This window comes from Helianthus annuus, chromosome 15, assembly GCF_002127325.2.
Source record: "Helianthus annuus cultivar XRQ/B chromosome 15, HanXRQr2.0-SUNRISE, whole genome shotgun sequence".
Classification (NCBI taxonomy): Eukaryota; Viridiplantae; Streptophyta; class Magnoliopsida; order Asterales; family Asteraceae; genus Helianthus; species Helianthus annuus.
This window is the reverse complement of record NC_035447.2, coordinates 4,936,946-5,009,034: the sequence shown is the minus strand read 5'-3', so window position 1 is coordinate 5,009,034 and position 72,089 is coordinate 4,936,946. Positions and strand designations below refer to the sequence as shown.

General features: G+C 38.4%; 5 protein-coding genes across 6 annotated transcripts in view; 1 reads left to right on the top strand and 4 right to left on the bottom strand.

The window, feature by feature from the left end:
- Nucleotides 1-36,495: 36,495 nt before the first annotated feature.
- On the bottom strand, nucleotides 36,496-36,837 carry LOC110913180 (caffeic acid 3-O-methyltransferase-like). Its single transcript, XM_022158028.1, has one exon. It carries the CDS (start codon nucleotides 36,835-36,837, stop codon nucleotides 36,496-36,498), a length of 342 nt encoding a protein of 113 aa, XP_022013720.1.
- A 1,877-nt stretch (nucleotides 36,838-38,714) lies between these two features.
- On the bottom strand, nucleotides 38,715-46,975 carry LOC110910251 (apoptosis-enhancing nuclease). The gene is made up of 7 exons (XM_022154943.2): nucleotides 46,809-46,975; nucleotides 43,902-44,053; nucleotides 42,958-43,091; nucleotides 41,976-42,190; nucleotides 40,528-40,734; nucleotides 39,847-39,927; nucleotides 38,715-39,081 (listed from the first exon to the last, which is right to left on the bottom strand). Exons 1-7 carry the CDS (start codon nucleotides 46,847-46,849, stop codon nucleotides 38,832-38,834), a joined length of 1,080 nt encoding a protein of 359 aa, XP_022010635.1. The 5' UTR covers nucleotides 46,850-46,975; the 3' UTR covers nucleotides 38,715-38,831.
- A 2,849-nt stretch (nucleotides 46,976-49,824) lies between these two features.
- Nucleotides 49,825-54,306, bottom strand: LOC110910253 (sm-like protein LSM2). Its single transcript, XM_022154946.2, has 3 exons — nucleotides 54,219-54,306; nucleotides 53,959-54,117; nucleotides 49,825-50,051 (listed from the first exon to the last, which is right to left on the bottom strand). Exons 1-3 carry the CDS (start codon nucleotides 54,219-54,221, stop codon nucleotides 49,932-49,934), a joined length of 282 nt encoding a protein of 93 aa, XP_022010638.1. The 5' UTR covers nucleotides 54,222-54,306; the 3' UTR covers nucleotides 49,825-49,931.
- An 8,566-nt stretch (nucleotides 54,307-62,872) lies between these two features.
- On the bottom strand, nucleotides 62,873-66,936 carry LOC110910252 (BTB/POZ and MATH domain-containing protein 2). Of its 2 annotated transcripts, XM_022154945.2 has the most exons (5): nucleotides 66,478-66,854; nucleotides 65,825-66,380; nucleotides 64,452-64,800; nucleotides 63,792-64,068; nucleotides 62,873-63,604 (listed from the first exon to the last, which is right to left on the bottom strand). In XM_022154945.2, exons 2-5 carry the CDS (start codon nucleotides 66,238-66,240, stop codon nucleotides 63,426-63,428), a joined length of 1,221 nt encoding a protein of 406 aa, XP_022010637.1. In that variant the 5' UTR covers nucleotides 66,241-66,380; nucleotides 66,478-66,854; the 3' UTR covers nucleotides 62,873-63,425. The 2 variants fall into 2 exon arrangements, with proteins under 2 accessions (XP_022010637.1, XP_022010636.1); XM_022154944.2 differs by having other exon boundaries at nucleotides 65,825-66,936.
- A 1,580-nt stretch (nucleotides 66,937-68,516) lies between these two features.
- Nucleotides 68,517-72,089, top strand: part of LOC110913182 (E3 ubiquitin-protein ligase SP1-like) — a 4,916-nt gene continuing 1,343 nt past the window's right edge. The window contains exons 1-6 of the mRNA XM_022158029.2: nucleotides 68,517-68,601; nucleotides 68,706-68,758; nucleotides 70,102-70,220; nucleotides 70,333-70,428; nucleotides 71,833-71,967; nucleotides 72,070-72,089. The exon at nucleotides 72,070-72,089 is cut by the window's right edge and continues 46 nt beyond it. Coding sequence (XP_022013721.2) covers nucleotides 68,528-68,601; nucleotides 68,706-68,758; nucleotides 70,102-70,220; nucleotides 70,333-70,428; nucleotides 71,833-71,967; nucleotides 72,070-72,089 — 497 coding nt within the window. The 5' untranslated portion in view covers nucleotides 68,517-68,527. The remainder of the gene's footprint in view (nucleotides 68,602-68,705; nucleotides 68,759-70,101; nucleotides 70,221-70,332; nucleotides 70,429-71,832; nucleotides 71,968-72,069) is intronic.

The window sequence follows — 72,089 nt, the reverse complement described above, 5'->3', positions numbered from 1 at the left end:
AGTTCGATTAAGTTTCGGGTTTCGATTCGATTCGATTGATCATCACTCACATAACATAAAGTAAGCACGCACAAGTAACACGTAAGGAACACACACGTATAGCAACACCAAAGTTCGCATAATTCGAGTTTCGAGTTCGATGATGATTTAATTAGTCTTGATTATTGATTGATTAACTTTATCGCATTGTTACTTCCTGCTATTCAAGGTCGTTAGACGGTTCGCATTGATCAAACATTCGATTACTTTGATTAGACAACACTTACTCCACATAATAGAAAATATGAAATAGACTAATTATAGTCAAAGAAGTCAAACTTTGACTTTAACATTCGAAAACACGGGGTGTTACAGCCTCCCCTTGTTTAGGGAATTTCATCCCGAAATTAGGCCGAAAGTTGCACCACACAGTGAATTACTTTACCAATTTGACGTTTCAGATCTTCATTTAAACAACTGCGGGTAATTGGCCTTCATGTCGCTTTCAAGTTCCCAAGTGAACTCCACGCCTCGTTTGCCTTCCCATCGGACTTTAACGATAGGGATGCGCGAGCGTCTGAGTTGCTTGGTTTGGCGATCCATGATTTCGACAGGCTTTTCCACGAAGTGTAGCGTTTCGTTCACTTGAAGATCGTTGAGCGGTACGATTAAATCATGGTCAGCTAGGCATTTTCGGAGGTTAGAGACGTGGAAAGTCGGGTGGACGTTACTAAGTTCCTCCGGTAGTTCGAGTCTGTAGGCGACTTTTCCGATCCTCTCCAGAATCTTAAAAGGTCCAACATATCGAGGCGCTAGTTTCCCTTTCTTGTCGAATCTGACTACACCTTTCCAAGGGGATACCTTTAGGAGTACGTAGTCGCCAACGTCAAATTCAAGGGGCTTACGTCTTCTATCGGCATAACTTTTCTGTCTAATTCGAGCTTTCAACAAGTAGTCTCGAATTTGGAGGATTTTGTCAGTCGTTTCTTGTAGTAACTCAGGACCGGTTAGTTGCGAATGACCGATCTCATGCCACACAATAGGCGATCGACATCTCCTTCCGTATAAGGCCTCGAATGGTGCCATTTGGATGTTGGCATGATAACTGTTGTTGTACGAGAATTCGACTAGTGACAGGTATTAGTTCCAACTACCACCAAAGTCTATAACATACGCACGGAGCATGTCTTCAAGAGTACGGATCGTTCTCTCAGTCTGTCCGTCGGTTTGAGGGTGGAATGCGGTACTCAGATTAAGCGACGTGCCAAGAGCTGCTTGAAACGTTTCCCACAATCGCGAGGTAAACCGAGCATCATGGTCAGAGATGATGTCGCGAGGCGTACCGTGATTACAAATGATCTCGTCAGTGTAGATTCGGGCTAGTTGTTCTACCTTGTAGTCTTCCCGTATTGGCAAGAAGTGGGCTGATTTGGTCAGGCGATCGACTATAACCCAAATACTGTCGTGACCTGATGGCGTGGGCGGATGTTTGGTTATGAAATCCATAGCTATACTCTCCCACTTCCATATAGGAATCGGCGGTTGTTCGAGTAAGCCAGAAGGTCTTTGGTGTTCAGCCTTAACTCTTGCACAAGTCAAACAACTTCCAACATAGAGGGCGATATCCCGTTTCATGCCCGACCACCAGTACTTGTAGCGAAGGTCCTGGTACATTTTATCGGCACCGGGATGAATAGAATACCGGGATTTGTGGGCTTCATCCATTAGAATCTTTCGCAAATCGGTCCGCTTAGGGATCCAAATTCGGTCTAGATAATAGAAGATCCCATCTGATTTGCTTACTAGCTGAGCTCCATCGTGATAGATCCTCTCTTTCTTCAATGTGCGCTCGTTAAAGCAAGCATGTTGAGCTTCGCGGATGAGGGTTTCGAGATCTTGCTGGGCTTGGACATTGCGAATACTGAGCACATAAATCCGTCTGCTGAGCGCGTCGGCAACAACATTTGCTTTGCCTGGGTGATAAGGAATCTCACAGTCGTAATCGTTAAGAAGTTCTACCCATCGGCGTTGACGCATGTTAAGTTCCCTCTGATTAAAGATGTGTTGTAAACTCCTGTGATCAGTGAAGATCGTACACTTGGTACCATACAGGTAGTGTCGCCAAATCTTCAATGCAAAGACAACCGCGCCTAGCTCGAGGTCATGGGTTGTATAGTTCTTCTTGTGGATTTTGAGCTGACGAGATGCGTAAGCTATAACCTTGTCTCGTTGCATAAGAACACAACCAAGACCAAGGTTGGAAGCATCACAATAGACAATGAAGCCGTTGTTTCCGTCGGGCAATGTGAGAACTGGAGCATTGCAAAGCATATGCTTTAGGGTTTGAAAGGCAGACTCTTGTGCAGTTCCCCAAACGAAAGGCTTGTCCTTATGGCTAAGAGCGGTAAGCGGCACAGCGATCTTAGAGAATCCTTCGATAAATCGTCGGTAATACCCCGCTAGTCCGAGAAAAGAACGAACTTCGGACGGGTTCTTAGGCGTAATCCAACTTTTAACTGCTTCAATCTTCGCACGATCGACATGTATACCTTGACTATTCACGATGTGACCTAGAAACTGAACCTCCTCTAACCAAAATTCGCACTTGGAGAACTTGGCATAGAGTTGATTCCCCTAAAGTAACTCGAGAACCAAACGTAGATGTTGCGCGTGTTCGGCTTTCAACTTGGAATAGATCAAGACATCGTCGATGAATACGATGACGAAACGGTCTAGAAATGGCTTACACACGCGATTCATCAGATCCATAAAAACCGCGGGTGCGTTAGTTAGACCAAAAGGCATAACAACGAATTCATAATGGCCATAACGGGTTCGAAAAGCGGTTTTGGGGATGTCTTCCTCTTGAATCCGCAATTGATGATAGCCTGAACGCAGATCGATCTTCGAGAAACACTTGGCACCTTGCAGCTGATCAAATAAGTCGTCGATTCGAGGCAGAGGGTATCGGTTCTTGATGGTTAATGTCACACCCCAACCAATGGCGGAAACATCGGGATGAGACGAAGTGTGAAGATTGCTCGAGACATCATAACGCTATTTGTGACAATAATTTAATAATCCAAATTTCATTTCCAAAATAAATGTCAAAACATTACAAGAAAAGCAAATAACAACATTGTTCAACATAACATAAACAAAATTGATACAACACTTTAAACCTAAACGTCTAAGTGAGTATTTAGGCATCTTTGCTATCCGTTTTCATTTCATCATCATCAACCTGTAACATGTTTAAAAATACAATTCAATGCAAAAGCAAAGGCGAGTATACAAGTTTGGTACATACATAGCATAAGATAAAAGTGTGAACAATTCCTCATGGCAAGCATATGATTCAAGATAAACCTTAAATATGGCATGTGTCTAACATATCAAACCAAGAAAACGCAATATGCTCAAGACATAACCTCAAGTTTACGGGCGGGTCGTTAATCCTATAGCGCTACATATGTCAAGGTTTGGCTCGTACGAAGTTAATGATAAGTTCAACACATAAGAATCACCCAAATTTAAAGTATCAAGTCATCACATATACAAGCATGTTATAGGAATGTTCATGTGTTTAGACAAAAGTTCATGTGTAAGTTTCAATAGGTAAACATGTTACACCCCAAAAGTAGTAAAAGTAAAAAGGGGAAAAGTACGAGTATACTCACAAAGTTTGCATATGTTTTCCGATTATCCAATTGTTGACGAGTAGAGATTTAGAGTCCGAATGTATAAGGGATAAAGTTCAAGTATGTTTAGAGTCGAGATTCGGTGTTTAAAACAACATAAAAATAAGATATGAGAATAACATGGAAAATAATCATTTAGTACATATGATGCTTGTTCTTGACACTAGGAAACTCGAAGGAGTTTAGATGTTTTCATGGAACAAGGTTCCATTAGAATCGTGACAAGTTATCATAGTCTAGGATGATGTAATCTAGTACCCCGACATATGAACACTAGTTCATCATCAAAGATTCGATTATTCGAATAATATATTTAGGTTATATAATATATGTCCAATAGTTCAAGCATGAGGTAGAAGATTAAAATCTTCATTTTGGTACCTCTAAATGTCATAGAAGTCATGTAGGAGGTAGGAAGATCAAGTCTTCCATTTAGGCACCTCTATGTGTTCACCACTACACTTGATGTAAAAAAAACAACCAAGGAGGGTCATGAACATACAATAAAGAATAAGAAATATACATACTAACTAAGAGAAATCATCAAATCATGTGAGGATTGTATGTTTGGACAACCCAAGTTGTTCCATAATCACTCATGTATCAAAGACAAAGTTTGACATGACTTGTGGGTTAAAAACCCTAAACAAAACACCAAGTTTATGAGGTTTAATCCTCTGATTTTAAATGTCTCAACCTTGTTTTTAAGCTTAACCAACCATGGGATAAGTTGTAAGCATTAGGACATAGGTATGAGATGTGTTGGACACAAGTTGCATAGGTTTAAACAAGTTTTTGATGAACATAAAAACAAACAGAAAGTTTATGGACTATTTCGGGGCATTTCCAGGTCTGATTTCTCCAAGGAGAAGTCTAGGAATCGAACCCCATGATTATACAAGCAAGTAGGAAAAAGAATCGAGTGAATCGGATAAGAATTGAGTGAGTTATGCTCATTTTCGTGAAGGGGTGTCAATCTACTCGAACCCTTGCTTTCAGCTACGGTTTGGTGGATGTTTTGTGAGTTTTTAGGGTTGTAAAAGTGGTAGGGAGGCTGGTTATAAGGGGTATTTATAGGGGGAAGGATTAGGGTTTCAATGGGTTGGGCTTTGGAAGTGTTTAGAAGGGGTTACCCCTTGAAACTAGCCCACAAAACACAACTATATGGGCTGAATTTTGCTGAATTGGGGCTGCCATATTTCTTTACTTTGTTATTTTTTTTAAAACATTATAATGAGTAATTTTGTTAGTTAAGTTGTGTAATAATGTGCAACAATGTTTCCCCTAACTTGTAACAAGGTGAAATATGAAATAAAACATGATTTAACTAGGTAAAAAGTATAATGTACAAGTTTTATTTACGAAGCAAGTTCCGTATTTTACAACGATTATAATGAAAGAATGGTTATAAGAACACAAGATTTCCAAAGTTAGAATTTCACGTAAGGTTTCTAAATGTAGGAAGTTTGAAAACGCAGGGCGTTACAGTCTCCCCTCCTTTAGGAAATTTCGTCCCGAAATTTATTCAAGAGGAAGGCTTGAAAGAGTTTTTGGCATAAAGGTGATCATTAAGAATTGAAACTTGGGAAGTTTGAAAAGTACCAAATTTTGGAGAACATCAAGGTAGATTTGCAAGGGGAAGTTTTTAAGGATAGTATAAAAAAATCATACTTTCGTAAAACCTGTTTATTGAGAGGGACGAAAAGGTTTGTTACTTTAAATAAAGCAATAGAGAGATACTAAGTATAGTTACACAAGAATCAAGAATAGGGAGGCTATTTTATAGGTAACGAGGTAAGTTAGGACTCAAATGTTTAAACAAGCTGGATTGCGAACGAGTTTTGTATAAAATAATACGAGTATAGAATGAACGAATGGCTCTTAAAGAGTACAAGTATGTGAATAGCATAAGTGTTGGATAGTTGAACGTAGTGTGTTAAGGATGAAGTCTCGTCATGAATAATCGGATATAATGCGTTTGTGAGTTGCGTGAAGTTGTATTAGGTCCAAAAGGTCTGCAACACACTGAATTTCTCATGGCACGTTTTACGAAAGTTTGGTAACATGGTGAAAACACTTATATATAGGAAGTACCAGCGGCGTATCCACCATGTTTTAACCACATTACGTCCGTTTCGTTACTCGGGGTCATGTTACGTTCCGTGTCTTACCATACACAGTAGTACACTCTATGGTTCTCATACGCCTATCACTTTAATCCCGTGTGCACCCGCGATTATACTGATCGTCGCATGATCCACATAGCTTGTACTAGTTATGTATGAATCAAGGTATACATGAATTTGAAAATAAGAATGTGTACGTAGAAGAATGTCGTATGTAAGCATGTTTATGATTAAGCATGTATGGGACCCACGTAAGCGAATCCCTCGGATTACGCTCGCGTATAGGTACGAATGTACGAATCATGAGTAAGGATGAAAGTATGAGCATAAGTTTAAGTATGAATACGCATGTATGTATGAGCATAAACATAAAACGTGTAAGTAGTATGTGTACAAGTAGAAGCGTAAAACGTATAAGTAGTATGTGTATGAGTACAAGCATAAAACGTATGAACATAGGTGTAGGTATGAAAAATAAATATTGCGTATATGGTGTACGTTGAGACATTGCGGAGAAAAAAAAAAGGTTAAGTATGTAGATACGAACGATATAAATGATGTTATCGCGAGATATCGTCTAAAATGTGTATGATGATGTGTATGTATAGTTGTTTAAACAAAACGTTGAGTTTGTCGAATCAAAATTAGATTGAGCTTGGTTTGAAAGGTAGAATATAGTTTGTATATGTAAAGGAACATAAAGTACTCATTGGTAATGCTTAACGTATTTTGTAATGATTGAAATGCTACTTTTGTTAAAAAAAAGGAGTTCACGTATGTTGAAAATTGTCGGTCCCCATGAAGTCTTCTAGCCCACGTGTTTTGAAATTTGGATGACGAGTTAAGCGTTGTAGAGAAGGGTTTTTTTTTTTTTTTTTTTTTTTTTTTTAATAACGGGTTTGTTTCATTTGCATCAAAACATGAAATTTTGAACTTTGAAAGTTCTTGTGAAAACGTCGACCCTTAGAAAAGAAATTTAGTAAAAGAACTTAGTGATTGTTTAAAAATAATTTTAACAAAGGATTTATTGTTGTTGGAAAGAGTATTTGGTAAAACGATCATATAACATCTATGAGGTCTTATAAGTAATTGAGAAAGGTTAGTTTGATTTCGATTAAGAGTGGAAGTCTCTAGTATGATGATATAATGTGAACGTGTTTCAGTTAATAAATCAGATGTGAAGTTCATGGGCAAGAGATTCATTAGACCGATTAAATTGATAGGTAGCATTTCGTAAGGTTTGGAAATTCGTGTAGTAAAACGGTAAAGACATGATTAAGAATCTCGTGTATATGATTTGAGTGAAAATGGATGGTAGAATAAGAAGTACGTTTGATAAACAATGTATTTTGAAATCGGAATAAGTAGGTATTTTGAATAATGATAAATGATTTAGGTATAAAACATGATCGGGTTTGCATAATAAAATATTTTGAAAGAGAAGTTTTGGGTAACGGTCACCTAAGTAAGGGAATCACCCCTAACTCGTTGGTGAGGTCGTTTTAAGGGAAGAGGGGTGGAGTCAATCGTCAAGGTAAGGAAGTCACTCCAATCTCGATGATACCTCTCCACTAGTTGTTACAAGGAATATGAATTTAAATTATATGAAAATCATGCATATATAAATGTATCGAAAAGGTTCGATATGTTGTGCGTGTGAAAAGAGAAATCAAAGGTAAACTCGAGGTTGAAAGATTGCATCGTATAAAATGAACAATAGAAACACATGTTTGACCAAAGTTTGGAGTGTTCCAAACGGAACTTTGACTAACCAATGTGGTCGAAAAGTCTTTTGAATTTGAGGAGCATGCTTTGGCCTAATAGGTAAAATACTCTCGCCGACAAGTCGGTTAACGGTATTTACCCTTCCGGTTACTACATGTCCCAAATCAATCGAAATTTCAAGACTTGGCGGGATTTATGAAAAATCAAGGAGTGGAACTAGTCGACAAGGTGCGGGTTTCACCCCTATCTTGACGATTTCGTATCCTAAGTGTGGTTGGTACTCGTCGGGTCAAAATTTAAATTTCGACATGTTGACGAGGGTCCACTAGAATTTGAAATTTGAGATTTACCATTAAGATGTGGATTTTACTCCTAGCTTAATGGCGATATCTCGTGTAAAAAAGAAGAATAGATAGATTGAGAGTCGTTCACCAAATTGTGGGTTTCACGCCTATTTTGGTGAATTCGTCTCATTTGTATAATGCGAGCGTTTACGGATTTAGAATAGTCGAGTAAAATGCATGAGGTAAAGAGTATGTTAAAGATTAGACAAACGAGTATAAACATGTCAAAAATAGCACATAAAGAATGGAATATTAAAACAAACATTAACACATAATGAAACAAGTATTAACACATAAGAATGACATATCAAGTATCAACACATAAGTGACATATATGTTTAAAAGATAAAAAAAGATGATAAATAAGAAGTAATTAAAGTGGCATGCAAGTAGTTTCGAGCAAAACGTAAAAATAAGGCTCTAAAACTATAGACTAGGTAAAAGCATTCCTACTTTTCCTAATTCCCTATAGTTATGGCTCTGATACCAATCTGTCACACCCCAACCAATGGCGGAAACATCGGGATGAGACGAAGTGTGAAGATTGCTCGAGACATCATAACGCTATTTGTGACAATAATTTAATAATCCAAATTTCATTTCCAAAATAAATGTCAAAACATTACAAGAAAAGCAAATAACAACATTGTTCAACATAACATAAACAAAATTGATACAACACTTTAAACCTAAACGTCTAAGTGAGTATTTAGGCATCTTTGCTATCCGTTTTCATTTCATCATCATCAACCTGTAACATGTTTAAAAATACAATTCAATGCAAAAGCAAAGGCGAGTATACAAGTTTGGTACATACATAGCATAAGATAAAAGTGTGAACAATTCCTCATGGCAAGCATATGATTCAAGATAAACCTTAAATATGGCATGTGTCTAACATATCAAACCAAGAAAACGCAATATGCTCAAGACATAACCTCAAGTTTACGGGCGGGTCGTTAATCCTATAGCGCTACATATGTCAAGGTTTGGCTCGTACGAAGTTAATGATAAGTTCAACACATAAGAATCACCCAAATTTAAAGTATCAAGTCATCACATATACAAGCATGTTATAGGAATGTTCATGTGTTTAGACAAAAGTTCATGTGTAAGTTTCAATAGGTAAACATGTTACACCCCAAAAGTAGTAAAAGTAAAAAGGGGAAAAGTACGAGTATACTCACAAAGTTTGCATATGTTTTCCGATTATCCAATTGTTGACGAGTAGAGATTTAGAGTCCGAATGTATAAGGGATAAAGTTCAAGTATGTTTAGAGTCGAGATTCGGTGTTTAAAACAACATAAAAATAAGATATGAGAATAACATGGAAAATAATCATTTAGTACATATGATGCTTGTTCTTGACACTAGGAAACTCGAAGGAGTTTAGATGTTTTCATGGAACAAGGTTCCATTAGAATCGTGACAAGTTATCATAGTCTAGGATGATGTAATCTAGTACCCCGACATATGAACACTAGTTCATCATCAAAGATTCGATTATTCGAATAATATATTTAGGTTATATAATATATGTCCAATAGTTCAAGCATGAGGTAGAAGATTAAAATCTTCATTTTGGTACCTCTAAATGTCATAGAAGTCATGTAGGAGGTAGGAAGATCAAGTCTTCCATTTAGGCACCTCTATGTGTTCACCACTACACTTGATGTAAAAAAAACAACCAAGGAGGGTCATGAACATACAATAAAGAATAAGAAATATACATACTAACTAAGAGAAATCATCAAATCATGTGAGGATTGTATGTTTGGACAACCCAAGTTGTTCCATAATCACTCATGTATCAAAGACAAAGTTTGACATGACTTGTGGGTTAAAAACCCTAAACAAAACACCAAGTTTATGAGGTTTAATCCTCTGATTTTAAATGTCTCAACCTTGTTTTTAAGCTTAACCAACCATGGGATAAGTTGTAAGCATTAGGACATAGGTATGAGATGTGTTGGACACAAGTTGCATAGGTTTAAACAAGTTTTTGATGAACATAAAAACAAACAGAAAGTTTATGGACTATTTCGGGGCATTTCCAGGTCTGATTTCTCCAAGGAGAAGTCTAGGAATCGAACCCCATGATTATACAAGCAAGTAGGAAAAAGAATCGAGTGAATCGGATAAGAATTGAGTGAGTTATGCTCATTTTCGTGAAGGGGTGTCAATCTACTCGAACCCTTGCTTTCAGCTACGGTTTGGTGGATGTTTTGTGAGTTTTTAGGGTTGTAAAAGTGGTAGGGAGGCTGGTTATAAGGGGTATTTATAGGGGGAAGGATTAGGGTTTCAATGGGTTGGGCTTTGGAAGTGTTTAGAAGGGGTTACCCCTTGAAACTAGCCCACAAAACACAACTATATGGGCTGAATTTTGCTGAATTGGGGCTGCCATATTTCTTTACTTTGTTATTTTTTTTAAAACATTATAATGAGTAATTTTGTTAGTTAAGTTGTGTAATAATGTGCAACAATGTTTCCCCTAACTTGTAACAAGGTGAAATATGAAATAAAACATGATTTAACTAGGTAAAAAGTATAATGTACAAGTTTTATTTACGAAGCAAGTTCCGTATTTTACAACGATTATAATGAAAGAATGGTTATAAGAACACAAGATTTCCAAAGTTAGAATTTCACGTAAGGTTTCTAAATGTAGGAAGTTTGAAAACGCAGGGCGTTACAGTTAACTTATTCAACTCCCGATAGTCGATGCACATTCGGAACGACCCATCCTTCTTTTTAACGAAAAGGACTGGCGCGCCCCAAGGAGAGGTGCTCGGGCGAATAAAGCCTTTTTTAAGCAATTCCTGGAGTTGGTTCGAAAGTTCCCGCATTTCGGATGGAGCGAGTCGATAAGGGGCTTTGGCAACAGGGTTAGCTCCAGGAATGAGGTCAATACGAAAGTCGATATCACGACTTAGCGGTAATCCAGGAAGATCATCAGGGAACACCTGAGGAAATTCACGAACCATTGGAACATCCTTGACTTCGGCCTTCTTTTTCTTTTCCTTCTCCGCTACTACAATGTTGGCCAAGAAGGCTCTGTATTCCTTGCGGAGATACTTGCTAGCTTGGACACACGACATGAGCTTGAGACCTTTCGAAGCTGTTTCACCGTACACACATAACAGATCACCATTTGCGAGCGAGAATCGAATCATCTTATCAAAGCACACAACTTCAGCATGGTTTTCACGAAGAAAGTCCATGCCTACTATGACGTCGAAACTTTCGAGTTGCATCGGAATAAGATCGATTGTAAAGATGTGATTGTTGAGCTCGAGGGTACAATCACGGAGTACAGAGTTAACAGCGACAGTTCTTCCATTAGCGACTTCAACTTCGAATGACGAGGGTAGATAAGAGCGCTTACGACTAAGGAGCTTCTCGAATTCAAACGACACAAAGCAGTTATCGGCTCCAGTATCAAACAAACACGATGCATAAATACCATTCACAAGGAACGTACCATTAACCATGTTGTTGTCACCCTGGGCCTGATGGGCGTTAATGTTGAAGGTTCGGGCACGAGCTGCTTGTTGCTGCTGCTGAGGCTGCTGCTGCTGCTGTTGGGGCTCTTGCTTCACCACCCTGTTCGGGCACATGTTGGCGAAATGATTAGGATCACCACATGTAAAGCAGACTCGAGCATTGACCGCGGGTGCTTGAGCTACTGGTTGGCCTTGAGGGGCGGGGAGTAGAGCTTGATGAGCAGTGGCTTGAACTGGGGCTTGACGAGGACCATAGCGATAGTTCGCGGTGAAGTGACCGTAGAGGTTGCAGTGAGCGCCGAAACGACAGGCGAGTCCCACCAGATGATGATACAAGCATGTCGGGCAGAACGGGTGGGGACCTGTGTATGCGCGCTTTGCTGGCGGCGCTTGCGTGGTCGGTGCTGGTCGGTGATGCAACTGCTGCTGAGCCGGTACGGCTTGCAGAGGGGCAGCAGTTGTTGTGACAGCACAGTTCTTGTTGCTGGAGCTGCTGTTGTTGTGCTTCTTCTTTCGACGTGAGGAGTTGGAAGGCTGAGCAGAGGTGGTGTCGGTGGTTGCTGCTGTAGTAGCTTGATGCAGAGATTTGGATGGCTTATCCCAGAAACCAAACTTAACCCGCTTGTCATTGATCTCGGCAGCGAGCAAGTAGGTTTCCTCGATCGATGAGGTCTTGGCGGCATGAACAAAGTCGGCTACACAATCTGGCAGAGCTCGAAGATACTTCTTGATGGCCATATCGGGCGTCTTGACTTGATCAGGACAGATGATGCTAAGCTGCTTGAAGCGAGCACTTAAAGCAGCGTTGTCTTCGTCCTTCTGCTTGATATTCCAAAACTCGTCCTCCAGCTTTTGGCGTTCATGGGGAGGGCAGAATTCGTCCATCATAATGGCCTTTAGCTCTTCCCGAGTCACCTCATAAGCTGCATCATTTCCGCGTTTGTTTCGTTCGGCCGTCCACCAGTCTAGAGCTCGGGACTGGAAGACGCCGGTTGCATTGAGGGTACGGAGATTTTCCGGACAGCCGCTTTGGCGCAGAGTGAATTCGACCGAGTCAAACCATTGGAACATAGCGGTAGGGCCATCTTCCCCGGTAAACTCTTTAGGTCCGCATGCTTTAAACTGTTTGAAGCTGAAGACAGTCTTGCTAGCATCTTTGGGAGCGTCGGTTCGGGATTCCTCCGATGATTTGCTGACATTCTCATACACCTCGCTCACAGCCTTAGCCACTTGTTTGGCGATGATCTCAGCGAGACGCTTGTCTCTCTTTTCTTGACGAGTAAGAGGGGTTCGGCGTCCAGATGACGACATGGTCTGCAATAGACATTGTCGTAGGTCTCAGACACAACAGATCGAATCTCACCTCACACATCTACTACTTATTAAAGCTCAGGAACTCGATAAGGCATGAATCATGTATAAACACATAAGCACGAAACATAGATCCACATAACCACATAAGCATATAAGCACGTAGAACACAGAAGCACAGTAGCACCTAAACACATACGCATTCAGTCACAGAAGCAGTCAGAATACAGAAACCTATCCTTCAAAGTTCGCGTGCCGTTCGAATGTAGTGATCGCGAATAGCATATCGAGTAGTATAGTATAGCATAGTCGTATGGCTTGACAAATATAGTATAAGCGTATAACATATCCTAATATTGTCTAGATTGCAGCGACTTGTTATCGTTTTGAGATAGAATAGCAACGCGATTCGTGTGTGTCGATCGAAGTGATAGCAAAAATTGAACAATTCTCAAAATTCAAACACATAAACAGGTAATTACACACAAAGCACATAAAATCAACGACTTATCAGTGTCACAACTGCCGACTCAGAATTGAAACACATAAAATCGAGAGATGGATTGTCTGCGGCTATTAGACATCGACTACCCAAAGCTTTAGATACTTAATCAGATTAGCAGTTTTTAAAAAGTTAGAAATGCGTCTTATGGATGTTGTTACAGCTTACTTGTATGGATCACTTGATAGTGACATCTATATGAACGTGTCACACCCCAACCGAAGGCGGAATCATCGGGGCATGGCACTGAGCGAAACAAATTGTCCAGAAGTTTCCACAACAACTATCATTACCATTCAGTTTAATTAACACGTCCCATACCGTGTCCCAAACAATAAAACAAGTTATTACAGATAAACATCTAGTCAAATACACTGTTCCGACAACTCAGATTTAATGAAATATAAATATTGTTCTTGCTTCTAAAGACCCCTAGATTGACTGTTACAGACAGCTATTTGTTGGGGGCTCTAGATGCTTTATTCTAGCCTCGCTTCCCTAGCAAGAATGCATCTTAAACACCTGTCACATACGTTAAAATAAAGTCAATACAAATAATGTAAAGGTGAGCATACAAGTTTGATATAGCATATAGAGTTCGAAATAGTTTACGCATAACCAGCACGTACACATAGGAAAACGAAGCATGTTAATTATCGACATGGATCTATCGATACCAGTGACTGCGGGTTGACCGTCCAAGACAGTTCGCAATACATGATTACCACCGTAATCCATGAAAGTAACGGTCCTTAACAACCCCCGTGTGAACGGGTGCTGAGTCCAAACCATAGTACTACGTCGTTAAGGCAGGTAGACATCATTCCATGTGTAAACATAACAACAAGCATTCATTTAGTCACGTAATACATGCAGACTCTTAGCGCATAAAGTATTGAGTAGTGTGTTCGATGGTGATTTAGATAAGTAACGTATGTAACACCCAAAAGTACTAAAGCAAAAAGGGTTCGAGTATACTCACAGCGATTGATTTATGGATTGAAGGGAGTGCTTGAGAGTAGGGTTAGCCCGAATAGTTCGATAGTATAACGATGAGTAACGCGAAAATGAAAACAAGTGTTGGTGGGTCGGACGGCCTGGTCGTTCGAACGGTAGGTTCGATCGGACAGCCTAACCGTTCAGTTGGACAGTCCGTTCGGACAGCCTGTTCGGTCGGCCGGTAGGCTCGATCGGATGGGCTGTTCGAGTGGATTGTTTCTTCCTTTGAGTGGGATGTGTTTGTGTATGATGGTTTGAACTTTTGAAGTTTTAGTTGCAGTATTTGAAAACATTGAAGTATTCTTACCTTTCAGGTCGATCGATCGAACGGGTCGTTCGATCGGTCAGCTTAACCGATCGGTCAGATACTTCAGTAACAGGTCCTTGGTAGGTAGTCACCTGATCGGACAGCCTGTTCGATCGGTCGGTCTGTCTGATCGGCTGGGCTTGTTCAGTCGGCGGAAGCCTGTTCGATCTGCAGCCTGTTTTGAGCGTTTGGGCGACGATTTCTGATATTTCGATTTCGATGGAGGATGATACGAATACGATAGATTTTCCTATTCAAATTACTTTCAGTCCCAACCACTATATCTACATATAAGCATCTATACTTCACGTTTCGATTTCGATTGAGTTCGATTGAGTTTCGGGTTTCGATTCGATTGATCATCACTCACATAACATAAAGTAAGCACGCACAAGTAACACGTAAGGCACACACACGTATAGCAACACCAAAGTTCGCATAATTCGAGTTTCGAGTTCGATGATGATTTGATTAGTCTTGATTATTGATTGATTAACTTTATCGCATTGTTACTTCCTGCTATTCAAGGTCGTTAAACGGTTCGCATTGATCAAACATTCGATTACTTTGATTAGACAACACTTAGGCCCTGTTTGTTTGCCACTTAATAGCCTCTTATTACTTCATGTCTGACTGGGTCAGATTTCAGATTGTTTGTTTCATGCCTCTTAACACTTACCCAACCTCTTATTACCCTCTGACCGGGTCATACATTGTGTGGAGTCTGACCCATCGCTGAATGAACATTAGACTTCAATATCCCTCACATTTGCCCTAATTCTTTACAACAGCTCCATTAAGCTCCACCCACCGGTCACCACTCTTCCCGTCTGCCCTCCACCCATCTGCCACCCACCCGCTGCCCCTCCTCCACTCTTCCCGTCGGCCCTCCAATTCGCCCCTTCACAACCGCAATCAACTCCTCCACCGACCTGAACATATATGATTCAACAAATACATCAAATGAAAGAAGAAATTTACGTCAGAGGCTTCAAAGTTCATATGGCTAGATGAGATTTAAAGGGCAAGTGGAGATATGTGACTCACTGTGTCAACTGGAATGGAGAATCCAACACCCGATGATGCACCAGATGGAGAGTATATAGCTGTGTCGGTCGTGCTGGTGATGGCGGCGGTGTCGGTCGTGCTGGTGATGGCGGCGGCGTCGGTCGTGCTGGATGATGACGGTAGATTGTTAGAGAGAGGATTTGGGTTGTGGGTTTATTTGTGTTTGGGGTATTGATGATAATCAAATGCAGATGTCTGGGTTGTTTTTTTAGAAAAATGAATTATAAAAAAGGGTAAATGGGTCATTTTACACATCATTCAGATGTGCAACCAAACAGCATTTTATTGGTTCAGCACTTACTGGTTCAGACCCTCTTACCCATTCAGACCTCTTATTCATTCAGCACTTATTGGTTCAGATGTTTCCAAACAGCCCCTTACTCCACATAATACAAAATATGAAATAGACTAATTATAGTCAATGAAGTCAAACTTTGACTTTGACTTTGACATTCGAAAAACGGGGTGTTACAGAAAGTTCCTGAAGGAATTAAACTCCCTGAAGCGTTAATTTCAAAACCCAAAGAAATGTACTCGATCAAATTACAAAGATCTTTATATGGGTTGAAACAATATGGAAGGATGTGGTACAATCGTTTGAGCGAGTATTTGACAAGTAAAGGTTATACAAATAATCTTATCTGTCCATTTGTCTTTATTAAGAAGACAACATCAGGATATGTGATCATAGCTGTATATGTTGATGACCTAAATATAATTGGGACGCAAAAAGAAATTCATGAAGCAATTATTCTTTTAAAGAAAGAATTTGAAATGAAAGACCTTGGAAAAACCAAATATTGTCTTGGTTTACAAATTGAACATATGAGCAATGGAATACTTGTGCATCAAACGAATTATATCGAAAAGCTGTTGAAACGTTTCAATATGGACAAGGCAAATACTTTAAGCACTCCAATGGTCGTTAGGTCACTTAATGTCAATGATCCATTTCGTCCTTGTGAGGACAATGAAGAAGTTCTTGGTCCAGAAGTACCATACCTCAGTGCTATTGGAGCACTTACGTATCTTACGAATTGTACGAGACCTGACATTTCATTTGCAGTGAACTTGTTGGCAAGATTTAGTTCAGCTCCTACTAAAAGGCACTGGAATGGGATTAAACATATTTTTTGATACCTTCGAGGTACTGTTGATTTAGGCTTGTTTTATCCCAACGATTCAAAAGAAGGGTTACAGGTTATTTATCTGATCCTCATAAAGCAAAATCTCAAACTGGATATGTATTTTTGAATGGAGGAACTGCGATTTCATGGTGTTCTCAGAAACAAACACTTGTCGCAACATCCTCAAATCATGCTGAAGTCATTGCACTACATGAAGCTTCAAGAGAATGTGTATGGCTAAGATCTATGTCACAACACATTGCGACTTCTTGTGGGCTGGAGAAAGATCGAAGTCCAACTCCTATCCATGAAGATAATGTCGCTTGTGTCTCTCAAATGAAAGAAGGGTATATCAAAATTGACAGAACAAAACATATACCACCAAGATTCTTTGCATATACTCGGGACCTTATTAAAGACAATCAGGTCGAGATGAGATATGTCCAATCAAGCAACAATTCAGCCGATCTTTTCACAAAAGCACTACTTACAACAACTTTCAGGAAACATGTTCATGACATTGGCATGTGTCACGTACGGAGAATGTGATTCCTTACAAATTGCAAACTTGAGGGGGAGTTATAGACTGCACTCTTTTTCCCTTAGCTGTTTTTTCCCACTGGGTTTTTCTTTAGCAAGGTTTTTAATGAGGTGGTACTTAAAGACCCCGAAGTTTGCAAAGTGTTATCCAAGGGGGGAGTGTTATGAATATTATTAAAAATTTACCATGAAGATCAAGATTTACCTCTAGATTTACCAAGCAAGTGGATGAACTCTTTGTCAAACTTAGGGATAGCTTTGTCTACTAAATAGTTAATCTTGTCTACCAAATAGTTAACTTTGTCTACCAAATAGTTAATCTTTTTGTAGTATAAATACTAGCTCAAGTTAGAAGAAAAAATGCACCTCATGTATACACTTTCATAAGTTATACAATTATCTTCTTCTTTCTCTTATAACAATTCTAAAGTTATTAAAGTTTTAGCACTGATCTTGTGTTAATTCTTGTTATATTATAACAAAGCTATTATTTTCTTATGTATTTCTATTTTTAACGTTCTTGAATTTATGTCCATAGTGTATATTCTGTCGGCAGATTGGATGGGCCTACTTCAAATGAATGACTAGCTTTACAAAATTATTAAAACCGACCCCAATGTTAGATCATTATTAAACACATAAGACCACCCGTAGTCGATCAAAGTGGGGCGTTTTTTACGCCAAAAAGGCCCAAAACGCGTCCCCCTTCAGCCCCCTTGGGCGTTATTTTTGAAAAATTTGTGTTTGGCGTTGGACTTACAACGCCGTTGTGTAACACCCCGTGTTTTCGAAAGTCAAAGTCAAAGTCAAGACTGAAGTCAAAGGAAGAAAAGATCGCTGATTTCGATCTATCACTCCTTGCTCAAGTACTGTTTTGACCTCTTTGACTGTAGTTAGTCTCTTTTATGTTACGTTAGTTGTATTATGTTGAGTATTTAATTAAAATCTAAGAAATCGAATGTTTATCGTTACGAAACGCTTTACGACTGTGAATAAAAGGAAGTAACAACGCGATAAAGTCAATTAATCGATAATCGAACTAATCTAATCACCATCGAACTCGAAACTCGAATATCGCAATTTTGGTTATTATTATACGTGTGTGAGTGCCTTAGGTGTTACTTGTGCATGTTTACTTTATGTTATGTGTGGTGATCAATCGAATCGCAATCGAAACTCAATCAAACTCAATCGAAATCGAATTATGATAATTGGTGGCGAAAAGACAGCGCGTAATATAGATGCTTGTATGTTAGATATAGTAGTTGGGATTAAAAGTAATTTGAATAGGAAACTCTATCGTATCCTCATAAATCGCAATCGAAATCGAAATATCAAAAATCATCTCACCAAACACTCGAAACAGGCAGCTGAACAATCAGGCTACCAGTCGATCGAACAGCCAGCCGATCGGACTGTTGTCCGATCGGACAGGCTGTCCGAGCGAGCTGCCTGACCGAATGGCCAGCCTTTACCTCTTTTGGCATCCTATAAATACCCCTGTCATTGTCAAACTTTCTACTTTTGGAAACCTCTGTCCGACCAGCATGCTTAGCTCACCTTTTTCTCAGATTTCTCTCGATTCCGGTAAGATTTCGTCCTAAATCTTGTACTTTCTTGATCTACACGCACTCCTACACCTTTCTATCTTTCAAATCTCAACTTTTAACCGTGAAATCATCAAGATTCAAGTGTTCTAGGATGATGTCATCATGGTGTTCTGGAGGAACTTCATGTTTTAACCTCAATCCATCTAGAATAACTTGGATCTAACCGATTTCCACATAAACAAACAAAGATCTTTCTCATATCTGAACATAATCACGGTAAAAGGGATTGAAAGATGGTTTTTCCAACTTTCTTTCAACTCTTTTACACTAAATACCTTCAAAACCGATAGAAACGGAGCTTGTGTCGACTTACTAACCATTTCGGTGGTTGAGCGACTCAATCCAGATTCTACCCACGAGGTTCACCGATTTCGGGTTAAACATGAAACACCGTTCTTAAGTGTTCCCTTGACGGATTTGGGTGATTCCTATCCGAACAGGAGAACCAAGTAAAGACGCGGGTTCTGTTGTAACGCCCTGCGTTTTCAAACTTCCTACATTTAGAAACCTTACGTGAAATTCTAACTTTGGAAATCTTGTGTTCTTATAACCATTCTTTCATTGTAATCGTTGTAAAATACGGAACTTGCTTCGTAAATAAAACTTGTACATTACACTTTTTACCTAGTTAAATCATGTTTTATTTCATATTTCACCTTGTTACAAGTTAGGGGAAGCATTGTTGCACATTATTACATAACTTAACTAACAAAATTACTCATTATAATGTTTTAAAAAAATAAAAAAAATAAAGAAATATGGCAGCCCCAATTCAGCAAAATTCAGCCCATATAGTTGGGTTTTGTGGGCTAGTTTCAAGGTGTAACCCCTTCTAAACACTTCCAAAGCCCAACCCATTGAAACCCTAATCCTTCCCCCTATAAATACCACTTATAACCAGCCTCCCTACCACTTTTGCAACCCTAAAAACTCACAAAACATCCACCAAACCGTAGCTGAAAGCAAGGGTTCGAGTAGATTGACACCCCTTCACGAAAATGAGCATAACTCACTCAATTCTTATCCGATTCACTCGATTCTTTTTCCTACTTGCTTGTATAATCATGGGGTTCGATTCCTAGACTTCTCCTTGGAGAAATCAGACCTGGAAATGCCCCGAAATAGTCCATAAACTTTCTGTTTGTTTTTATGTTCATCAAAAACTTGTTTAAACCTATGCAACTTGTGTCCAACACATCCCATACCTATGTCCTAATACTTACAACTTATCCCATGGTTGGTTAAGCTTAAAAACAAGGTTGAGACATTTAAAATCAGAGGATTAAACCTCATAAACTTGGTGTTTTGTTTAGGGTTTTTAACCCACAAGTCATGTCAAACTTTGTCTTTGATACATGAGTGATTATGGAACAACTTGGGTTGTCCAAACATACAATCCTCACATGATTTGATGATTTCTCTTAGTTAGTGTGTATATTTCTTATTCTTTATTGTATGTTCATGACCCTCCTTGGTTGTTTTTTTTACATCAAGTGTAGTGGTGAACACATAGAGGTGCCTAAATGGAAGACTTGATCTTCCTACCTCCTACATGACTTCTATGACATTTAGAGGTACCAAAATGAAGATTTTAATCTTCTACCTCATGCTTGAACTATTGGACATATATTATATAACCTAAATATATTATTCGAATAATCGAATCTTTGATGATGAACTAGTGTTCATATGTCGGGGTACTAGATTACATCATCCTAGACTATGATAACTTGTCACGATTCTAATGGAACCTTGTTCCATGAAAACATCTAAACTCCTTCGAGTTTCCTAGTGTCAAGAACAAGCATCATATGTACTAAATGATTATTTTCCATGTTATTCTCATATCTTATTTTTATGTTGTTTTAAACACCGAATCTCGACTCTAAACATACTTGAACTTTAACCCTTATACATTCGGACTCTAAATCTCTACTCGTCAACAATTGGATAATCGGAAAACATATGCAAACTTTGTGAGTATACTCGTATTTCCCCTTTTTTTTCTTTTACCACTTTTGGGGTGTAACATGTTTACTTATCAAAAACTTACACATGAACATTTTGCTTAATCACATGAACATTCCTATAACATGCTTGTATATGTGATGGCTTGATACTTTAAACTTGGGTGATTCTTATGTGTTGAACTTATCATTAACTTCGTACGAGCCTAACCGTGACATATGTAGCGCTATAGGATTAACGACCCGCCTCTACTGAAACTTTGGTTATGTCATGAGCAAGTTGCGTTTTCTTGGTTTGATATGTTAGACACATGCCATGTTTAAATGTTTATCTTGAATCACATGCTTGCTATGAGGAATTGTTCAAACTAATCTTTTGCTATGTACGTATCAAACTTGTATACTCGCCTTTGCTTTTGCATTGAACTTTATTTTAAACATGTTACAGGTTGATGAGGACGATGCTAAGAAAAGAAGTAGCGTTGATGCCTAGATACACATATAGACGTTAGGGTTTAATATGTTGTATCAAATTTTGTTATGTTATCATGTTGTTATGTTAAACTTGTTGTATTTGAATTTCTTGTAATGTTGACTATTTGAAGTTATGAAATGAAATGAAATTTGGAATTTCTAAATATCGTCACAAATAGCGTTATGATGTCTCTAGCAATCTTCACACTTCGTCTCATCCCGATGTTTCCGCCATTGGTTGGGGTGTGACATCTGTGGTCTGACTCGTTATCAAAATACCTCGATAAAATGACAAGCAATCAGAATGACCAAGTGTTAGTCGAATAGGCCGACCAGGTCAGGGTGCTGACCAATCGGACTGCTGTCCGAACGGACAGCCAGCCGATCGGACAGTCAGTCGATCGACTGGCCAGCCGATCGACTAGCACATGGTCCCACACTTAATCAAATTATTTTGAAGTTGAGTATTGAACGAACTGCTGTTCGATCGGACTACCGTCCGATTTGGATGACTCTTAGGATCATGAGATACTATACTTCAACACTTAATCGATTTTTCAACACGTTCGAAGCACTAGGAGTGCCACCCGATCGAACAGTCGTCCGAACGGACTGTCAACCGAACGGTCAACCGTCCGATCGGACTACCGTCTGATCGACCAGTTGTCCGACCCTCCAACACTTGTTTTCGTTTTATGCGTTGCTTATCGTTATGATATCGAACTATTCAGGCTAACCCTACTCTCAAGCGCTCCCTTCAATCCATCAATCGCTGTGAGTATACTCGATCCCTTTTTGCTTTATGCACATTTGGGTGTTACATACGTTACATATACAAAATCACAATCGAACACACTACTCAATACTTTAAACGCTAACCGATACCGCATGTTATACGTGACTAAGTGAATGCTTGTTGTTATGTTTACACGTGGAATGCTGTCTACCTGCCTTAACGACAATAGTACTATAGTTTGGATTCAGCACCCGTTCACGCGGGGGTTGTTAAGGACAATTACTTGCATGGATTACGGTGGTAATCATGTATTGCGAACTGCCTCGGGTAGTCAACCCGCAGTCATTGGTATCGATAGATCCTTGTCGATAATTAACATGCTTCGTTTTCCTCTGTGTACGTGCTGGTTATGCGTAAACTATTTCGAACTCTATTATGCTATTATCAAACTTGTATGCTCACCTTTACATTTTATGTATTGACCTTATTTTAACGTATGTGACATGTGTTTAAGATGCTTATCTACTAGGAAAGCGAGGCTAGAATAAAGCCCTAGAGCCCAATAAATAGTTATCTGTAGTAATCAAATTATGGGTCTCTAGAAGCAGATAAACAATTGCTGTATTTAAAATCTGAGTTGTCGGAACAGAAACATTTGCCTGGATTTTATCTGTAATAATTTGTTTACTGTTTGAGATACGGTATGGGACGTGTTATTTAAATTGAATAGTAATGATAATTGTTATGGAAACTTCTGGACAATCTGTTTCGCTCAGTGCCATGCCCCGATGATTCCGCCATCGGTTGGGGTGTGACAGATTGGTATCAGAGCCATAACTATAGGGAATTAGGCAAGACTCGACCTAGTCCGGGTCGATGTCTTAAGAGACCTAGACTATAGTTAGGAACCAACAGACCGAGCCTATGTGCTATATCTCGTTATTCTCACTTACACTACACTATCACCGCACAATTATTCGAAATTAAACAAGTGAATTGATTGAGATTAGGTGTGGAAACCGCAAACTCTCGATTTAATTTCTTGTTTGATCTGTATTTATCTATAAAACACGGAAATTCGCGTTGGACCAGGAGTGAAATCCATACTTTAACGCGAATTTACACCGCCATTTTTTTAAACAAGGAAGAAGTTGTTAAGCCAGGGGTGAAACCCTAACCTTGACGACTTGTTCCGACTTTTGTTTATCTCACCAAAGCCTCGACGGACTCCAACGACCTGAACTCACAATATGACTAGAGGAATGTGTGCCGGATGCCCAAGAATCGAGGCAAAAGCACGATCCTGAAAGTCGACATGTGACGACAAGTCCTTGAGAATAGTCGAATCGCTTTGGTCAGTCGATGTCTAATAGCCGCAGACAATCTATTCCTCGACTTATATGTGTTTTCGATTCTGAGCCCGCAACTGCTGACTCTGATAATTCGTCAATTTTATGTGTATTTGCCTGTTTATGTGTTTAAAATTGTGGGGAATTATTCGATTTTGCTATCACTTTGATCGATACGCACGACTCGCACTGCACTTCTATCTCAATACGCTAACAAGTCACTACAATTTGGACGACATTATGCTATGCTATACGCTTATACTATACTGCTCGACATGCTACACGATTATACTATATTACTCGATGTGTCATACGCGATCGCTATTCTCGAACGACCCAGGGTCTTTAAAAAATAGAGGTAGTCAGGATATTCCTAGATTTTCTTCGTGCTTCTAGGAGAACAATGTGTTTACATCTACCTCTGTGATTAAATGCGTATGTGCTTATGTGCTTCTATGATTACGTGCCCTACGTGCTTATGTGCTTCTGTGACTATGTGAGTCTGTAGTTACGTGCCTATGTGTTTATGTGATACATGCTGCAACGTGTTCCTGAGCTTTAGTTAGAACTAGACGTGTGAGGTGAGATTCGATTATGATGTGATGAGTCCTGTGACAATATCTGTTGCAGACAATGTCATCTGGATCCCGTTACCTACTCACTCGCCAAGAAAAGAGAGACAAACGTCTTGCTGCTATCATCGCCAAACAAGTGGCAAAAGCTGTGAATGACGCCTATGAGAACGTCAGCAAGTCATCTGAGGAGTCGAGAACTGAAGCTCCCAAAGATGCTACCAAGACTGTTTTCAGCTTCAAACAGTTCAAGGCATGCGGACCAAAGGAATTTACCGGAGAAGATGGCCCAACAGTTATGTTTCAATGGTTTGATTCCGTCGAAGTCATTCTGCGCCAAAGCGGCTGTCCAGAAAATCTCCGTACCCTAAACGCAACCGGCGTCTTCCAGTCCCGAGCTCTAGACTGGTGGACAGCCGAGCGAAACAAACGTGGGAATGATGCAGCTTATGAGCTGACTTGGGAAGAGCTGAAAGCCATTATGATGGACGAATTATGCCCTCCCCATGAACGCCAAAAGCTGGAGGACGAGTTTTGGAACATTAAGCAGAAGGATGGAGACAACGCTGCCCTGACTACTCGCTTTAAGCAGCTCAGCATTATCTGTCGCGATCAAGTCAAGACGCCAGACATGGCAATCAAGAAGTACATTCGAGCTCTACCCGACTGTGTTGCCGATTTTGTTCACGCCGCGAAGACCTCATCGATTGAAGAGACTTACTTGCTTGCCCCTGAAATCAACGATAAGCGAGTAAAAGCTGGTTTCTGGGATAAGCCCTCCAAGTCTTTGCATCAAGTTACCACCGCACCGACCGCCGACACCGCCACTGCTCAACCGTCAAAGTCATCACGCCGCAAGAAGAAGAACAACAACAGCAGCTCCAGCAACAAGAAATATGTTGTCACTACCACTGCTGCTCCTCTGCAAGCCGTACCGGCTCAGCAGCAGTCTCGTCACCGACCAGCACCAGTTACTCATGCGCCGCCAGCAAAGCGCGCATACACAGGTCCCCACCCGTTTTGCCCGACATGCTCATATCATCACCCGATGGGTCTCGCCTGTCGTTTCTGCGCTCATTGTAATTTGTACGGTCATTTCACTGCCAACTGTCGCTATGGTCCCCGTAACATCGCAGCTGCTGCCACTGCTCATCAAGCTCTACTCCCAACCCCACAGGGCCAACACGCGGCTCAGGCACCCGCGATCAATGCTCAAGTCTGCTTTGCATGTGGTGATCCTAACCACTTTGCAAACATGTGCCCGAACAGGGTTGTGAAGCAAGAGCCCCAGCAGCAGCAGCAGCCTCAGCAGCAGTAACAAGCAGCACGCGCCAGAACCTTCAACATCAATGCTCGTCAAGCCCAGGCTGACAACAACGTGGTTAATGGTACATTCCTTGTGAATGGTATTTATACATCGTGTTTGTTTGATACTGGAGCCGATAACTGCTTTGTATCGTTTGAATTCGAGAAGCTCCTTAGTCGTAAGCGCTCTTATCTCCCCTCGACATTCGAAGTTGAAGTCGCCACTGGAAGAACTGTCGTCGTTAACTCTGTTCTCCGTGATTGTACCCTCGAGCTCAACAATCACATCTTCCTAATCGACCTCATTCCGATGCAACTTGGAAGTTTTGACGTCATAGTAGGCATGGACTTTCTTCGCGAAAACCATGCTGAAGTGGTGTGCTTCGATAAAATGATTCGATTCTCGCTCGCAAATGGTGAGTTATTGTGTGTATACGGTGAAACTGCTTCGAAAGGTCTCAAGCTCATGTCATGTGTCCAAGCTAGCAAGTATCTCCGCAAGGAATACAGAGCTTTCTTGGCTAACATTGTAGTAGCGAAGAAGGAAAAGAAAAGGAAGACCGAAGTTAAAGACGTTCCTGTAGTCCGTGAAATTCCTCAGGTATTCCCTGATGATCTCCCAGGGTTACCGCCAAGTCGTGATATCGACTTCCGTATCGACCTCATTCCTGGAGCTAACCCCGTTGCCAAAGCTCCTTATCGACTTGCGTCATCTGAAATGCGTGAACTCTCGAACCAACTCCAGGAGTTACTTGAAAAAGGCTTTATTCGCCCGAGCACCTCTCCTTGGGGCGCGCCAGTCCTCTTCGTTAAAAATAAGGATGGGTCGTTTAGGATGTGCATCGACTATCGGGAGTTGAATAAGCTAACCATTAAGAACCGCTATCCCCTGCCTCGTATCGACGATTTGTTTGATCAACTGCAAGGCGCTATGTGTTTCTCGAAGATCGATCTACGCTCAGGCTATCATCAACTACGCATTCAGGAAGAAGATATACCTAAAACCGCTTTTCGCACTCGATACGGCCACTATGAGTTCGTTGTTATGCCTTTTGGTTTAACCAACGCACCCGTGGTTTTCATGGATCTGATGAATCGCGTGTGTAAGCCATTTCTAGACTGTTTCGTCATCGTGTTCATCGACGATGTCTTGATCTATTCCAAGTCGAAAGCCGAACACGCGCAACATCTACGTTTGGTTCTCGAGTTACTCCAGGGGAATCAACTCTATGCCAAGTACTCCAAGTGCGAATTCTGGCTAGAGGAGGTTCAGTTTTTGGGTCACATCGTTAATAGTCAAGGTATTCATGTCGATCCCGCGAAGATTGAAGCAGTTAAGAGTTGGATTACGCCCTAAGAACCCGTCAGAAGTCCGTTCTTTTCTCGGTTTAGCGGGCTATTATCGACGATTTATCGAAGGATTCTCTAAAATCGTTGTGCCGCTTACCGCTCTTACGCACAAAGATAAGCCTTTTGTTTGGGGAACCGCACAAGAGTCTGATTTCCAAACCCTCAAGCACATGCTTTGCAATGCTCCTGTTCTCACATTGCCCGACGGAAACAACAACTTCATTGTCTATTGTGATGCTTCCATCCTTGGTCTTGGTTGTGTTCTTATGTAGCGTGACAAGGTTATAGCTTACGCATCTCGTCAGCTCAAAATCCACGAGAAGAACTATACAACCCATGATCTCGAGCTAGGCGCGGTTGTTTTTGCGTTAAAGATATGGCGACACTACCTGTATGGTACCAAGTGTACGATCTTCACCGATCACAGGAGTTTACAACACATCTTTGATCAGAAAGAACTTAACATGCGTCAATGCCGATGGGTAGAACTTCTCAACGATTACGACTATGAGATTTGTTATCACCCAGGCAAGGCAAATGTTGTTGCCGACGCGCTCAACAGACGGAGTTATTTGCTTAGTATTCGCAATACCCAAGCCCAATACGATCTCGAAACCCTCATCCGCGAAGCTCAGCATGCTTGTTTTAATGAACGCACCTTGAGGAAGGAGAGAATCTATCACGATGGAGCTCAGCTTGTAAGCAAATCGAATGGGATTTTCTATTTTCTGGACCGAATTTGGATCCCTAAGCGGACCAAATTGCGAAAGATTTTAATGGACGAAGCCCACAAATCCCGATATTCTATTCATCCCGATGCCGACAAAATGTACCAGGATCTTCGCTATAAGTACTGGTGGCCGGGCATGAAAAGGGATATCGCTCTCTACGTTGGAAAATGCCTGACTTGTGCAAGGGTCAAGGCCGAACATCAAAGACCCTCTGGCTTACTCGAACAACCGCCAATCCCTATATGGAAGTGGGAGAGTATAGCTATGGACTTCATAACAAAGATTCCGCCCACGTCATCAGCTCACGACAGCATTTGGGTTGTAGTCGATCGCTTGACCAAATCAGCCCACTTTTTGCCAATACGAGAAGACTACAAGGTAGAACGATTAGCCCGAATCTACACCGACGAGATCATTTATAATCATGGTACGCCTCGCGACATCATCTCTGACCGTGATGCTCGGTTTGCCTCGCGATTGTGGGAAACGTTTCAAGCGGCTCTTGGTACGACGCTTAACTTAAGTATCACATTCCATCCTCAAACCGACGGACAGACTGAAATAACGATCCGTACTCTTGAAGACATGCTCCGTTCGTGTGTCATAGACTTCGGTGGTAATTGGGATAAATACCTGCCGCTTGTCGAATTTTCGTACAACAACAGTTATCATACCAGCATATAAATGGCACCATTCGAGGCCTTATACGGAAGAAGATGTCGATCGCCTATTGTGTGGCACGAGATCAGTCATTCGCAACTAACTGGTCCTGAGCTACTGCAAGAAACGACTGACAAAGTCCTCCAAATTCGAGACAACTTGTTGAAAGCTCAAAGTAGACCGGAAAGTTACGCCGATAGACGACGCAAGCCCCTTGAACTTGACGTTGGCGATTACGTACTCCTAAAGGTATCACCTTGGAAGGGTGTGGTCAGATTCGACAGGAAAGGGAAACTAGCGCCTCGATATGTTGGACCTTTTAAGATTCTGGAAAGGATCGGAAAAGTCGCCTACAGACTCGAACTACCGGAGGAACTTAGTAACGACCACCCGACTTTCCATGTGTCAAACCTCCGAAAGTGCCTGGCTGAGCATGATTTAATTGTACCTCTCGATGACCTTCAAATAAACGAAACACTACACTTCGTGGAGAAGCCTGACGAAATCATGGACCGCCAAACCAAGCAACTCAGACGCTCGCGCATTCCTATTGTGAAAGTCCAATGGGAAGGCAAACGAGGCACAGAGTTCACTTGTGAACTCGAAAGCGACATGAAGGCGAAGTACCCGCAGTTGTTCAAGTGAAAGTCTAGAGACAGAAAGTTCTCAAAAGTGATTCACGGTGTTGTGCAGCTTTCAACCTAATTTCGGGACGAAATTCCCTAAACAAGGGGAGGCTGTAACACCCCGTGTTTTCGAAAGTCAAAGTCAAAGTCAAAGTCAAGACTGAAGTCAAAGGAAGAAAAGATCGCTGATTTCGATTTATCACTCCTTGCTCAATTACTGTTTTGACCTCTTTGACTGTAGTTAGTCTCTTTTATGTTACATTAGTTGTATTATGTTGAGTATTTAATTAAAATCGAAGTGATCGAATGTTTATTGTTACGAAACGCTTTACGACTGTGAATAAAAAGAAGTAACAACGCGATAAAGTCAATTAATCGATAATCGAACTAATCTAATCATCATCGAACTCGAATATCGTTAGGTGTTACTTGTGCATGTTTACTTTACGTTATGTGTGGTAATCAATCGAATCGCAATCGAAACTCAATTGAACTCAATCGAAATCGAATTATGATAATTGGTGGCGAAAAGACAGCGCGCAATATAAATGCTGGTATGTTAGATATAGTAGTTGGGATTAAAAGTAATTTAAATAGGAAACTCTATCGTATCCTCATCAATCGCAATCGAAATCGAAATATCAAAAATCGTCGCACCAAACACTCGAATCAGGCAGCTGAACGATCAGGCTACCAGCCGATCGAACAGCCAGCCGATCGGACTGCTGTCCGATCGGACAGGCTGTCCGATCGAGCAGCCTGACCGATCGGCCAGCCTTTATCTCTTTTGGCATCCTATAAATACCCCTGTCATTGTCAAACTTTCTACTTTTGGAAACCTCTGTCCGACCAGCACGCTTAGCTCACCTTTTTCTCAGATTTCTCTCGATTCCGGTAAGATTTCGTCCTAAATCTTGTACTTTCTTGATCTACACGCACTCCTACACCTTTCTATCTTTCGAATCTCAACTTTTAACCGTGAAATCATCAAGATTCAAGTGTTCTAGGATGATGTCATCATGGTGTTCTTAAGGAACTTCATGTTTTGACCTCAATCCATCTAGAATAACTTGGATCTAACCGATTTCCACACAAACAAACAAAGATCTTTCTCAGATCTGAACATAATCATGGTAAAAGGGATTGAAAGATGGTTTTTCCAACTTTCTTTCAACTCTTTTACACTCAATACCGTCAAATCCGATAGAAACGGAGCTTGTGTCGACTTACTAACCATTTCGGTGGTTGAGCGACTCAAGATCCGGATTCTACCCACGAGGTTCACCGATTTCGGGTTAAACATGAAACACCGTTCTGAAGTGTTCCCTTGACGGATTTGGGTGATTCCTGTCCGAACAGGAGAACCAAGTAAAGACGTGGGTTCTGTGGTCTGACTCGTTATCCAAATACCTCAATAAAACGACAAGCAATCAGAACGACCAATTGTTAGTCGAACAGGCCGACCAGGTCAGGGTGCTGACCGATCGGACAGATGTCCGAACGGACAGCCAGTCGATCGGACAGTCAGCCGATCGACTGGCACATGGTCCCACACTTAATCGATTTTTCAACACGTTCGACGCACTAGGAGTGCCACCCGATCGAACAGCCGTCCGATCAGGTGACACTCTGCTGAGAACTTGTTTTTGTTGAGGTACCCAGCCGATCGGGTTGTCGGCCGATCGAACGACCATCTGATCGACCGACCTGAAAGGTAAAGATATTTCAATGTTTTCAAATACTGCAACAAAAACTTCAAAAGTCAAACCATCATACACAAACACATCCTACTCAAAGGAAGAAACAATCCACTCGAACAACCATCCGATCGGACTGCCGTCCGACCGGACAGCTGTCCGAACGGACTGTCAAACGAACGGTCAACCGTCCGATCGACCAGCTGTCCGACTCTTTAACACTTGTTTCCGTTTTACGCGTTGCTTATCGTTGTGACATCGAACTATTCAGGCTAACCCTACTCTCAAGCGCTCCCTTCAATCCATCAATCGTTGTGAGTATACTCGATCCCTTTTTGCTTTATGCACATTTGGGTGTTACATACGTTACATATACAAAATCACAATCGAACACACTACTCAATACTTTAAACGCTAACCATTACCGCATGTTATACGTGACTAAGTGAATGCTTGTTGTTATGTTTACACGTGGAATGCTGTCTACCTGCCTTAACAACGATAGTACTATAGTTTGGACTCAGCACCCGTTCACGCGGGGGTTGTTAAGGACAATTACTTGCATGGATTACGGTGGTACTCATGTATTGCGAACTGCCTCGGGCAGTCAACCCGCAGTCATTGGTATCGATAGATCCTTGTCGATAATTAACATGCTTAGTTTTCCTCTGTGTACATGCTGGTTATGCGTAAACTATTTCGAACTCTATTATACTATTATCAAACTTGTATGCTCACCTTTACATTTTATGTATTGACCTTATTTTAACGTATGTGACAGGTGTTTAAGATGCTTTTCTGCTAGGAAAGCGAGGCTAGAATAAAGCTCTAGAGCCCAACAAATAGTTGTCTGTAGTAATCAAATTATGGGTCTCTAGAAGCAGATAAACAATTGCTTTAAAATCTGAGTTGTCGGAACAGAAACATTTGCCTGGATTTTATCTGTAATAATTTGTTTACTGTTTGAGATACGGTATGGGACGTGTTATTTAAATTGAATAGTAATGATAATTGTTATGGAAACTTCTGGACAATCTGTTTCGCTCAGTGCCATGCCCCGATGATTCCGCCATCGGTTGGGGTGTGACACGTTGCCCCTTTGAAAATTTGTTTTGTTCGAGATTTTTGACCGTTTGACAATGGTTAAAACATTAAATATATTTTTTCAACATTAAACACTATATATTCCCCACTTTTCATTCCATTTTTATAAAAAATTTTCACCTCTTCTCTATAATTTTTAAAAACTTCACCTCTTCTCTATAATCATGAATCCCTTCCGACCTCCATTTGGTGTGCCTTCGAGAACCAGTAACCCCAACGCGTATCGTCCGAACACCACGCAATCCCAACCAATCATCAACATACAAGACATGGATCTTAACGTATTTGCGTACGCTCAAATATTAGCATCGGTCGGTTCCCAAAAATTCTTGCAAGTTCCTCAACCTTATCAAACATGGGAGGTTCGCAAACGTCTCCGGAGATAGAAACGGTGCCAGAGACACAACCCAAACCCGAGCCCGTTGTCGAGGCATCGAAACGCTCCTCGTCGAAAAGGTCTCACAAAAAAAGGAAACAAGCGGTCCTCGTCGAAAAGGAGACTACCTTGCATGGGAGAAAGACGAGGAGTACGCGTTGGCAAACGCTTGGCTAGATATATCGGAGGCCCCCGATGTTGGTGAGTTTTTTGAAAATTTTCATTATTATTTTCGCTCCGACTAGTATTTTTTTTATGTGAAAAATATTACCTTATAATTTTTTATTTTCTTTGTAGCTAATTACCAAACGTCACTCGTATTTTGGCAAAAGATTCGAGCAACGTTCTTTAAGGCTATGGGAATAGGCGAAGACTACCGCAAACAAGATTCCCTTTCGAGCAAATGGACCGATATCAACTGGATATGCCATCAGTTTCAAGAGGTCTTTCAACGCAATTGGAACAACAGGGAAAGCGGTGAAAAAGACGCTAATGTTATAACAAAAGCGTTGGAAGAATACACTAAAATGAAAGGCAGTTTCACTTATTTTAGATGTTGGGAGCTTTTAAGAGGAAGGCCCAAATGGGCAAACGTACCGACGATGACGTCTAGCGTTAGACGTAAATCAAAGCGGTCAAAAACATCATCGTCGGTTGACCCGGACATACCAACCTCCGATGCTCGCAACGTCGATTTAAATATTATTGTAGACGACGAGGAAGAATTGGAGTTGGAACGACCGCCGGGTAGAAGAAGTGCCAAAAATAAGGGAAAAAAGCGGAGTCCTCTTCTTCTAATCAAGATATATTGCACCAAGATTTTGAAGAGATGAATCGACGTCTTCAAGACATTCGGGATCTCGGTCATAGGCGTTTACAAAGTATCGACGAAAGAAACGCCGAAAACAAAAAGTTTGTCGCGATACAAGAATCGAGAAAAATGGAAAAAAAATATCGAATTTTTGGCTAAACCCATCGACCATCTCACAGGCGACGCGTTGATCCTATAGCCCAAATGCGTCGGGAATAAATCCGTCAAAAATACAATCTCTAGCTTTGTTTCTGTTTTTTTTTTAATTTATTTGTTTCGGTTTTTTTATTAATTTCGTTTTTTTAGAATGTAATGTTTTTTATTTAATGAAATTTATTTAGTTTTAATTAAAAAAGATTAATGATTGTGTAATGATTGACGGGGCATTATTGGGCGTTATCACCACTATGCCCTTTGTGAATAACGCCCCGTTGATGACTAAGATTACACGTGGCGCATAACGCCCTAGGATGGAGCATTATTCACCCCCAACGACTACGGATGGTCTGAAAAGTTTCATATCCAACTAGTCATAATTAAATAAGCATTAATAAATTGTGGATGTTCTGTCTTAGTTCTTAAATAACATGTAAGAAAAGTTTTAAAGAAATTGGAAGGGCAAAATATGTTGTCATTGTTCATAAGATGTTTAAACTTTAAACAACCAATGTATTTGGAAAATATTGGATCAAAACTTTAAAATTTCTTTTCACAAACGTTATATGGTTGAATGCATAAAGAGATAAACCCAAGCCCGCCACAAATTACATAAAGTTCAAATTGAATTTAAATAAATACAACTAAGATTTCTCCATCGCGTGTTGCGACGGGGAATCCACATACGAACAACGTTGAAAACAGGTATGAAACTACAAAATATAATTGTATAACACAACAAAAAATGGAATAAAATGTAACAAATACAAAAAAAAAATGGTGACATGGTACCTATGATGGAGTGTGGCGCCCCTACCAGGGGCGGACTTAGAGTATTAAAAGGGGTAGCGCGGGCTACCCCTCAACCCTGTCTCCGTAGTGTAAAAATACCCCTTAACTCCATTTCTATAGTGTAAAAATACCCCTCAACTCCGTTTCTGTTATATAAAGGATACCCCTGATCCTAAAAAAAAATTAGGATACCCCTAACTTTTTGGGCTAGTTCCGCCACTGGCCCCTACATGCCGGAGATTACCAACTCGCAATGGCCACCGCCGCCGCAATTCGCGGTTGCGGTTGGCAGGATTCGCTGAACAGGAAATTGTGTTTCTATGTAGCACGGGGACTCCATTTATGTCGCCGTACCCGTATCGGGTACTTGTCGGGGACCGAAACACCATAGGTACTCGTCGGGGACGTTTCCTAAACGTTTCCAATATCGGGGACGTATTTGGTAGAAGTATCCAGTCCGTTTCCATTTAATTTTAGGGTTAACCCTTTCAAATTCCACAACCGGCAATTAAATAAATAGACCTATCATATTCGGCTTCTCTAATCTCTAAACTCTCAAGTCTCATCATCTCTAATTCTTTATCGATTGCCGATCTCTCACTAGATGAACCGGAATTTGAAAATGATTTGATTATTGATAATTAATTACCTTTGGAAGATATAGTATTTTTGGAATTTGTTTAATATATTTTTATTTTTTTATATTTTTTATTGCCGTACCCGTATCTTGAAATTTTGAGTTTTGTCGTTCCTCGTTCCCGTATCGTCCCCGTACCCCGATCCCGTACCCGTTCCGGTGCTACTTAGTTGTGTTTTAATATGAACGATTATAGGGGTGGGGCCGACCCGATTTTTAATAAATTTTAAATAGAAAAATATTTAGTTTTTGTAAAAAAAAATAATTATATTTTTTCGATAGATCCCGGGTCGGTCCATTTTCAACGTATATCATGGGTATGTTTGGCAAAAGTAGCTGGTGGCTGGTAGCTGAAAGCTGAAAGCTGATAGCTGGTGGCTGGAAGCTGGTAGCTGTAGCTGGTAGCTAGTAGCTGTAGCTTTTTAGATATATTTGGGGTATGTTTGGCAAAAGTAGCTGGTGGCTGGTAGCTGAAAGCTGTAAGCTGGTAGCTGGTGGCTGGAAGCTGGTAGCTGTAGCTGGTAGCTAGTAGCTGTAGCTTTTTAGATATATTTGGTGTTTGGTAGAGTAGCTGGAGCTTTTAATAAAATGTATAAAATTACCAAAATAGACATAACTAAAAATTTAGAAAGTTGGTGCATTAAAAAGTTTCTTATTTTGAGAGGTTAAAATAGTCATTTTTCTCTAAAAGCTTGTAGCTCCTTCTAAACGCTACTAGTAGTAGCGTTCAACCAAAAGCTTCAAGCTCCTAACCTAAAAGCTTAAAGCTCCTTCAACCAAACAAGACTTTTTATTAAGTAGGAGCTTTTTGTTAAAAGCTTAAAGCTTGAAGCTTCTAAAAGCTCCTAAAAGCTTCATGCCAAACATACCCTTGGTGTTTGGTAGAGTAGCTGAAGCTTTTAATAAAATGTATAAAATTACCAAAATAGACATAACTAAAAATTTAGAAAGTTGGTGCATTAAAAAGTTTCTTATTTTGAGAGGTTAAAATAGTCATTTTTCCCTAAAAGCTTGTAGCTCCTTCTAAACGCTACTAGTAGTAGCGTTCAACCAAAAGCTTCAAGCTCTTAACCTAAAAGCTTAAAGCTTCTTTAACCAAACAAGACTTTTTATTAATTGTGAGCTTTTTCTTAAAAGCTTAAAGCTTGAAGCTCCTAAAAACACCTAAAAGCTCTATGCCAAACATACAATATCTCATATTTAGTTTTTGTAAAAGAGATTAATGAATGAAAGTTATACCAGAAAAGTAAAGCTATTTGATTAGATGCATACATTATTTATAGTCTAAGAGGTTAAGTGAAACTTAAAAAAAAACAACTAATGAAAAAACCTACTTAAAAAACGAAAAAATAAATCCAACAACCAACCCTACTCTAGATAGTTTAGTAAAATTCACAATGTTATTTAATATATACATAAAAAATAAAAATAAATATCATTAAAAGTGAAATTGATAAAGTTTAGTTGTAAAAAAAAGTTAAAAAATTATGGCTAAAACCAAAAGTAACGAATTCTCTTGTAGCTAATGATGTAATTTAATATATATTATAGACAAAATTGCAGAAAACAACCTTTATATTTGCCCCAAACTGCACTTTATACCTTTCACTATGAAATCGGTAAAAACCAACCTTTAGGTTAATGTTTTGCTACAGGTTCAACCTTTAACACAAACGACGTTTGTTTTTCTTGTTAAACCCCCCTCACATGCAATGCATATGAGGGTATTATTGTCATTTCATTTTTGTCTTTTTATTACTAAATTAAATTATAATTAATGTAGCCCCACCATCCCCATCATCTTGCCCTCAACATCAATATTTCATCATCTTCTTCTCTGCATTCATACATCCCAATCTCTCTAACTAGCCATCTCTCTCTCTAAGTGTGCAGTGTGTGGGTTGTTTTTGGGAAGAAGAAAATAGATACATGGGTATGAGTAACAGGTGTGTGTGTGCGAGAGATGTGACTAGGGGTGTTGTCACTTTGTAAGTGGGATGTCTCCTAAGTAGTAGTGAGTAATCAATGGAATATTTAAAAAAACAAAAAATTATTAAAAATATAACTAAAATGACGAAAAAGCCCTCACATGCAAAGCATGTGAGGTAATTTAACCAGAAAAATAAACGTCGTTTGTGTTAAAGGTTGAAACTGTAACAAAACATGAACATAAAGGTTGGTTTTTACTGATTTCATAGTGAAATGTATAAAGTGCAGTTTGGAGCAAACATAAAGGTTGTTTTATGCAATTTTGTCTATATTATAATTTGAATATTTGAACTTTATGTAACTTGTGCCGGGGCTTGGGTTTATCTCTTTATAGAATGAACATACCGAGAGTCGATTAAAACCTTGTCTTGTGCAAGCTCCAACACCGCACCTAAGGACACTCCGTCGTCATCCGGGATGAAGTATTTGGCAACGGGTGTGAGTCCATACACTCGAACCGGCCTTGATTCATGTACCCTTTCGGTGCAAGTGACTATTGAATGGCTCGCAAGCAAACGAAGCATTCGGTCAACCATGTCTAGGGCATCTTGGTTAGAGATCAATAAACGAGACACAATCTCATGAGCCGTGAGTTTGGCATCCGGCCCTGCCTCAGCTATAGCCTCTAGGACCTTGAGATTGATTACAGTCGCTAGCACCATGGTCAATGATGTGGAGGTAACTAGTTGCATTGCGTAAACATAGGTGCTCCTCGTTTGAACCCATTTTCACACAACTCTTGCCTTGTGTTTTGTTTGCAGCAAATAACTTATGTGGTAACCCTTTATATATTACAAGTTGTACACGAGCAAAAAGTCAAATGTATAATTATCAATAAATTAGAGTTTTCGTTCTTTTTTACGGTAACTTGCAGATCATCTCCTTTAACTTCGTAAAGTACAAAAAAGTATTATAAAATAAAATAAGATAAAAAACATAATTATTACTTTTGACTTTATAATAAAACATAATTATTACTTTAACTTTATAATAAAATAATATAATAAAGTAGTTAATCATTACTAAATTTGACTTTTGGGTATATTAATCTTTATCTTGGGTATATTTATCACACCCTAAAGTTTATATGGTGTCACAATTTTGTGCTATTATCAATAACTAGTGTTAACTTTTTGAGAAAAGTGTTCGGATAGTCCCTGTGGTATACCTCGTTTTCACCTTTAGTCCCAAAACTTTCAAAATTACACCTACAGTCCCCAACTTTGGCACTTCGTTCTCGGATAGTCCCTAGGGGAAAGAAAAGTAATGCTCCACAAATACACAACTGTAGTTAGATAGCTCTTAAGCAACAAACTCTAGAGTGAAATAAGTGTTTAAACTTTTATGCATGTGCCTATTTAATTTACACCCATCTAGTTAACCCATTAAAAGGTCTTTGGTCTAACGACTCAAATAAGTGCTTTAGCCAATTCCACAGAAGTCGAATGTTCGAGTTCCGTTGTAAACTATATGGGCTGATGTTCTAAGAAAAGCTTATCTTCTAAAAAGAGCGGAACTTTTGCTAAAAATATTTAACTTCTTAGGGGGTGTTTGGGTCGCGAGAATTCAATTGAATTTAAGAGAATTGGAATTTCAATTCCATCTCTTAAAATGTTTGGTTCACAGAATTTGATAGAATTGGAATCCCAATTCCAATCTGCATATGTTTGGTTGACAATGGAATTGGAATTAGGCATGAATTTCTTCAAATTCCTTTAACTAAAGGTATTCAAAATCCTTCCTATATGTGAAGGAATTAAAGTAAATTCATTGGAATCTTCGACCGTTTCGACCCGCACCGTTTCAACCCGTATCGTTTCGACCCATACTGGTTTTGATCCGAACCGTTTCGACCCGTACCGTTTCGAATCGAACCGTTTCGACGCGTACCATTTCGACTCGAACCGCTTCCACCCGAACCGTTTCGACGCGAACAGTTTCGACCCGAGCTGGTGGTTGTGGGTGCCGGGATGATGGATTCCAATTCATTTGACAACCAAACACAACAAAAATGGAATTGAGATTCCAATTCCAACAATTTCCAGTTCCAATTGGAATGTTTAAATTCCAAATCCAATTCCTATACAAATTACAATTTTGGCCCCTGTGGTTATATCACTTTTACCCTGTTAGCCCAAAAAAGAATTTTTTAACATCTGAGCCCCCAACATTTTTTTTCTAACCCTTTTGGCCCTTGACACTAACCCCATCCATTAAATGTTAGGGGTCAAAAGGGTTAGAAAAAAAGACGTTAGGAGCCAAAAAGATTAGAAAAAAAAGACGTTGGGAGCTCAGATGTTAAAAAAAATTGGGCTAAAAAGGTAACAGTGATATAACCACAGGGGCCAAAATCATAATTTACTCTAAAAACTGTTATTGGGATATCTAAAAAAACATAATTTACCACCTGAAAATAGAAAGATTTAGGAACTAAGGACAATATATGTCTATTAAATTCTTCACTAATATATGTTATCTTGTTTCATTATACCAAACCCAACAAAAAAAAAAAAAAAAAAAAAAAAAAAAAAAAAAAAAAAAAAAAAAAAAACATGTTAGCATATATTAACAATCAAGAAAATCTTCACCAGTAACACTAGGGGTCACATCTACTAAACCATTTACTCTAAAAATCACCAATAAAAGTCGCGCAATCTCATGGTGGATCGCGTGGTCGAGAATCCAAACACCAGCACTGATAATTTGGTGTCGAAATCTGAAAGAGTTCATCTGGGGACATATTCTCAAGATCCTTAGATGTTCCGTTGTCGAAAATAAGGTTTTGTTTGGTGCATGATGTTGCAGTTTTGTAATCTTGATGTTCTTGAGAACGCATACGCTTGTATAGTCTCATTACCGATACACAATCTTGAAAAGTGTCGTGTGTCCCTAACCTTATATCGTACCTGAAAACATAAATTTGGTAAAAAGGGTTTAAAATGTAGATACAGATGCAACATATTACATTTTGCAATATTGGTTAAAGCTCAGTCTTGCAATATGAAAGTTATAAAAACAGAATTTAAAAAATCTTATTTTGGGCTAATATGGTAAAAGTGATATAACCACAGGGGCCAAAAACGTAATTTACTCCAGAATTTATTTTAACTAGAGTAAATTACGATTTTGGCCCCTGTGGTTATATCACTTTTACCCTTTTAGCTCAAAAAAAATCTTTTAACATTTGAGCCCCCAACGTCTTTTTTTCCAACCCTTTTGGCCCCTAACACTAACCCCATCCATTTATTTTTAGGGGCCAAAAGGGTTAGAAAAAAAGACGTTGGGGGCCAAAAGGCTTAGAAAAAAAGACGTTGGGGGATCAGATGTTAATAGATTCCTTTTTGGGCTAAAAGAGTAAAAGTGATATAACCACAGGGGCCAAAATCGTAATTTACTCTTTTAACAAATATATCTTTGAAAAACAGATGCAGCATATCATAATAGTGAACGAATTAAATGACTAACTGTACTAAGATAACACGTTTATAGGTTAATTAGTAGATTAAACAAGTAAATAACCGCTTTCACTTAATAAACTCCAACTATATGTGTCATTTTAAATAAGCTTGGGGTCAAAAATACATGTGAACACAGGCGAAAAAACACTAAGCTAGAATGTATGCTTGAATGAAAGGCGAAAAAACACTAAAAAATGAATTAAAGCAACTTACCCTAAATATGTTTTAGTGAGGTACTTGAGAGAGTGACTGACCAAATTAGTTTTCATTAGCGGACGATACGTTGCAGTATCCCTGCACAGAAAAAATCAGCTGTTAAACTAAAGGAAAAATTACAAGTTTTGTCCTTTATCTTTATACCACTTTTCAGGCGGTGTCCTTTTTAACGAATGTTGACAGGCGGTGTCCTTTACTAGGTATTTTGTTGCAAGTTTAGTCCTTTACACCCAACCCAGTTAAAAAACCCTGTTAATTGTTGGGTGTAAAGGACTAAACTTGCAACAAACTACCTAGGTAAAGGACTAAACTTGCAACAAAATACCTAATAAAGGACACCGCATGTCAACAATTAACAGGGTTTTTTAACTGGGTTGGGTGTAAAGGACTAAACTTGCAACAAAATACCTAGTAAAGGACACCGCATGTCAACAATTAACAGGGTTTTTTAACTGGGTTGGGTGTAAAGGACTAAACTTGCAACAAAATACCTAGTAAAGGACACCGCCTGTCAACATTCGTTAAAAAGGACACCGCCTGAAAAGTGGTATAAAGATAAAGGACAAAACTTGTAATTTTTCCTAAACTAAAATATGAAGAACAGCAATATGTTGTGTTGGTGATATTTATGAATCAGTAAAGTATTTGAATTCGAAAAAAAAAAAAAAAAAAACTGACCTTAATAATTTGTCAGGATAACTCATTAACAAGCAATCCAAATCATGCTCTAAATTATGACCCACAAGAAGTTTAGCTTTTCCACCATCCAACCTTGCTTTTCCGATTGATTCTCCGTTATATAAAATTTGAGATATCTTTTCTTGTACTTTCCTTAGTGGCATGGCATCTATTAGATGTTCTTCGGTTAAGCCGGTTAGTTCGTATCTGAAAGTTCATGTAACATCAATGATACGTAACCCTGATTGACGGCTACAGATAGAAGTGCGAAAACTGGTGTGCTAGTTAACGGGTCAAGCTGACCCATCAACACTTTGTCGGTTACGAATTTTGTAAATGATTCAAACTTTATGATTACAAAAGCTCTACTATTGGTATACATAATTATTTTAAGAGTAACTTACGTTTTTGGCCGCTGTGGTTATATCACTTTTACTATATTAGCCCAAAATAAGAATTTTTAACATATCTGCCCCCATGGTTTCTATAACTAACCATTTTGGCCCCTAAGTCTAGAGATCATGGGGGCCAAAATGGTTAGTTATAGAGACCATGGGGGCTAAAATGGTTAGACTTAGGGGCCAAAATGGTTAGTTATAGAGACCATGGGGGCAGATATGTTAAAAATTCTTATTTTGGGCTAATATAGTAAAAGTGATATAACCACAGGGGCCAAAAACGTAATTTACTCTTATTTTAAAATTTAAACAATTTTAGGACATTGTGAGCATTTAAATACATGTAAAGCGACGTTTGGCTCGTTTAACCTAAAAGAAACCGTTTCCATACAACTGGGTTGGATTTGCCACCCCATGTCTTATATACAAATAGAAAAAAGAATTTTTGGGGAAGGTTTGTCAATAGGTAAAGAGTTAAATTCCATTTTAGACCCTGTGGTTTGGGTCATTTTGCCAGTTTAGTCCAAAGGTTTCATTTTTAACCTGTGGGTCCAAAAAGGTTTCACAGTTGCCATTTTAGTCCACTTGGTTAACTTCATCCATTTTTTCCGTTAACGAGAAGGCCGATTTGGTCATTTTGTATGTAATTCTGTTAACTAAAAGGGCAATTCAGCCATATAAAATGACCGAATTGGCCTTCTCGTTAACAGAAAAAATGGATGAAGTTAACCCAGTGGACTAAAATGGCAACTGTGAAACCTTTTTGGACCCACAGGTTAAAAATGAAACCTTTGGACTAAACTGGCAAAATGGCCCAAACCACAGGGACTAAAATGGCATTTAACTCGTAGGTAAATTAAGGCGAAGCGGGTTGACCCGTCAAAGCATTTGTCATAATTAATAGTGTTATTAAAACAAATATCCAACTTTTTTAAAAGAAACAACTTAGAAGGCTGTAAGCGCTTAAGCATACTTTATGCGACTTCTAATTCTAAAAGAACAAGACCCCCCCCCCCCCCAACACACACACACATTTTTATACAAAATTACCTATGATCGGTGACAGATATTTGAGGTTCCACATAAGTGTGAAATATTATATTTTCTTCTTCGTCAACAAGACAAACACGAGCCAATTGGTCAAGTGATCCATCACTACCACACCCAACCATTTGGCAATCGACGGCAACCGCTTTAAGATCTTTATCAATATAGTTTACATCTTGTAACGCTTCATACTCTATGTAGGGAATATTTATTGTTCCCTGAAACAAATTAACATAAATATATCGGAACGTATCTTAATTGCTTAATACTTAATGGTACTAGAGATGGTAGAATTAACGGATCAGACACGTTCATGACTTCATGTAAAAATGGGTAATTTATGGACTATGGTAGGGATTGGAATTAGTCAAACCAAGTTCAGTTGACCCGAAAAACATAAAGGCTTTTTATATGCGTTAAAAACTGGTTTGTTAGTTATGATTATATAAGGGGCAATTATATCGATATGGTTCTTCTAATAAAGTTTAGTGTCTTAGTAATGCAAAAAAGAAAAAAAAATTAATAAAACTTGGTTGACTATATACCTTTTGGCCCGTCTGACCTTTTTACTTTTTAGCAATGTTTTTAGGAACGGACCGGAATCGAACCGGTCTTATTAGTGGCCCACTGGTCGGGCCGGTCGAATCTGTCGGATCAGATGTAAGAAACGGGTTATGTCGTAGATATTATAAAAACTAATACGGTGAATTTGGGAAAACTTAAACAAAATCCGGTTTGACCACCCGTTCTCCGGTCTGACTGCCGGTTCCTGGGCCAACTGGCCGGTCCTACTCAAATCCGGTCTGACAGGGTGGACCGGACTGGACCGGCCAAACTCCCCGGAACCGAATCGACCAGCCGGTCCGGTTTTCAAAACATTGCTTTTCAGCTAATCTCTTTTTACGTGTTTGGCCTTGTTAGATATAAAACACAACCCGATGGGCCCATTTGATAAGAACATGAGTCGAATAAGCTTACAACTTACAAGGCAATCAGGGGCTGTTAAGATGCATTGATCTTTATGTTCACCAAGAGAAATTGGGCTCTCGAAAACCTTCATACAAAGTTGGCAACCGTATTGAGAGAATATACTTGAACACTGAGCCTTAGCTAATGGACCTACATGATTCATAAAAAAAAACATAAATATAGAATTAATCAAACTTTTATGAACAAGTACACGTGGAAAATGAGAGGGTTTGGTTTAGGTAAAAAAAAAGTATTTTAGGGGATCCCGAAGTTCATAAATAATAACGAGTTAATTGCCATTTTCGTCCCTGTGGTTTGTCCAATTATGTCAGTCCAGGCCAAATTTCAAATTTGTACCATTTCCGTCCCTGACATTGTTGAAACATGCCAGTTCCGTCCAAAAAACTAACGTGTGTTAAAACCTACCGGCATAACTAGACAAACCGCACGGACGAAACTGGCATAACAGACGTTAGTTTTTGGACGGAACTTGCATGTTTCAAGAATGTCAGGGACGGAAATGGTACAAATTTATAATTTGGCGTGGAATAGCATAATTGGATAAACCACAGGGACAAAAATGGTAGTTAAGTCATAATTAATATATCCGATATGTTACAAAACTATTATTAAAATATTGTAACTTTTTTTAACAAAACAATTTTGAGGCCTGAAGGTGCTATCCGAGACTTCTAAACCGTTCGACCCATTCATACATTAAATATGTTACAATAACTAATATCAAAATCATGATCCAGATGCTTAAGAGTTTAAAAAAAGCAATATTGGGAGTGTTATGTGCAAACAGTTAAACCATTGGACCCGTATAACCCAAGTATACTTCCAACTAAAATTTCAATTTGACCCGTTAACATAGTAACACACAGCCCAACTTGACCCGTTTTCATAACGGGCAGCAAGCACCTCCTCTAATGTTAAATATGAAATGTTTTATCATACCAGATATATGTTCCCTTAATGATTCAAATGATTTGCAATGCTTTTGACAAACGCCGCATTTCGGCTGATGCACAGAGTGATGGGATTTCTTCATGTGAGCAACAAGGTGTTCTTTTTTCTTAAATTGCTGAAAACAAGCCGCACATTTGTGCCTGATGACAAAAGAAAAAGAGTTAATTGCCATTTAGTCCCTGTGGTTTGGCCCATTTTGCCAGTTTAGTCCAAAGGTTTCATTTTTAACATCTGGATCCAAAAATGTTTCATCGTTGCCATTTTGGTCCAACTGACTTAACTCCATCCATATTTGTTAACTCTGCCAAGGGCATTTTAGTCATTTTAGCCATAAAGGGTTAATAAAAAGAAAAATGAAATGACTAAAATACCCTTGGCAGACTTAACATATATGGATGGAGTTAAGCCAGTTGGACCAAAATGGCAACGATGAAACCTTTTTGGATCCAGATGTTAAAAATGAAACCTTTGGACTAAACTGGCAAAATGACCCAAACCACAGGGACTAAAATGGCAATTAACTCAAAGAAAAACAAATGCAATATCTAGCATAAGTTAACATCAAGTGAATGTGTTAAAACAATCAGTAATCTCATTTTTTGTCCACTTTATTAACTTCTTATCGTAAATAATGAATGTGCTAATTACGATTATAGAAACAATATAACGAAAACCATAATCTAATCTTTGAATAAATGATTTAGGAGATTGTACGCATTAAAAATAGATTTTGGATGACTTTTTAAACCGTTTGATCCACTTGATAAGTTACCCTTTTAGCTGAATTAATCGAGTTAACGCATTTGAGATATAAACACAACCCAAATCAAATCTTTGGTGCTTGTTCGCGTTTATGTTATGAACCTTTCTTCAATGCTCAGTAAACGTGATAATTATCTCTCGAGTTAATTACTGTTTTTGTCCCTGTGGTTTGTCAAAAATCACTATTTCAGTCCATTAGTTTAAAAATTGCGATTTCAGTCCCTGTGGTTTGACTTTCGTAACCATTTCAGTCCACCTCGTAACCATTTCAGTCCATGTACTTACAGATTAAATGGATTGAAATGGTTACGAAAGTGAAACCATAGGGACTGAAATGGTTACGAAAGTGAAACCACAGGGACTGAAATCGCAATTTTTAAACTAATGGATTGAAATAGTGATTTTTGACAAACCACAGGGACGAAAACAGTAATTAACTCTTATCTCTCGAGTATTACCAAAACAAGGATACTAATAACAAACACACATTGATTAGAACAGGCGGATGGGTAATCATGCATCATGTGGTGACGTTGATAGCTGAAAGACACGGGGGTATATGCACCAATCATTCTCTGCCCCGATTGTTTGAGTGTTATGTGTCTTAGGTCCAAGGCTTGATACAAAACTACAACCGAGCCGGGGGTCTCACTGGAAGCAGCCTCTCTATTCCTACGGGGTAGAGGTAAGGCTGTCTACATCTACTCTCCTCAAACCCTACCTTAGCTTTGCTATTGGTGGGATGTACTGAGTATGATGATGATGACATTGATTAGAACAGGCAGATTTGTTAGCAAAGTTCAACGTTTGGGGGCTCCTATTTCAAGTTTACTAGATCTTAATATATTTTCCAGACTTATGGGCAACATAGCCTTGTGAATTCAGAAACATAGGGCTATTCAAAAAGCAGGCCACACATTTGTAAAAGAGCCGGGCTGAGCAGGCTTGGTTTGTAACAAGGTTTAAAAAACGGAAATGAGTTTCGAGGCGCTTTCCCTTCGCCTCACGAGGCGTAAGCCTCGAGCCGAACCGAGGCGTAATTAAAAAATAAATATAAAAGTATATATCTTATATTCTTATAAAACTAATAATACTAACTAAATTCATCAAAAACACACATAAAAAAAGGAGTAAATTACGTTTTTGGCCCCTGTGGTTATATCACTTTTAATATTAGTCCAAAATAAGAATTTTTAACATATCTGCCCCCATGGTCTCTATAACTAACCATTTTGGCCCCTAAGTCTAACCATTTTGGCCCCCATGGTCTCTATAACTAACCATTTTGGCCCCCATGATCTATAGACTTAGGGGCCAAAATGGTTAGTTATAGAGACCATGGGAGCAGATATGTTAAAAATTCTTATTTTGGGCTAATATAGTAAAAGTGATATAACCACAGGGGCTAAAAACGTAATTTACAAAGACATAAATTGCTTGAAATTAACACAAAAAGTCAAAAACATATATCAGAAACCCCTGAGGCGCAGCCTTTTTAGCGCCTCAGCCCCTCTGAGGCGCACGTACAATCCTCAGAATCGTTTTTTGGGTGTTTCGCCTTGAGGCGCACGCCTCAACCGTTTTTTAATATAAATAAATAATAACCCACAAGTACAACCCAAACTTTTATATTTATACATTATAAATTCTAGGCTCAAAGCTACTCGAAAACAACTTCTCAAAATCCGCTTGTTTGTAAACAAGCTGAGCAGAGCCGGCTCGATTTGTGAATGAGCTCAGCGTGAAGGTACGCTTGACTCGTTCCGCTTATGCTAGAACCCAAATTTCAATATAAATAAATTATAACCCAAATTTATTTTAAAAAATATTATTTTTGTTGTTATATACCATCAGTATATGAACAAGGGGCGATGCTTTGTTTTTAGTAGGTTACGGTTTTCTATTCAGAAGCGGCCGTAATTTGTTGCACGTCTACCGCCTGCCAACTTGATTAGAATGAAACAATTATTTTACTTAAAAAAAAAAAGAAAAAAAGAAAAAGAAAAAACCCGTTAACATAATAACCAAGCCCGGCTAGTGAAAAGCAGCACATGTAAGTAATGATTATTATAATTATAAAAGTTTGATGTATGGATCAGTAACTAAAAGATGAAGAATGTAGGAGAATAAAACCTTGTAGTGATGATTAGGGTTTTCGGATCCAAATCCTCCATTTAAGCGAGAACACAACCGCAGATAGATCGCTGTAAACAGTGGTGAAGTTAGGGTTTTTTTTGGATGAATAAAGAGGAGGTTTAGGTTGGTAATGGCTGACGCACGCACGCACACTAATCAGAGCAGAGATGAGGTCATGAAGAGGAGGATGTGATTGAAATGGGTTTGCAAGATATTAAACCCGACCCGACTGGTCAAACAAAAAAGTTGGAAAGCTCGGTTTTTGGTGGTTTCACGGTTTTTTTATTTTATTTTTTTTGGAAATTATTAGTATTTAAAATTATAATTGTTTTTTAAGAGGTAAACAGTCAGCGAACCACATCCGTAGAAGAAGTAGATCAAACCTACAATAAGGATGCTGTTTGTTTTGTTAATGTATGTAAACCTCTAAAATAAACTGGTGGTGGTGTACGGACGGTTGTGGTGGAAGTGGACGGTGGGTGGTGGTGGGTGGGTGGATGAGATTTTTTTCGAATTGTAGAATCTAGAAACAAGGTAGATGAGATTTTTTTCGAATTGTAGAACGAGAACTAGACCATATGGCGTATATAACCAAATAAGTTATAGTTTTTGTTTTTTTTTTTAATTATTGGTTTCTTTGGTTTAGACTTAGGGGTGGACCCGTAGTGACACCCCCCCCCCCCTCCCACCCCCAAATGCCATAGGCCTCTTGTTTGAGCAACTTCGGACCTATGTAATCTATTTTTAGTTTTCACACACCTATAAGCGACTCATCTTTATTATATGACTCGATCTAAACCAAACCATATCAAAAATCTAAAATCTCTTGAAAACATTCGAAACTGGAAAATTTTTAACACCCATGAAAAAATTTGTGGCTCCACCACTCTTTAGAATGATACATTTTGAAAAAAAAAAAAAAAAACAAAACAAATGTGGACGAAAATGTATGTTTATCCTGATGGTTATGGTTGGCAAAACTTTCTGGTCGTTTAGATGGTGTTAGTGTTTTGATTTTCTTCATACACAAGGATCCACTATCGTTACTTCATATCAATTACAATCCCTCAAGTTCTAAGACCACATAAATCTGAAATTATATATCTTTAATTGTATATATAATGGGGCATTTCTAGTTATCTTTAACTTTGTCCTATCATTTTTCGACATATAAATTCTGGTGACATTAGCCGTTGGAGTCGCAAAAAAGTCGACAAGGCTCGAGTTCGATGAGCCTTTGTAGGTGTGAGCTTGGTTCGAAAAGGATTTGAGGTTGCCCATTTTAACAAGTCTTTAACAATTATAAAACCAACAATAGCATCAGTTGCAAATTTTAATTTATTCATACTAACAAAACACACACACACATATATATATATATATAGAAAAAGTATATCGTACATTAAGGCTTAACGTACTTCACGTACGACAACGTGCGTGATTTGTTCTATAACATGTGTGATTAATGTTTTCAATATGCGTGATTATTGTGTTTCAACATACATGATTTTGGATTTTTGAGTTATAACGTGCGTGATTTTAAAATGAACGTCCGTAATTACCTGTCGTACGTGATGTACGTTAAGCCGTAATGTACGTTAACCTTCCTCTATATATGTATATATTAAAAAATTCAATGAAACTCAAAACAAGCCTTTACAATCTTGAGCTTGTCTTGTATATTATTAGAACTCGTTTTTTATGTACAAGCTTCAGCTCAAACGAGTTCACACCAAGCTAAAGTTATTCCATAAACTCGACTAGATTTTACTCGTGAGGAACATAAGTTTATCCAAACACCTTTGCTAACTAATCATCTAAATAAGGCCATTGAAGAGCATATGAATTATAATAATGTTTTAATATACAACTAGGATGTTTTCGGCCTAAACCGACCAAACAAAAGGACCTCATACAACTATATTATAGAAACTTACGAATATTGTTGTAAATGAATCGAACGTTAAGCAAACAGTTCGTAAACCATTTGGCGGGTAGTTTGTTTACGTTTGTTCATTTAATAAATAAACGAACATGAACAAGAAATTTCGTTCGATTAGTTAGTTGAACAAACACGAACAGAGGTCTCGTTCATTCGGTTGTGTTCGTGAACGTTCGTTTATTTATGTTTAGGGTGGAGGGTATAATTCAAACACTTTAGGGTGTTTGAGTTTTCTCTACCCAATAATCTCATGTCATGTCAACTCCCCCCTTCACTCCCCATTTTCTACTCAAACACTATTAATGATTCAAACCCCACTCAATTAAAAAAATAAAAAATTTGATTGATTCTCTCTCTCCTCTCTCCCCTCTCTCTCTCTCCTCCATCCCTTCTTCTTCACCTTCGGTGAGATTCCACCCCTTCTCTCCTACTCCCCACTCATCAATCCACCACCGGAAATGATTCACCCATCGGCAACCCCCCTCCCCGCAATCATACCGTCCCCCCTTATTTATATCCATTTGTTTATGTTGTTCATTAAATATTTTTGTACATTTATTTATTTTATTTTATTTTTTATATTCTTTAATTCTTATTTATTTTATTTTATTACCCTAACAAATAAAATAGGAAACCATATTCCTGTATTGTTTATGCATCGCTTCCCTTTCCTTCTCATTATTCACATCGACGAATACAATCGACCTCTTTTCTATAATTGGAGCCTCAAGTTCCAACGATGCTCTCTTCGCCATCCACCTCTAGCCTCCGACGCTTTCGCTGATTTTATTTGTGCCCGACACTTTCCCTGATTTTATTTGTGCCCGTCTGTGTTAGTGAACCGCTTGTGAACACATTCATTTCCCTAATGAACAAACACAAACAGAAAATCCCGTTCGGTAAGTTTTCATGAACCGTTTGTTAACACACTATTTACTTAACGAACGAACACGAACAAGACCTGGTTCATGTTCGTTCAGTTCGTTTACAGCCCTACTACTTACGAAGCTTAGATGAGCTCAAGCTCAAACATGGGGGTGGGGTGGGGTAGGGTTGGCGGGGAAAGGGTAGTTGAAATCACAAAAATAATTCAAATATTGCAGCAACAAAGTTTAAAGTTGTCCACAAGTATCCAGTTGAAATGCTGTAAAATACACTGTAATTATGATTGGTAATTTCTAACCGCCTCGAGCTTCTCTTCTGGTTGCATCATGGAGCAGGTCGATATCAACCCCGTCTGGTGGTAACTGCACGTATCTCACTACCGATCCTCTGATGAAGCAGTTCCTCACTGACAGCTGCCATATCATTTATAATTAGTGAATGGCAAAATTCTACGGAAGACGAGCTAACAGACACAAATAGAGGTGGCGGCGGTTCTGAACCCGTTCACGAAATGAGTCAAGTTTCATATATAACATTTTGGAAGTTTAACAACAAATATGTCATATTTACCCTGATAAAACACAAAAATATCATATTTACACATTCATTAGTAGTTTGTTTAAAAAGAAGTTATAAACTTATAACAACCCAGTTTCACTAAATAAAGGGAATATGTGCGGAAATTACTGAGAGTCATTACACTGTTTTCGCATTCGCCTGCTTAGTTAAACACAATGTTATAACTAACTTATTGCATTTTATTTATTATGGAACTTATTATCATTTTAGTGTTTTTAATGAGTAACCATGATATTATGGAATTTAAAAAGACGAAAATATGAAACTTAGAGCTTTTAATACGACTAGCTATAAAAGAAGAGGATTTAGACCGAACGTAGCGGGGCGTTTTTAGCCCGGAATCTCGCCGGATAACGCCAGCACCTCCGCGCCCAAGGGGGCGTTTGGCCAATTTTTTGGTCAGGCGTGTTCTAAATAACGCTATAAGGGGCAAGGTTTGACCAATCAGATTCATTTCCATTTTTGGAAAACCAATCAAATTTTTTTGATGTTTTTTATTTAATTTTATTACAAACATAATGCTCCACAATGTCCACATCCCCACTACACCCATTTTAAAAAACGCCCAATAATGCCCCATTGCTGACTGGGCTGCCACATGGCGCAAAACGCCCAAGGGTGAATAATGCCCACTACGCATGGTCTTAGAAAGGGTCAAACGGGTCGACTTGTCGAGAGTCACCCGAAGTGTGTTTTTGAAGCATAAAAACTAAATTTATTCATAGAATTAGACTTATGTTAAAATAGTATAATTTTTGGTATCATATTTGACACGTTTTCAACATGACCACTCAGTTTCGACGCTTAACAAAAAATTGCCCATTTTAGGCTGTTAGCCAACCATCCCGAAGACCGACCCGACTATTTTGCCACCTCTAGAACACAAACACGAGTGCATATAGCTCCACAAACAAATTCATTACCAAAATCATGTCTCAAAAGAAACACACACACCACATATGATAGAAAGAAAGAAAGAAAAAAATCCATTATACCCGTTTTTATGACTCATTCAAAGTACCAAACCGATAAAATAAACTCCAAATCAACTAAGCTGTCCTCTATGTACAATGACTAGACTCAAACCCACTTGTCATTATCTCTATGTACACACGCATATTTTATCTTTATGTAGTAGTCTTACACTCACACCCACCAGACAACGAAGCTGTCCTCCCCTCTTTTCTCACAGCTCTAAAATGAAACCATAGGAATCAAGAAGCACCTCGGTAAACCCTATTTTCTAAAATTCGCAAAAGCGAACGCCTGTGGCGAATTGCACACTTGAGACCTCTTAATTGTTTTTGTCCGCCTCACACACTTTCTCAAACCAAGATAGCAGCATAGAACACTATTAATAATTTCTTCTACTGTTTTTTGCACAAGTGTTCACATTGATTTTAAAAAGTGTTTTGGTCCCAAAATCCGAGGCGCGCGCATCACGTAAGTGTGGCATGTGTCTATGTACAACCAAATAAGTTTTACTTACAACCAAAAACTGCATCTCGCATCTCTTTTACATACAAACCTATTCATCAAGTAAACTTTTCATAGTTTATGCATCGCTTAGACTGTTTTTACATATAAACCTCCTACAGACAGTAACTACAAACTTGGTTTTAAAAAGCGCGAAGCGCACAAAAGCGACAAGGTCTAAAACCGAGGCGCAAAGCGCATAGCGCAAAAGCGGTGGGCTTTTCATACGCGAGGCGCAAGGAGATTATAATTTTTTTATATATTGTATAGGTTTTCTAGGATCATTTACCTGATATTTAGACACAAATAAGCTGTATATATGTTTTAATATTGAAATCACATACATGTACAGCCTGAAAAGCATGATTTACAACAATCTGCTGCACAAAATGGGTCATGCACATGAAGCGCACGCCTCAGAGTGGATTTTTCAGCAAAAAAACCGCGCGTCAGCTGCGCTTTCTGTACAACCTGCGCCTCAGACTACATAAGGCGCTGAGATTTGCGCCTTGCATCTACGCTTTTTTAAACCAAGACTACAAACCACCTTCATTCATCCATTAGACGCGCCTTTTTAAACCAATGTGTTCAAGGCTTTGTTTTTGTTACCCCAATGGTGGTATTATAGGAATTAGGCCACACGTTTCTTATCGCACATCACTTGTCCTTAGCCAATGTGTCACAACCAGCATGAGCTACACTTTAACCTTCTAAACTAAACCCTAGCTTTTTTCCAACTGAAATATTCAACATAAAAATTATCCCCATATTCTATGCAGTTAATATCGGTGATATATCGGTGATATCGGTCCCCTAGTAAAATATTGGTGTCAAATATCGGTCACCGGACCGATATATCACTGAATCATTAGTGTTAAATTGCAATATATATATAAATTCTGCATTATATTAAAATTACCGATATCTCATTGAGATAACCTATATCTCAAATATCGATCCTTGATCGATATCTGATATTTTACCGCATTAACTGCATAGCCAATATTAACTCCAAAACATCCTAAAAATCCCATAAACACTAGGGCTGTAAACGAGCCGAGCCAAACCGAACCAGGGTGAGCTCAGGCTCGGCTCGTTTAAAAATCGGATCTAGCCGAGCCAGCTCATTTTTTCTTAACGAACTGGAAAGTTGGGCTCGGGCTCGGGCTCGGCTCGTCAAAAGCTCGAGCCAGCTCGTGGCTCGTCGAGCCGGCTCGTTTGTTTAAAAAGATTGTATTTTTGTATTTTTAACACATAATGATATACATAAAACCAAAAAACAATAAATAAAACATTACTTAGGCTAATAGAATAGTAATTTTGTGCAAACTATAAATCAAACGAACAAAAAAAGATTCTATGTTACTTACCATAACAAAAAAAGATTCTATAAATCAAACCATAAGACTGTAGCTTAACAATCTATTTCTTTCGATAAAAAATAACAACAACAACAACCATACCTAGTAAATCCCACAAATAGCAAAGCTACTTATAGGGTCTGGAGAGGGTGGGATGTAGACAGACCTTGCCTCTATCCATAGGGATAGAGAGGCTGCTTCCAGAGAGACCCTCGGCTCGAAAACAAACAGCATACCAACACACCAAGTCAAAGAATATAGAAATAAGAAGTCAAACATATCAAGAAAGTGATCAAAGTGACAGAATATAATGTAAATCATGTATAATAGCATACAACATCATTTGGGCATAAACACAAGAGGCAATCGCTGGAAAGGTCCCTTAAAGAATAAGAGAAACCTACGACCCTAAAATACACCTAAGGCCTTACTGCAATATCCTCTAAAAGTCCTTAACCCTAATCCTATGCCTCCACGAGTCCTATCTTGGACCATGTCCTCAGAAAGATGCAACTCTAGTAAATCATGTCTAATCTGCTCATCCCATGTCAGATTAGAATACAAACATATATAATTTGGGGTTTAATTTAAACGAGCCAACTATCGAGCGAGCCACGAATCGAACCTACCTTGGCTCAGGCTCGGCTCGTTTACAAACCGATCCGAGCCAGCTCGTTTAAAACCGAGCTGACTTCAAACCGAGCATTTTTCGAACTTTTTTCGAGCGAGAGCCCCGAGCCACCGGCTTTTTGAACAGCCCTAATAAACACCACCAACTTTGGACTCAAAACATAGATTAAATCATAAAACCAACAACTGAAATAAAATTCAAATTCAAGTGCCCTAATAAAACCAAATCAAAACCCTAAATTAAAAAAATAATAATAATATAAAAAAACCATACCATGTGAGGATACTTTTCTTGATCAACAACTCTGGTGTTCTCGAGCTTAATATTAAGGTACTGATCGACCGAATGAAGAGTTCCTTGTATGGCCAGATCGTTCTTCAGTTCCACTGTGACTTCTCGGCCCACTAAATCCTTGAAGTACGAGAAGAACAACTGCAATAATTGAACACGGACATAGATTCATCATAAGAATGTATAGCAAAAGATGATTTTTGAAAGTAAAAACGAAGATTGTTCCAGATCGGTAGTCTTACCATTTTCTAGGGTTTGTTTTTTCCCGCTTTAAGGTGACGTTACAGAATGAGGAGAGCGTATGAGAGTGTCACTAAATTTATAATACCATCAATTTCAATTTCAATATTTAGAATTGTTCTTTATCTTTATACTCGTTCTTAGGCGCTTTACTATATGTTCAAAATTTACAAGTTTTGTCCTTTATTTTTTCAAATCATACACGTTTTGTCTTTTAGGCCTAACCCAGTTAGTTTTTCAGTTAAATTTGGTCATGTGTTTTGCACATAGAGGACATTTTTGTCAATTCAGGTGGTGGCAGGTGGTGATGGGTGGAAGAGACCAATTTTGAATTGACAAAAATGCCCTTATGTGCAAATAAGATGACCAAATTTACCTGAAAGAACTAACTGGGTTAAGCCTAAAGGACAAAACGTGTATGATTTGAAAACATAAAGGACAAAACTCGTCAGCTTTGAACATAAAGGACAGCGCCTGAAAATGGGTATAAAGATAAAGGACAACCCTTGAAATTCACTCTAATATTATATAACCAATATATATAAATATAGAAATAGATAACAGATATAGATATAAATAGATACAGATGGCTGTACCGTGCTTGAAATAAAATTTAGAGGAAAATGCAATTTGCGTCCCTGTGGTATGTCCTAAACATCAACCTGAGCCCCTAAATTAAATTTTTGGATGTTTGAGCCTCTGACCTTATAAATTCATAACACTTTAAGTCCCTGCCGTCAGTTTGACTGTTTGAGGCAGGGGTAAGACCGTCTTTTGACATATATTAATAACACTTTGCGTCCCTATGGTATGAGTGAAATATCAACCTGAGCCCCTAAATTCATTTTTTGCTTTTTTCTTAAGAAATCTAATAATTCAAATTAAATTAGCTCTTTTATTTTTTTAAAAAATGCAATCTAATAATTAACTCTTTTTAAATAAATGCAATATAATAATTAAATGTATCCTATATATATCAAAGATCCACAAGCAATTGGGTTATATTCATTCATAATAAAATTCTCGATAACAAAAGACCGTAACGTACAGACTCGATAACAAAAGACCGAAACATACAATACAGAGACAAAACGTCAAAGATCCACAAGCAATTGTGGATCTTTACTGACGGGTGCACTTCGGAATGTAGCAGATATGAATGAATATAACCCCAGTGGCAGATATGAAATTCCAGAGCTCGCTAATTACATATCTGCCACTGGGGTTATATTCATTCATATGAATGAATATAACCCAAGTGGTAGATATGAAATTCCAGAGCTCGCTAATTACGTATCTGCCACTGGGGTTGTATTCATTCATATCAATCACTTCCTTATGTGCACCGCGCCATCTTCTAGGAGGTTGTCAAGTGTTCTCGCCTTCGTAGTTGGTGTTTTGCGTATCTTTACATCCGCAGCCATTCTGTACAACAAAACACATTCAAACCAAAACACATTCTGGGGCTGTTTGGCTAAGCTTATTTTAGTGACTTATTTACTTATTTACTTTTTGAAAAGTTAAAAGGTGTTTGGGTTAGCTTATTATGTGAGAGGAATAAGTAAATAAGTCATTCCATTATGACTTATTTGCTTTTCATTTAAGCAAATAAGTAAATAAGTCAAAAAAATAAGCTTAGCCAAACAGCCCCTCTGTACAACAAAAATCAAACCAAAAATCCATTCAACCCTAAACCCAAACACATTCTGTACAACAAAAATCAAACCAAAAATCCATTCAACCCTAAACCCACAAGAATCTGTACAAACCAAACCAAAACACATTCTGTTGATACCCTAAACCCTAAACACATTCAAACCAAAACACATTCTGTACATCCGATCAGTTCTTAATACTCAGTTGATACCCTAAACCCTAAACACATTCAAACCAAAACACATTCTGTACAACAAAACAAAACACATTCAAACCAAAACACATTGCTACCCTAAACCCTAATCCATTCAAACCAACACTCTGTTTTGATGCATTTTGAACAAGAATCAAACCAAAAAATCCATTCAACCCTAAACCCACAAGAATCAAATCAAAAATCCATTCAACCCTAAACCCTAACCCCAAATAACACATTCAAATCATACCCAAAAATCCATACCCAAATAACTGTTATCATCGAATCAAAATGAGGAACACATTCAATCAAAATGAGGAACACATCGAATCAATAACTGTTACCCAAATAACACATTCAAAATGAGGAACCCAAAATCAACCCTCTGTTTTTCAAAATCAACCCAAAATCATCGAATGGAACCCAAAATCAAACCCAAAAACATCGAATGGAACCCAAAATCAACGCTCTGTTTTTTCACAATATAAACACATAAACACATCGAATGAAATCAACCCTCTGTTTTTTCAAAATCAACCCAAATCATCGAATGTAACCCAAAATCATCGAATGGAACCCAAAATCAAACCCAGAATCATCGCTCTGTTTTTTCACAATATAAACACATAAACACATCGAATGACCAATATGAGGATGAAGATGAACTTGATCTGTTCGATGTTCAATGAAGATGATGAAGATGATCTGTTGATCTCTTCGATGAAGATGATGATGATGATCTTGGGAGTTGGGAGAGGAGAGCTGTTGATGATGATGATATTGGGAGTTGAGAGCGAGCTGTTGATGATGATGATATTGGGAGTTGAGAGCTGCTTTAAGTGTAGATATTAAAGGGTGGGGGGTATTATGGACTTTTCACAACTGGCAAACGGTCAAACTGACGGAAGACTGACGGCAGGGACTCATACTGTTATGAAATGAATACCACAGGGGCTCAGAATGCAAAAAATTGTTTTTAGGGGCTCAAGTTGATGTTTGGGACATACCACAGGGACGCAAATTGCATTTTTCTCTAAAATTTATCCGAACACGATTATAATGTTCTTTGATTAACCTAAATCTCAATAAGATGGAACCCAAAACTCGGAAATAGTATTCGGGTCGGTAGTTGAGTTAAAGAGTGTTAATAGGGTTGAGTCGAGTAAGCCGACGGATTACATAAAAATGTCAATTATATTAATACATACATAATAACAGGAAATTCTAGAGTTCCTCCTATATTTTTGTTTTTTTGTTGTGAACATGATGTTTTGTTTCGGTGTTCGATGGTTGTTTGAGCGACTAAAAAGATTCGGTTTGGTTAGTATGATTTGACGTTTTATTTTTAGTTCGGTTTTGTGGTTATTGTGTTTGACCTTTTTTAGGTAACACGTATGTTTAATGTCTGGACTTGAATGAAATGTTGTATTATTAATATTAGGTTAAATTATAAAATATCCATTGCAACATGTATTCAAAAATCTGTATACTGATTAACCCGATCCGAATAAACCCGAAACTGAATAACACAAAACCCATTAACCCGAATTTTATTTGGGTTGGGTTACAGATAGGATTCCCGTAACAAAAAAAAAACTTGAAACCCGATTAGTCCTATATTAATTGAAGGAACATCTAATAATGTAATTGTGCTAAAATAAGTCTATAACCAATGGTGGATGCCAAGTCTATCATCTTTTTATATATTTCTAGACTTTTTTTTTTGTTTTGTATATATTTAGGCGTTTAGCTTTTTAAAACAACTTATGACTTTTTTAAAAAGTTAATAACTTATAATGGAGTGACCAAGGGCGTAGGATAGTAGAGGCGAGAGGGGGCGGCCGACCTGTCGCTCAGTAGTCGAGAGTATGCAGTTTTCGTATAGAAATTTTTGGGTATATACTTTTTCAAGTCCCCGTTTTATAGAAATTTTTGGGTGTGTACGTTTTCGACCTCCCGGTCGGAAATCTCAAGCTTCGCCACTGGGAGACTGGGAGTGACTTATTGATAATGGAATGACTTATTGACTTTTCTCTTCACATAACAATTTCATGCCAAACACTTTTAACTTTTCAAAAAGTCAATAAATCACTAAAATCAGCAATCCCAAACACCCCTTTCACCCAAGAGGTGAACGTTCAATCTCACCTCTCTCGTATTTTTCATATTTATACCTTTTTTTTTACTTCCCACTTCTTATTTTTATTTTACTCATTCTTTTTAGTTTTTTTACCTTTCTTTTTTACTAATTTTACCTTTCTTTTTTTACATATCTTTTTGTACTTTTTCCCCTTTATTTTTAACTTATTTTTATTTTTCTTTTTTTCTTTGTTATTTACCTTAATTCTACACCTTCTATTATTATTATTATTATTATTATTATTATTATTATTATTATTATTATTATTATTATTATTAGTGCGGGACTAAGTGGAGAATACCATAACGAACGATACAATCATGTCACGTAGCAAACTGAAACAATCTCGACTGAATCACCACCACATTATGCGAAAAAAATCATTGCCCCACTGCAAAGCGCAAGCTTACCTTAACACTAGTTTAAACTAAAACAAACTTACTCCCAAATGTACCTAACTAGACTTAAATTAGGAAACTAAATAAAACCTTGCCAAAAACCAAGTAAACTAAATACCAAATTCAGTGTTTCATTCTTTTCCATCTTTAACCTTCCAATTCACTTCTCATTTTTTTTTTTTTTTTTTGAACGGCAAATTTGGATCACTGACGGACCACTGGAGTATCATCGTGCCACCAGCAGAACCACCCGATCATATCCATCTCCACTAGGCGATAATGCCTATACACCAATTCAGGAGGAAACCCAATAAATCTGTGAAAACCCCCTTTGTGGGAATCGAACTCATGACCTAATGGTCATAAGCCTTATCCCACCCCCAAGATACCACTAGGCTATAATGCCATGGGTTCACTTCTCATGTACTTGCCTTTTTCTTGCTGTCAACATTCAGATTACATATCAACCTACTAGCTTGTTGGTTTTTTCGCCTGGAATCGGTCAAGTCATCCAGAAAACTTGATGTTTTGCTGCGAATATATCGACCAGAAAAGTCCTTGTTGCAGCTTCGATCAAAGCTAATCAGACCAGTTTATTGCTGATAAGCGATCCTTGCTTCTGCTGTTGTGAACTCATCATAGGTATTAGTCTAGCGGCTCTGATACCAGTTGTTGACCCAGAATCACAATCACACATACATGATTAACAAAGACTAGAGAGACTCAAATTAGAAAACTAAATAAGATAAATAAAAGCTTACCAAAAACCAAGTAAACATACTAAACAAATAAACCTATCTTTATACTCTATTACGATTCACCCCTCACCTTTTTACTTTCTTTCAAAAAACGACCCGTTGCACGATTTAGACTAACAACGCTTACTAATGATGGGACCATGTTCACTTATCCTTGCTACGCATTCCAAGAGTTCTGTCATTGAAGGGGTATGGTCTCAAAAAGCCGCGCAGACCAACCAGGTCGCGCGCGAGACCATACTCCTAATACATCAATCTGACAAACCTACAGACCCCGCGCTGACTAAATAGGTAAAACCTAAGCTGCGCGCGAGGACCAAGCAAGGTTAAAGGTCAGATCCTACACTTCAGGTATAAATCCTTAGGGCTGATTTCTTCATATGACTGCATGACTCATAAAGAGTATAGGTGCCCAAATTCATGGACGAGGTAAGACTGTGGGGTATGGTGGGCTTGGGTTGGGGCATGGGTTGGGGCATTTGTTGACACGTGGAATGGGAAAAAAATGGAAAAAAAAACTCACGCCCATGGGGTATGGTGGGGCTTGAGTTGGAAGCTTGGGTTGGGGGCATGAGTTGACACATAGCCATTGAGAGCCTGCCATGTCACCTTGCTAGCCCGCCCCACGCCCGGCTTCAAACCCACGAAAAAGGGGCCACGCCCAAACCCATGCCCACCCGGAGTGGTGGCTTGGGCGTTTTCAGCCCACCCACGCCAAAACTCCCGCCCCATACCCCGCAGTCTAACGGGCTAACAAGCCAACATAGTCGATGGTCAATTTTTTGGATTAACCGGGTTGAGTTGACCACTTAACTTTGTCTGTTTTTTTATATTTAAAAAATATATACTTAACAGGATATATAAATCCTTAGGGCTGATTTCTAACACATAACTAAGAAGGAGTATGGGCTGCAAAACTTGCAATGGGCCACACTTGTTGACCCGTCATGGGATCCTTAGTATTGTAAATAAATAATACACTCAATATGATTAAAACAGCAATTATCATAATATAATCCATTTATATAATAACACACTTTATAATGCTATACACACATGTTATCACACGGGCCACTTCTAATTATAAACTTGTTTGGCCCGTTTTCATACTACATAAAAAAACACAATAGAACTTACCTTTGAGATTTTCAGGCAAAGCAACGAATTTGAGACACACGGTTTTCAACTAGAAATAATGGTGTTGTTCAGCAAATGGTGATGTTGTCGCAATCGTATTTTATCGCAGCACTTTTGACATAGATTAGTCTCACAGATATGTTTTAGACGATCTAAACCGTACAGGTCAGCAGCTGCAAGCAGATGCTGAAACATCAAAGTTGAGGTCCATTTGGTGTCGAGCCCGGTTAGCTCTTCCATGTTGGGTAAACTATCCCAGTACATAAAGTGAAGCAATGCCTGCAAACCACAAATACCGTAAGCAAGGTCAAACAAGGTCAAATACCTCATGCATGTAATGTGCACTCCTCGCGCTGCGCCTAAACCAACTTGGTAAGATCGAAAAGTTGCTATAAAGAAAAATGTTTGAGTAAAGTACATGGATGGTCTTTGTGGTTTACCAAAATTTGGATTTGGTCCCTAGCTTCCTAAAAGTACAAGTATGGTCCTTGTGGTTTGCACTTTGTAACACATTTAGTCCCCAACTTTGCCAAAAGTACATGGATGGTCCCTGTAGTTTGCACTTTGTAACACATTTAGCCTCTAATTTGGACCTACCGAAACCTTTAGATTTGTTGGCTCGGGACTAAATGTGTTGCAAATTTCAAACCATAGGGACCATCCATGTACTTTTGGAAAACTAGGGACTAAATCCAAAATTTTGGTAAACCACAGTGATCATCCGTATACTTTACTCTTTTCAAATGGTTTACATGTGGCTATTAGTATGTTCAAATATTTACAACCTTCTAAATTGGTGTATTCAAAATATATATGAAAAGTTACATTGACATAAGTTCATGTGATCATATCTGACATATTAACTACGTATAAAAGAATTATAAAAAATAAAAAGTTGGACATATAGATGATATTCCTTATCATATTTGACACACTATTAAATCATCAAACTCAATTTTTTTAAAAGTAAATGCTTCAACTTGACCCATTCAAAAACTATTTGCCCGATTTGACCCGTTACCAACTCCAAATTTTGCCATCATGAATTGCATTCTGATGCTAACTAAAATAAAGATCAGCCATTATACATACCTTAAAAACAGGATGCTCAATGTCTTTAATCTTAATACATTGGCTATTTTGATCTCTTATCGAACCAAAGAATTGGGCTTTGAGAATCGGCAAGCGGGCAGCAAGTACCAATTATTAACATCCAAATCTTGGTTTTGTAATGCGCGCATCACATGATGTGTGGCCTGGTGCGGCGTCTTATACAGTTGACCATTATTTATACAAATTAGACCGTGATTGCAATTGGTATGAGCTTTTCAAATATGATTGATCAAATCAAACCATCGACTGAGCAATGGGCTTAAGTATTTAAACAAACTAGATCATCGGTTAAACAAATCTAACTAGAGATGATGTCTTATATTTTAGTGTTTAAAACTTAACAAGTTAAATAGTATACATAAATAATTTTTAGTATCTTGTAACGAAAAAACCCCCCACGGGCTATGGGAATCAATGCGCATCACTTTACCCAAAATAAAATTTATAATCAATGCGCATCACTTTACCCAAAATAAAATTTATAATCAATGCGCATCAGATCGCCACATGCTTTTTAAAACCAGGATCCAAACACCCTTTAATAGGCTTGTAAACGAACCGAGCAAACACACATAGAGACATGATCATGTTTGCTCATTTAACTTTAACCAAACACGAACAGCAAAAAATCTTCATGTTCATGTTAGTTCGTTAATCAACAAGAGTTGGAAGTGTTAAAAATGGGCGTGCTTATAATTTATTATTAGGTTAAATGGTTACCGGGCTTATTAGTTAATTGTTTAAAATGATTAATGGGCTTTAATTTCGATGAGTGTATTTATTTTAATCTAAGCCTAACACTTATGATCCGAGTTATTCATGAAGATTTATACCATTAACATTATCAAGTGATAGCCGATGAGTCCTAGAACGAGTCGATCATGACGAGCCCTTGCGTAGTCGAACGCTATAGAGGCTCCATCCATGCCATAGCGCCCCATAGTGCCGGGGAACACCACCCCCCTCAGCGCTATGAGTTGTTGAATTTGTTCCCCGTCATGAGCATAACGGCAGCTTCTCTCACAATCACACACACATATGCCATGGCGCCACCATACACTCAAATTACATAACCCCACTTTCTTACACACTTTGCCACTTGTCACATAATCCCCCAATGGGGTCTTGACCACACACATGGCAACAAGTTAGCCTATATCGCTACCTGATGCACGTGTCAACTTGTGAATGGTTTAAAAAGTTGCGTCTATACAAGTATAAATCACATTGAACCAGACAAAACATTTCCCCACAAGAATTAAATCACAGAAAACCTTCACTAAATATAACCACAACCAAAATGTTTTCACATGGATTTTAACAAACAAGATTCAAAAACAAGAAAAGTACGGCAATGACACATAGAGTCATATACATTCATCCAAATAAAAAAAAAAAACAGACACACACACACACTTCCTCCTAACCCCAGACCACCTGTGAACATACACCTCATCTTTCCATCTTATCCCCATATACAGTAGACGTCCATAGCACGAGTGGCCCCCTCTTGGCAGCGAGTTTCCAAGGACTAAGCGGGTTTCAATCACAGATGTTTGTCCACATCTGGCTATGAACGAATAACGTGAGAGCATAAGAGCTGTATTGGGAGGGGGGCCCACGAACATGGGCGTGGGTCTGGATGAAAAACACCAATGTGGCTGATAGAGATGTCCATGGGTTGCTGGGATCGCAAGATGCCTTTTAGGAGGTTAAAACTTCTTTTTATTCTATTTAGGTGTTCGGGTTGAGTTGGGGAGAGGGAGGAAGGGGGGGGGGGGGGGGGTACAAGGGGGTTGGAGATATGAAGATTACAGTCTTTGTTTTACCCTTCGACCATGAACATTAGTACCATCGACTATAACTTCACTGGCACGCTTACCTATAGTGGGACCATGCTCACTGATCCTTGCTACACACTCCAACAGTTCCGTCATGACACGTGGACAGCTTTCCTTCAGGTAATCAAATCCATCGGTCTGCATCACAGCTGATAAACAAGCAACAACATTACTTAACATGACTTCATGACACATTTAAGAGCATCGGTTTCCAATTCGACGGGGTTGGTAATGGGCCAACATGCTCAACGGGTCAAATTTTAGGATGAACCAGATTAAGTTAAGTCTGTTTTTATTCCCTTAAAAAAAATTAAACAACAATAAAATGGCAGTTACCTTTAAGATTTTCAGGCAAAGCAACAAACTTGAGACACACGGTTTTCAACTGGAAACAATGGTGTTGTTCAGCTAACGCTAATGTGGTTGCAATCGTGTTTATAGCAACATTTTGACAAAGATTGGTCTCACAGATCAGTTTTAGCCGATCTAAACCGTACAGGTCAGCAGCTGCAAGCAGATGCTGAAACATCAAGGTTGAAGCCCATTTGGTGTTGAGCCCAGTTAGTTCTTCCATGTCGGGTAAACTATCCCAATACATATAATGAAGCAATGCCTGCAAACCACAAATTGTGTAAGCAAGGTCAAACAAGTCAAACGGGCAAATTGGTAAGCTTAGATTTAGAGTAAAGTACATGGATGGTCCCCGTGGTTTGCACTTTGTAACACATTAGTCCCCAGCGTTTAGTGAATAAATACGTTACAAAGTGCATACCACATGGATCATCCATGTACTTTTAGCAAAAGTTGGGTACTAAATGTGTTACAAAGTGCAAATCACAGGGACCATCCATGTACTTTAAAAAAGCTAGGGACTAAATCCAAATTTTTGGTTAACCACAGGGACCATCCGTGTACTTTAAAAAAGCTAGGGACTAAATCCAAATTTTTGGTTAACCACAGGGACCATCCGTGTACTTTACTCTTAGATATACATACCTTAAAGACAGGGGGCTCGATGTCTTCAATCTTGATACACGTGCTATTTTGATCTCTCATTGGACCAAAGAGTTGGGCCCGGAAAACCGGTGAGCGGGCCGCAAGTACCAATTTATGAGCAAGAAAAGTTTCACCTTTTACATCAAAAGAAACATCAGTTCCCTTTCCAGATTCAAGAAGTTGACCAAAATGTTGACCGATATCTGAAGGTGGCACATGGATAGAGTATGTCTTGGGGCCTTCCATTCGAGACCCGACAACGCCGACACAGCAATGAATCTGAAGACAATCATCTTTCAGATAGTCTGATGTCTCTAATGTAGATCTTTTGAAAAACCGTTTATAACCCCTGTTGCACGCCACAAGCAAAAAACAATGATAAGAAACTGTTTCAAATATCGTTATGAAATGTATACTGTTTCAATAAGAATATAATTTTTTGAATCAATAGATATAGAATGTTTAGTGCACTAAAAACACCCTTTGGACAACTTTCGACCCGCTTAGAATACTTTGGAAGGTCTTTAACTAATGTTGAACGCATTTGACGTCTTTCCTTTGTAACTGCCTATTTATTTAGCCAATTTGACCCGTTACAGATGCAACACGACCCACATGGTCATGGACACATTCATAACTATACAGTTGAAATTGCCACCTATAAATTATAGCATGCAGACAGCAGATCTGATTAAATAATCATACAAATTAAGACAGTGTCATGTTCATAACACTACGCGTTGAAAAGTTCGGGGGGAGGGGGGGGGGGGGGGTGTCCCGCCCCAAGGAAGCTGCGCCCATGCCTTTCATGACCACATTCCACACAAAACCAAACAAACAAGCATCACTAAGATCATCCACAATAGGATTCACTCACGAAACCCATTCTTGGGCGTTTTTGCACAAGGACGTCCATCATGCCCTCGCCCTCTAGCCTCCATATCATCCCCTCTCCTAAAATAACCCCCAAAACTGACTATTGTGGATGCTCTTACCATCCTCAACAACATTATATGGCCATTGAAGAACACAAATGGAGTCAACTAGTCAAGTAAATTCAACCACCAACGCATTCAAGATTATCAAACCTAAACGCAACTGTGCAAATAAAAAAAAAACTACCCTATAATTTACATGTGGATGATTAGGGATGTCATATGCTATACAATAAACAACCAAGCAAATTACCATCCCATTAAACTATTTAAATTCAACTGAGGGTGTTTAGATGTGTGTTTAATATGACAAACATTTCAGCAAGATATGGGCAATCATAATTATCAATCAAATAGATACAGACAACCATAACAAACATTTCAGCAAGATAAGCATTATCAATAATTAATATATAACAAGAACAGAGCTTAGCTTACCACATGCTACCCTTGTATTTCAGAGTGTATGGTCCGCTCTCTAACGCTCGCCCAAAATGGCTATGAACTTTATGCCTCTCTCGACCACTCTGATCCAAAAGCGTCAACTCAAAAAGCGCCCTAACATCCGTCCCTTCGCTAGCTAACGCGATGAACAACGAGACATACGTTGCATTATCCTCGACGCTTTTTCCATCAGGGTAGAAATAAATCGCCCATGAATAACCACCAACCGTAAACGTATCAGACGCTACATACTTCCCAATCCCAATCCCTTTTGACAGTGAGTAACCCGAAATTCTGAAATCATGTTCTCCATTCACTGTCTCGGTGACCGATGTCGACGTCGATATCACCGTGGGCTGTGATGACGACGACGAAGATGTCCCCACTGTTTCAATGCAAACTCTTCCCATCCTCAATTATACACCAAATTTAACACAAAATACCTCCGGATTTCGCAAATTTCCTATCGAATTCTCTCAAAACCGGTCAAATAGTAGAAATCTGACCGTTGAGACTCAAGAAAACTGAAATCGGTGATCAGTTTAGGATCCTAGGGTTAATACACCAAATTAAGACGAAAACGCTTCAGATTTCACAAAATTTTCAATTGAATTATCTGAAAACCAATCGAATCTTACGAATCTAACCTGTGAGATTCAAGAAAACGGAAATCGGCGATCAGATTAAGATCTTAGGGTTTATACACCAAATTAAGACGAAAGAGCTCCAGATTTAACAAAATCTCCAACCGGATTCTCTGAAAACCAATCGAATCGTACGAAATTAACCGGTGAGATTCAAGAAAGCTGAAATCGGTGATCAAATCAGGATCTTAGGGTTTATACACAATTACACAAACTCGACGAATCAGAACAAAATAGCTCCGAGTTTCAGAAATCTTGCAACCGGAGTCTCGGAAAACCAGACGAATCGAACGAATTTTGTTGAATTGAGGAGATCTAGGGTTAGGGTTACGAGCAACTTTTGTTCGATAACCAAAAGGTGCCCAAATTGGAAATAGACTGAAAAAAATGGGTTTAATTGCGTGTTTATATAGAAATTACTTGGCCGACGATAATTGGGTTCTAGAAGGTGCGGCCGTACGCATGGATTTAACGGGTGGATATGTATGGTGCCTGCGTGTCTAAGGGTAGTTTGGTCTTTTTCTTTACACAATTACACCATTTTGAGAAGTTCTTTCGATTTGTTACTTATGAGTTAGAGTGGTGGCGGCATAGGGCCGGCATGCCCCAAGATGGGCCGACAACACCACTCCGGGTTGCCCCAGCATTGGAGCGGCGTGGTATAGGCGGCATCAAAAGGATGATGAAGACGGAGCGATGTGAACATTGGAAAGAGGGTGACCGTTGTAGATTTGAACGTTGGTGGTTTAAAAAAAATAAAAAAATAAACCCTTTTTTTAATTTGTAAACACCATTCCACCCTATTTTTATTTACACCACTTCTCCTAATCTCTCTATATTTTTTAAAAATCATCTCTACAAAACCCAACCTCTTATAAAATTCTTTCACCAAATTTTCTAATTTATGGATCCATTCAACCCGAATCGAAACCCAAACAATCCGACATGTAGTTGTATCCAGAAAAAGACCACCACGTTTTGCAAAAAATGAAAGACGAGATAGCAAAAAATAGGCCTAGACATCGAGTCGTTTCTAGTTATTTAAATTTTTAGTTAGTTGTTTTTAACATTTTACATTTTTAGTTATGTAATGTTATTTAAAATCTAGTTATTTTAATTCTAGTATTTTAATCTAATTTTGTTTTTATATTTATTGTAATTTAATAAACCAAAAAATAAAAAAATAAAAAAGGGGATGGTTATCCACCACTCCCTTGCTCCAATATTTGGGTCATCATCCCACCCTGTGATGACGTGGCTGTTAACGTGGCATCCTGAAAGATGGAGCAAAACCACTTCTTATAGCCTAAGATTTGAGTCGGTATTGATAATCTCAAATTTATATTCGGTTGTAAAATTATATATCATACCTAGTTTAATACTCGTTGAATATATGTTGGGTATCAGGTATATTTTCAAAAACACTTTTTTATTATCATTCTAATTCTTATATAATTTTTTTAATTCTTACTAGTTACACAATAAGTTAAAATATGATTTACTAACATACATATTGTTATTCTCTAAACCCATCATCAAAACCAAATCTAGACTCTTTTACCTCCTTAATTCAATTTAAACCTTAGAGGTTTAGGAATGCAATTTTTAACCACTTCACTTTTTTATAAACTTTGTAAATGCCACTTTGACCCCATCGAGAGTTTTTGGTTTGACGATATAAATTCAAGTTAGTCGGGTCACGTATAATACGTTATGACTGTACGATATTAATTCGATTTACGTTACGTTTTGATCCAATCGCAATGCAACCATAGGATACATTGAGTTCAATCGGATACGTCAAAACGTGCGTCTTCATATGGTTAACACATCACATAACGCTTGAACTAACCCGTTCGATATTTCCGAAGTACACGCGCCACAACGAGCGCCAGCCGTATTACTAGTTTCATTGATAGTGGAATGGATAAATTTATTATATCACTTAAATTTATTTGACCTAAATCTTCTCCCCGAAGTATATGAATCTTATTTCACAAGCTATTCTTAAAAATATTTAGGCTGTTAGTTTCATCCATTAATCCACCTTGCGATGGCTGCTATCTTTGGAGTTATTTGTTGTTTGGGTGCTGGTGGTCTTCATCGAATTCGACGATCTTGCGAAGAGTAATATGATTAATCCTTGTTATATTTATTTATTTTTAATTAATATTTGCCATTCAAAAAAAAAAAAAAAACTTAATTATTTGCTCAAATTCATCTTGTTTTAGGGCGGTAGAGTATTACAATTCGGCAACTCCAGTTGAACAACTGAAAGATTTGGGTTAGTCATTTAAAACCATTAACTAACTAGTAACATCTCTCTCTCTCTATATATATATATGTATATATATGTGTATGTGTATATATATAAACCATAATGGCGCATGAAGAAAAACCATAATCACACATGGTTATGATTTTTGTTCATTCGTGATTTATGGTTTTGTTCATGCGTGATTAGCATTTTGAGTTTTATTTGTTCATACGTGATTTATGGTTTTATGGTTTTGTTAATGCGTGATTAGAGTTTTGAGTTTTATAACATGCATAATTTCATATGGTGCCATCGCACATTAAAATACGTTAATCTTCCCTTATATATGTACACACACATTAAAAAATATTGTACGTTAATCTACACATATTTTTTTTTATTATTTTTACAATAATAACTTTTTAATAAAAAAAAGTTTTAAAAAATTTACTTGGTATATAATGGTTCTCTCAAGTTCTCAAATAACTTGCGATTCTCTCAAATCAGTTGCCGTGGGACGTGTCAATGCCTTTTCAAGGTCGATGAACAGCATATGTAAATCTTGCTTTTTCGCTCTATATTTTTCCATCAATCTCCTTAGAATATGTATCGCTTCTGTAGTTGACCTCCCTTTCATGAATCCAAATTGGTTTACTGAAACCTGTGTTTCTCTTCTAATTCTACTTTCAATTACCCTCTCCCAGAGCTTCATAGTGTGACTTAGCAGTTTGTTTCCTCTGTAGTTCCCACAACATTGAACGTCTCCTTTATTCTTGTATAAAGGCACCACGACACTACGCCTCCACTGATCTGGCATTTTTCCAGTCTTAAAAATACTATTGAACAAAAGTGTTAACCATCGGACTCCTTCTTCCCCCAAATACTTCCACACCTCAATCGTTATGTTGTCCAAACCTACTGCCTTGCCTCTTCCCATCTTCCTAAGTGCCATCCTCACCTCTTCATGTGTGATCCTCCTGCAGTAGCAATTATTCCGTTGTCGCCTTTGAGTTCTGGGATTGCTGTTATCTTGTTGGTATGCCCTACCGTCGTTGAAAAGATTATGGAAGTAGGTTTGCCATCTCAACTTAATGTCATGTGCCTTGACTAAAACACTTCCATCCTCTCCTTTGATAAACTTTACTACTCCTAAATCTTGTCTTCTTCGCTCCCTAGCTTTTGAAATCTTAAACATATCATGCTCCCCCTCTTTCGTTTCCAAACGTTCATACATTTGTTTATAGATTGTGTTTTTTGCCTCGGTCACCGCCTTTTTTGCTTTCTTGTATATCTCCCTCACCCTTTTTGTCTTCTTGTATACATGTGTGCATCTAAATCAATTTATTAAAAAAAAACATTCTCTCTTACAGGACAACTGCTAAAAACTGCAAACAAAGTGTTGGTCAAAATTTATGGTAAAGTCAGAACAGATTATACTCCAGTTAATTGTAAGCTTAGTGGTTTAAAAGGAGTAATCGTGAAGGAAACGGTATGTATATTATTATTATTATTATTATTATTATTATTATTATTATTATTACTTTCATTTTATTTTTAATATATATTCTTCAATGTTTTATGAGAAGTTGATGACATTTCAGGCATATCAAAACTTTTTCAAGCAAGATGACAAAGGTAAATGGATCAAGGATAGAACAGAGATGCTATCAACTTGTGAAAAGGTTCCTTGGTACTTGGTGAGCAATATTTGTCCCTTGTGTAACAGTTTCGATTTTCGGTTTTCTTAACGCCCAATTTTGATGGCGTGATTTGAAGTTCATTATTTACGACATGGATTATTTCATGTTCTATGTCTGAAGCTCAAGCTCGATATTATATTGGTTTTTAGATGCATATATAATTATTTTTTAATAAGTTTGTAGATAATAATATAATTATATATATAGCAAAATATATATTATGTAGTTATTTCTGTATAGTTTTATATATAATATTATTTATTATGTAATTATATATCAATTATACAAATAATAAAAAATTACATATAATATATATATATATATATATATATATATATATATATATATATATATATATATATATATAGGTAGAGGATCCTGTAAAAAGTGCTCAAAGTGTGAGAAGTGTGAGAAGTGTAGTATAACACTATATATAATACTATATAACACCATATAAACACCGTATAACAATATGTAACACCATATAATACCATATAACACTATGTAACACTATATATCATTATATAACAAATATAACACTATAGGTTGTCTGATAGCATGTCTATGATAGATGTATAGTGTTATATTTGTTATACGATGTTATATAGTGTTGCATAGTGTTATATGGTATTATATGGTGTTACATATTGTTATACGGTGTTTATATGGTGTTATATAGTATTATATATAGTGTTATAATATACTTCTTACACTTCTCACACTTTAAGCCCTTTTTACACTACCCTTACCCTATATATATATATATATATATATATATAGAGAGAGAGAGAGTTTAAAATACAAAGGGCTCTTAACGTGCGAACGGTACGCGATCACCAAATACCGTGCGTAATTATGCATATAACATGCGTAATTAGGGTTGAAACAACTCATGCGTGATTTTGTGTTTTGACTATGCGTGATTTCTTTTTAATGCGTAATTAGGGTTTGAAATTTATGATGTGCGTAATTTACAAATGAACATGCGTAAGTAAGTCACGTACCGGTCGCATGTTAAGGGTCAATATTGTATTATAGCCCACCCCCTATATATGTGTGTGTGTGTAATATATACTATGTTTTTTTTTGTGCTTGTGAGCCTATTCAAGCTTGGACTCAAGCTCCTTTATTAAATAAGCTCCAATTTAGACTCGAGAGCGTTTAATAAATGATCTCTAATTTAGTCTTAAGTTTGTTCAAGCTCGGCAACTTTTATCGAGCTGATCTTAAGTAGCTCACAAGCGACCCCTAAATCCTGAAAATTCTAGACAGGTTGGGTTGCGGGTCAAGATTGGGTAAATCTTGAAGGCGGGTCAAACACAAGTTTGGTTGACCCAAATCAACCCATTTTCACATAAGTAATGTCTCAATAGCCCCTAATTCTTGATCATTTTGTGTTAGGATGATGGAAGTGCTCGTGTGGATATTGTTGGACCTTATCCTTCAACTGGCTTGTTACAACTTTCAGGTGAAGCGTTTGAGGGACCGGGCCGATCACTTGTTTATCCAACATGCGACTGTGTGAAAGGTCCCAAAGTACGAAATTTCTAGACATGTTACGTTTTATTTTCATTATATTCAAGCTAAGGAATTCGTGTTGTTACTTATGGCTTATGTAACAATGTCATTGTTTTGAAGATACTTGGAGTCACAAGAAT

Bases quoted from the DNA above. Each gene is read 5' to 3' on its own strand.
- LOC110913180 (XM_022158028.1), bottom strand. From the start codon at position 36,837: ATGGTGCTAGCGACTGTAATCAATCTCAAGGTCCTAGAGGCTATAGCT.
- LOC110910251 (XM_022154943.2), bottom strand. From the start codon at position 46,849: ATGGAGGATTTGGATCCGAAAACCCTAATCATCACTACAAG. The intron at 44,054-46,808 runs GTTTTATTCTCC...TTTTGTCATCAG, and splicing joins ACCCTAATCATCACTACAAG to GCACAAATGTGCGGCTTGTT. The intron at 39,928-40,527 runs GTCAGTTTTTTT...TTTTCTGTGCAG, and splicing joins TATCCTGACAAATTATTAAG to GGATACTGCAACGTATCGTC.
- LOC110910253 (XM_022154946.2), bottom strand. The intron at 50,052-53,958 runs GTATGGTTTTTT...ATGATATGGCAG, and splicing joins AAGAAAAGTATCCTCACATG to CTGTCAGTGAGGAACTGCTT.
- LOC110910252 (XM_022154944.2), bottom strand. From the start codon at position 66,240: ATGGGAAGAGTTTGCATTGAAACAGTGGGGACATCTTCGTCGTCGTCA. The intron at 64,801-65,824 runs GTAAGCTAAGCT...GGCGTGCAACAG, and splicing joins AAATACAAGGGTAGCATGTG to GGGTTATAAACGGTTTTTCA. The intron at 64,069-64,451 runs GTATGTATATCT...TGTGGTTTGCAG, and splicing joins TCGAGCCCCCTGTCTTTAAG to GCATTGCTTCATTATATGTA.